General features: G+C 51.6%; 1 protein-coding gene across 2 annotated transcripts; it reads left to right on the forward strand.

The window, feature by feature from the left end:
* The first annotated feature begins 19,437 nt into the window (after window positions 1-19,437).
* Window positions 19,438-56,563, forward strand: LOC105863689 (transmembrane protein 72). 2 transcript variants are annotated; one of them, XM_012751101.2, is made up of 5 exons: window positions 19,438-19,680; window positions 41,931-41,997; window positions 44,862-44,933; window positions 46,649-46,788; window positions 48,194-56,563. In XM_012751101.2, exons 1-5 carry the CDS (start codon window positions 19,611-19,613, stop codon window positions 48,670-48,672), a joined length of 828 nt encoding a protein of 275 aa, XP_012606555.1. In that variant the 5' UTR covers window positions 19,438-19,610; the 3' UTR covers window positions 48,673-56,563. The 2 variants fall into 2 exon arrangements, with proteins under 2 accessions (XP_012606555.1, XP_075866396.1); XM_076010281.1 differs by lacking the exons at window positions 19,438-19,680; window positions 41,931-41,997; window positions 46,649-46,788 and having other exon boundaries at window positions 44,868-44,933.
* The last annotated feature ends 10,198 nt before the right edge of the window (window positions 56,564-66,761 follow it).

Below are 66,761 nucleotides of genomic sequence, written 5' to 3' on the forward strand. Positions count from 1 at the left end.
GTCCAGTCATTCATCTCATCTCTGTGCCCCTTGCCCAGCAGGAGCAGACAGACCAGAGGTGTTCTATAAACATGGAATTGTTCTAAATACCAAGGTCCGCAGCTACAGATGACTCAAAACAACCAATTTTATATGCCAAGTATCCAGATAGTCAACACACATTGACTATATGTAACATAATTATATATACCATTTCTGCAGCCCAAAGGTGGTGAGGAAGGGATAGATGTCCCCTCGTGCCACCCACCAAAGAGACAGTAAATGCAGACCGCTCACTCAGGAGTCCTGCTATAAGGGGAGCAGAGAAGTGGGATGGCAGCTGCAGGGTGATGTTCTTGTCCTCTCTCTAACTGTTTCCCCCACCCTCCTTCTCTTCTGCAAGAAATTTCAATAATGTGTGTCTTTGTGAAATGATGTATTAGGGAGTAAAAAGCCACATGAAGTCTTTCTCTCATCCAACTAACTTCTGCTTTCTTTTGCAATGAAGTACAGGGAGGAGATGGCAGGAGGTTTATAACTCCTGCTTCAGACCCAGTGGCCCAAGTTCTACCCCCATTCAGCAGGCCTGACACGTCTCTTAGGTATGTTAAAGCTGAAGGTATCTGCACGATTTTTAGCATCACCATGGAAACATCTTCCTATGGTTTGAATGTGTCCCCTCCCAAATTCACTTGTTGGCAACTTAATCGCCAATGCAGCAGTGTTGGGAAGTGGGGCCTCTAGGAGGGTGTGCAGGTCATGAGGGCTCTGCTGCTATAAAACAATGTCTCTCTCTTCTGCTCTTCCACCATGTGGGGACACATCATTCAAGGTGCCACCTTGGAAGCAAAGAGATGGGGTCCTAACCTGCAGATGCCTTGATCTTGGAGTTCCCAGCCTCCAGAACTGTGAGAAATTAGTCTCTGTTCTTTATAAATTACCCCGTCAGTCTGTGGTATTTGGCAGCAGAAATGGACTAAGACATCCACCTATCATGGGGTGCATATGTTGAACATTGATTATCTGACTTTAACCTCCTTACCACTTGAGGGAGACCCCAAGGGGCCACAGAAACACCTAGTGATGGGCACACCCCATGGCAACAGGAACAAGATCAGCATGACGCGCTGGTGCCACTTCACAGAAACAGCTTCTGGCCCCAGCCATGGAGTCCTCCAGTCAGCCCAGCAGGAAGGGAGGAGAAGCTGAGCTGAGCTCTGGACCTGAGTAAGCATCCTGTGGATGTATCAGATTTATTACACATGTGCAGCTCTTGAATGAGAGAAAGGCCTTCTTGCAAAAGACAAACAACTAAAGTTATTATTAGAATATTAACTAGAAATTAGATTGATTTTGTAAAAGACATTACAAATCAATTCATGTAAGTTCTGTGAACAAATACTTATAGGATATCTGCTATAAATCAATCATTGTAGTAGGCACTGGACAAAGGTGACTGAGTTGTATTAAACCTTGTCCTGCCTCCCAGGAGCTCATAGAACCAGGAGTGGGGGACTCAGACCCGTAAACAACTCAAGCTGCTCGGCCCTGTGCTTAGCACCTTGTGAGTATCAGAAACATCAATGGCTATAACAATGACAATGACTATGATGTTGTTTACAGTAAGATAAGGGCAACCATCAGGGGACAGATGAGATTCCCTGGCAGCACAGAAGATAGAAGATGAACAACCACTTCTATAGGGTGGTCAGGGAAGGGCTCACAGAGGGCAAACAAAGAGACAATGTGCAGAGGACCAAGAAAGTATCTGGGCCAACTGCAAGTGCCTACGAGGTCTCCTGTGGTTCTGAGGCCCTTGTGGATGCCCACAGCATGGACCAAGGACCCAGAATCGGGTCAGTTCACATTAACGCTTGCATTGGCACCACTGCTATGAGTGATCTTCAAGAAAAGCAATACAGTTGATGTTTTCCCCCCAGCAAGAGTCCCTTCCCATGTCAACCCCATGTATTTGATGTAAATATCAGAGATGAAGGTCAATTGATTGCCCAGAAAATAGTTTCTGGACTGTATAATGCCTATCATAAATCTTACCAATTCCTTGGACTTCTCATAATGGAAAACCACAGAACAATTTAAAATGGTATTTTATCAGATTCCAGGGGCTTCCAAAGCCATCTGCACTCTGATTTCTGTAAATGAAAAGGATGGATGAATTAAAGACTGAATTTTGAGTGTGTGGTGCTTTGCATTTCATTTCCATGGATAGCTGTCTCCGTCCTGATGTTTCAAGATGGTCTGTTCTTAGATTCTCAGACTCTGGAATTCAAACTGGTCTGGATCCGAACCTGAGTGCAGCTTCCCCACGTGTGCTCAAGCCCCTCCTTGTGAGAAAAGGATGTGATCTCTATTCAGAGGGTCCTTATGCACATATGGAGGTCTCTGGGGCCTACTCTGACTGCAGAAACAAGCGTAGCTGTCCTCCAAGAGACTGACTTCCTAAGAGGATGGGTGCAATAGGCAACAGTCCTCTCCTTCCCTCTTCCTTCTCTTCCACTCATTAATCTCCCTGGCCTTTTCCAACTTCCTGCATTCCCAGAAGACAGTATACCCTGATGTGCACACTCAGAGCTTCCTTTGATTGGTTGAGTTTTGTCTTTGTTTTTCATACACTGAGGTCTTTCAGGGAGAAGTCTAGAGCCCCTAATTTCTTCTAGGGAGCAGTCAAGTGAAGTCAAACAGTATGCATACAGTGCAGTGAAAGGGCTTTGAGACACAGAGCCTCGGCCACGGGCTGTCCAGGCCACCACCTGGACACAGAATGGAGCTTCTGCCTTCCAGCTCTGCAAGAATGATGCCGCAGATGAAATTGGTGGTCAGGCAATGCAGAACCCCATGGAGGGCACACGCCGTGCACCCCGCGGAGCCCACAGCAGGGCCTGCACCGGCTGTGGTAAATATGTCACACACACACAGTTGGGAGTAAATTACTGAATTGAAAGGAACTGTGCCAGGGAGGGCCAAGTCAGAGAAGAGGGCACACCTGTGCAGGTACACCTGCTGTGGTGTGGATAGTGTCCAGGCGGGACCGAGTGGGAGCTGGGAGGAGGTCTAGCCAAGAAAAGGGGGTCACCCCAAGGGGGACCGTTGCTCTAAGTGCAGCTATTCAGAGTCCATTACCTGGTGTGGAGCAGGAGGGGCCTCGTGCATATGGGGTCCCCCTCACCCACCAGGCAGCCTGAGGGGTTGGAGAGCACGGGCCGGAGAAAGCAGACAAGGCGGTGTTGGGTGCCTGCTGCTTGCCGGCCCAGGACCAGCCTCCGACGAAGAGTGCCATTTACTTCGTCACTCAGCGCAAATACCTTCTGTATGCCAGGTCCTGGGACAATGGGGTGAGTGGCCACAAAGTCCCTGCCCTGAGAACACACAGCAGGGAGGAGGGAGACAGACAAGCATCGGGAACGCACATGGCAATGCACGCACAAGTGTGCGTGTGTGTGTGCGTGTGTGTGCGTGTGTGTGTGTGTGTGTGTGTGTGTAGAAATGAGGGAGAGTGACAGACCCGAGGCAGAGTCCCTGTGCGCTTGTTACGCATCTATTACATGGGACCAGCGGCACCACCAGGTCTGCCCACCCGACAGGACCAGGGGACGGCGGGAGGGGACCTGCGGAGAGCAGTGTGAGGCAGGGTAGACGAGCGGAGTCAACCCTGGGGCCTCGCTTTCTCTTTACTATAATAAAATGTACATGATTAAGAGTCACCATCCCAGCCGTGTTTAGTGGCATAGGCACGTCCACAGTGCTGTGCAACCCACCACCGCCTACCTCCCGGTCTCCTCCGTCTTTGTTTTTACTAGGGAGAGAGCAGACGCCCTCTCCCTGGTAAAAACAGCTCCCCATTCTGCCCGCCCCAGGCCCTGGCGACCGCGGTTTTACTCTTGTCTCTGTGAATCTGCCTGTCCCAGGCTGGCATGCACGTGTAACCCTGCCATGTCCGTCCCTCTCTGTCTGGCTCATTTCACTGCGCTGCACTGAGGAGAGGAATTGCTAGGCCACAGGGCAATTCTTACGGTCAGCTGTTTTAAATTTTATTTAATTTTTAAGGATACATAGTTGTCATACATCTTTATGGGGTCCATGTGAGCACACAACGTGTAGTGTATGGATAGTTGGGATATCCATCGCCTCAAACATGGATCATTTCTTCTTGTTGGGAATGTTCCAGATCTTCTCTTCAAGCTATTCTGAAATATGCAATAAATTACTGTTAAATCTCATCACCCTGCTGTGCTATTGAGCACTAGAACTTGTTCCTCCTATCGAATTGTCTCCTTGTGCCCATTAATAAGCCCTCCTCAGCCCCCTCGGACCGCGCTTCCCTGGCTCTATTGTTCTACTCTCTCCCTTCGGAAGGCCGATTGCTCCAGCTCCGCGTGTGAGTGAGGGCGTGGGCTGGCTGTCTGCCTGTGCCAGCTTATTTCCCTCATCCGTTTAGCTTCTGGAGGAACAGCCACTCTGTTTTCCGCGGTGACCGCCCGTTTTCCAGTCCCACCGCAGCACGCAGGGCTCTCATTGCTCCGCATGCCCCCCACACTCGTCAGTCTCACTTCTCTGGGCACAGCCCTCCTTTCCTCCCTTTCATGCAACTGCAGTGAAATGTTGTCAGACTGCACCCTGCGTGTGTCCATGGTACGCCCTCATCGCCCTCTGCATTTCTCACCTGCAGTGCACCATCTCTGTCCTGCGCTCCAGCTTGTGCAGCAGCTTAAGGCATTGCCAAAGCAAACTCGCAAATTTGTAACTGTCTCTCTGATTCTTTCCACAGAAACAGAGGTGATGGGAGCCACCAGCCTGTCTAGAGAGCTTGGCGATGTCGGCGTCAGACCTAGGGAGGCCGAGAGTCAGTCTCAACACTGTCCCATCACCAAGGTCCCCTACCCCAGCCTGCCACGCTTGAGGGCCCCAGAAGAGAAGGCATAAAGTGGTGCCAGGGAGGACAGCAAGGCCAAGGGCAGTCACCCAGGCTGTGCAGTCACACTAACCGGCCACTGCTCGTTTTCGAAGCAACCAGAACCAGTGTGAGCGGATACGAACACAGCGCCCTGTAAACTGTCCCCGGCCAGCCCGCCGGGTCTCCTCCATCTGATCCTTCACATGTCCCAGCTGAAACATAAGTAACCCGAGCGCTGGAGCAGGACACCCTCGCAAGTGTAATTTAAAGCTCAAAACCCAAGCAAGTGCCGAGCAGCGCCAGTGCTGTGGATGTAAACGCCAGCTTGTTCGCAAGACAACATTCTGTGATCTGAGAATAGACAAGGAGATGTTTTTCCCGGCTGAGGAGCTGCACCTCCAGGTCTCCAACCCTTAGGGAGGCGCACTCTCAGGGACCCCAGGGACCACGGCAAGGACTGGGAGAGGAGGGGAAGGAGGTCCACGTCCTTGCGAATGGGTCCTTTCCCCGGCTCAGCAAGTGGGGTGTCAGAGCTGGAAGGACATTTGAGATCCTCGTTGCACACACGAGCTCCCCAGAGCCCCGGGCGTGGCCGCTGCAGCTGCGCCGCGCAGGGTGTTAAGGGCTGCACTGCCTCAAGCCGGCCAGCGTGTTCTGAGATCATTGACAAGTCTCTTCAAAGAAACTGGCATTTGCGACCCAGCTGGCTTACTTGGCAAAAACAAAAGACTTATGTGCCAATGTTGAGGCTCAGGCCTGATACCCACTCCTGAAGAAATATGAAATTTATTGTGCCGTGGAGGCCCCAAAAGGCAGGGAGTCAGGCAGGACCAGAAACCGAACCTCCCCTGGGAGGCACCAGGAACATCCTTGGAGGAAGGCGCACGGCCAGCTTCCAGGGGCCATGGCCTGCTCCCCGGCGAGCACACACAGGCAGGCAGAGCTCCCGGACTCGAAAGGGAGCCACCCCCGCGGGGCGGCTGCAGCCATCCTGAGTGGCTGCTCCACGAGTCCCTCCCAGTGCCAGGGCACCAGGGCCAACAAGGCCCTGGGAGGACGGTCCAGGCTGTCACTTGGTGCAGGCTGTGCTTCACAAGAAGGGTCGGCAGGGCAAAAGTCGCCCAGGACCCCGCGGCATCTGATGGGCTTGGGCTGGGAGACAGACAGCAAGATCCACCCGGCCCCCAGCCTCCCCCTCTGACAGGACAAGTGGGAGAGTGGTTTGCCCCGGGGGCAATAAATATTTTGAGCACAGGTGCCAGCTAATTAGGCGAGGGCTGCCCCTGAAGAATTTGGGGCCCCCTCCTGAAGTGGGTTTGGGCTGCCCTTTAAGCTGGGAGCAAGGAGTCCCTGGCCCCAGCATGCCCTTTGCCCTGGAGCGAGTATCCTGCCCACCCTGCAGCCGCAGCACACGGCAGCCCCAGGCAGGAGGCCAGAAGTCCCGGGTGGACAGAGCACCAGTGGGGGCAGCGGCCCCTCCCCCAGCATTTCCCAGTGACTGCTCCGGCCACCCTCTCTCTCACCCTCCCCTGTCAGGTCCCGCAGGCGCCCTCCCCATTTCATCTGGGAAGATGGTCCTTTGTTTTCCTGGCTACAGGGCTGCAGAGAACCAGAGTGGCATGACGCCCCCTCATCCCCAGAGGGTGGGGGTGCTCTGACCAAGGGCCCTCCCCAGGGAGCTGTGACTAGCTTCATGTTCTGGGAACAACCACAGTCACACGGTGCCCAGAAGAAAGGTGCCCCCTCACAGGCTGTCATTTGCTGAAAGCGGCCTAGGCGAGAGGGGATTCCGGAGCCCAGGAAGGAGGGGCGGGTTTCTCCGGAGCCTGAGGATGGGTTGGATTTCTTTCTGCACGTATCAGCAGCTTGTCGCCCTCCTGTGCAGACCCTGGGCAGGCAAAAGGCCCCGTGTCAGCTTTGACTGAGTCATAAACATTCTGGAACTAAGTGACTTAAAACACAGCTAAAGACTAGCTCGCAGTTGTGCGGGTTGGAACGGGAGCTAGACTCAGCTACCCGGTTCTTCCTGTGCCTCAGCTGCTGGGGCAGCTGGGGCGACTGGCCAGCGGAGGCGGGGGGCCGGGGCGGGGCTGGGGAATGAACAGAAGCTGGGGAGCCTGGAGGGCAGGCCCAGGGCCACTGGCCACCCCCACTGCCTGCTGCCTCCAGACCCAGCTCCGCCCAGCCCAGATGGAAGGGGAGGGGAAACTGCTGCAAAGCCACCTGTAAAGGCTGTGGACCCAGGGAGGGGGAAGGACTGTGGCCATCCCTGCCCTCTGCTGCCACAGCACCGTGAGCTGACCCAGGTGATACACGGCCACCTGCTTTCAAGGAGCCTCTGAATTTGAACATAGAGAATGTCGAATGTCAGGTGCCAGTGTGGAGTGAACACCAGAGGCCTCTTCTGAATGTCCTGCATGTTGGGGCCATTTAGAATCCTGAGACTCTTGCTCAACTGACCAGAGTGCATCTTCCTCCTCCAGCTTAGTGGTTAGAAGCTAGAGTAGATTATCTAATTTGGAGAAATTAACAATTCCTGTACTCAAGTGTTATGGACTGAAATCCATACTCACTAAGAGCAGATGAAGTGACCTACGCTCAGAGAGGCTGAGTAACTTGCCTAAGGTCACACAGCTGGAAAATAGCTGAATCATTTTTAACAACCACCTTGTTTTTAACAACCACACCCCACGATCCTACAGGTGCCTGTAGCCAAAGGAGAACGGCCCACTGACCTTGGCAGCAGAGACATGAACCTGGCTCGGTGCTGACAGCCGCAGAGAAGGAATCTGGCTCAGGTTGGAGGACCTATCACCTGGATGCTGTGCAACCCCAGAGTTCCACTCACACCGTTCTCCAGGGCCAAGGTCTCTGGCCGTGGGGGACAGCCCCACACAGAGAGAGCCCCTGCAGCTGGCACCCAGGGCTCAGGCCACCCTGCCCCCACTGCAGCCGTCTTGAGGCTCTTCCCTACGGCCCTGCCTTCCTTCATCCCTGTCTGAGCTGGGAGCACAGCAGGCTTCCCAGGGGACCCCGCCAAGGCTTTTCCGTTCCTCCCGGTCGATTTTCTGTGTCATGTTACCTTTCAGGGCATTAGCAGCCTGACTTCTGAGGAAATTGAGCTCCCAGTCCTCCGGGGATGGCCCAGAGTGGCTGGGAGGCACCGGCAGTCTAAACAGAACTCCTGGTGGCCATGCACGATGCAGAGAAGGCCCAGCTTCCTGCTCCCTGACGGCCAGCCCAGGACCACAGCGAGGGAGGCAGGCCTGGCTGTTCTGGTCTCGCCACAGTCACTTGGGAGGCTGGTTAAAGCCGATAGCTGGCCGGGCCCCACCTCAGAGTTTCCTATTCAGCAGGTCTGGCCGGGCCCCACAGTGAGTTCAGGGAAGGCGGTGGCGCTGGTCCCAGCCGCTGCGCTGCGGCGCCACAGCGGTGCCCCCCCATGCGAGGGTTCTCTGCAAGGCTGAGCAAAGCGCCGAGCCTGTGCTGAGCCCCCGCCCATCCTCGGCAGACGGCAGAGTGTGCAGAGGGAGGCAGAGGGGTGTGGGGCACAGAAAATGCCAGGTCCTAATCCCGGCACCCACAGGGCAAAGGGGAATCGAGGCTGCAGATAGAATTAAGGTCACCGATCAGCCGGCCTTAAGACAGCGCGGCCATCCAGGCGGGCCCAGCGACACCAGTGGCTCTCCTTTCCCAGCTAGGGGAGGGAAATGAGACAAAAGAGGCAGGGAGAGACTTGAAGGTGAGAGGGACTGGACCTTTGTCCGAAGATCGGGAAAGGGCACAAGTGAAGGAGTGTGGGCGCCCTCGAAGCTGAGCACGGCCCTCCCCTGGCAGCCAGCGAGGACGCGGGCCCTGGGCCCTCAGCCGCCAGGAGCCGATGCTGCCAACAGCCTGGGTGCCCAAGGGCACAGGCCTCACCTGGAGCTCCAGAAAGGAACGCAACCCTGGCAGCACCTGGGCGAGACTTGCGACCTCCAGAGCTGAGAGACGACACACGTGTTATTTTAAGTCTTACGTTTGTGGGATGGGAGTTTGTTGGGGCAGCAATAGGACACCGCCACAGGGGACAGGTGCAGGAACCGTGTGACCCGTCATCACAGCGGCTCCCACCGGGCTCGGTGAGGAGGACCACGCACCCTGATCCCCACGTGGGCACAGAACTCAGGCTCCAGGCAGCCCCGGGACTCTGTGTGCAGCCCTGCGCCGAGCTGGGCCGGTGCCCGTGCCGCCCCTCAGTGCCGAGGCTCCCGGGACCCCTCTGTTCTCTTCTGGACCAGGCAGAACAGGTGGGATTTCTACAGACAGAAGCTGTGGGTGGGAGGAGCAGAGAGGTGGAAGCATCACAGGAAAAGGAAAACGGCAAAGGAAAAGCAGGAGCCCAGCTTTTAAAGTTGGGGATACACAGGAGGGCTGGAGTGAGGACGCCAGCCCGGGTAGAAGACCACGCGAGCACACCCACCACCCCTGTCTCAGAATCCCTGGACAGCAGCTCTGAGAGATGCCCCCAGCGTCTCTTCAGAAACGTCCAGTGGCAGGGACTTCGGCACCCTCAAGGCAGTTCAGTTCGGCACTATGTAGCTTCGCATTTGCAGCCTGGAGTGCCTTCTTGAACCACCTCCTCTGAGAAGCCTCCCCGGTTTCCTTGCCATGGCACTCGATTCATGAAGCTTTTGTTGTTCTATTTTTTTTTCTTTGAGACAGAGTCTTGCTCTGTTGCCTGGACTAGAGTGTCGTGGTGTCACCCTAGTTCACAGCACCCTCAAACTCCTAGGCTCAGGCTATCCTTCTGCTTCACCCTTCCGGGTACCTGGGACTGCAGGCATGTACCTCCATGCCCGGCTAATTTTTTCTATATATTTTTAGTTGTCCAGCTAATTTCTTTCTATTTTTAGTAGAGATGGGGTCTCACTCTTGCTCAGACTGGTCTTGAATTCCTGACCTTGAGCAATCCTCCCACCTCAGCCTCCCAGAGGGCTAGGATTACAGGCATGAGCCACCACACCCAGCCACTTTTATTGTTCTTAACTGTGTATGGCTTCACCCCCTTCTGCAGTACCTAGTAATGATTCAGTCATAGATAAGCACTCTGAATATTCTGTTCACAGGTGGACGATTCTGGTATGTTTTTGAATTAAAAATCCATCTTTAGCAATGTGCATAGTATCATTTTATGGTAAAAATATTTTTCTATATATGCATAAACATATCTAGAAGGAAGTACACTACTATATTAACATCTAGATGAGGAGGCAGTATTAATGTTATCCTGTTTCTTTTTTCAAAATACATTTTTATTTTTGTCAAAATGATACATGTACTGCATTTAAAAAGTCAAGAAATAGTAAATCTTAAAGAGAAAATAAACACAAACAACAAGAATAACAAAAAGCTGTCCTGTTTCATCCATTCCTCCCCTGGTTCTCCCCAAAGACAAACATCATCACCTCTTCTAGAAAATTCTTCTGATGTTCACTTTTATATTTTTTGGCACTATATTCACATTGCAAATTTTGAGTGACCAACTGTAGGCATGAACTTTTGACTTCCCTGTCACTACTCTTCCTGCCATCTTCCTAAAACATGATCATTCCCAAGACTCCTTTTCTTCAGTTCTGGGAATTTTCTTGTGTTGCATCTTTGCAACTTTCCTTCCGTCTGTCCTGTCTTTCCAGGACTCTTACGTGTGAGCAGATGCGCCTTGGGCATCCTCCAATGTGTGTTACATATTCTCTTCCATTTCCCTTTCTTTGTCTTTTTGTTCTATTTTATGTTAGCTTCTAACTATTCTATTTTGGGGGGGGGGGATTATTTGCTTTTTTTAAGTGGAATTTTTGGTTTTTTGCTTGTTTTTCATTTCAGGATTCTTGTGCTCTGGTTACTTTTTCATTATATTCTGTCCTTATTTTATAGATGTAACACCTTCTGATATATTTCTCAAGATGGTAATTATAGGGTTTATTATTTTTTTAAAGTTTTTTTGTACGTGTCCTACATTGGCTACGCCTCCCATCTGGGTCCCCATTTTCTGTTTGTCTTGGTCTCTCTCTCATGTCAGAGCCTTTCCTCAAAAGTGCCTGGTGGCCCTGGGCTGTCCCCAAACCTAAAACAAAGCACTGAAACACTAATGGGAATGTTATGCGGATGCAGATGGGAACTTCAAGGACTCGTGGGTTTCACCGGGAGCCGTCAGACGTTTTGTTTCCCCAAACGTTTTACTCACCCCATGTCCCTTTGGGCTTCCAACAGACACTCTCTAGGAAGAGCCCTCTGGCTGCTGGGGACAGCGCTGGCCTGGCTGCTCTGGAGACAGGGCTGAGGAGCACGCCGGTCAGCCTGAGTCTGGCTGTAACCCCATCTCTGTCCTCTGCGTCGCCCGGCCTGCCGTGCCTGGTACACCACCATTCCGTCCAGCCCGGGAAGAGCCTCTGGCCCCTCAGATGGGGAGCAGGAGAAAGGCAGGGAGGAGGGTGCGGCCCCGGGTTGTGAGGGGTGACTGTGTGGGAGGGAAGACCTAAGGGTCCAGCTCTGGACATGGACTTTCACCCATCCCCCGTTTTAGCCCCGGCCCTTATCTCTGCTCCTTGGATCTTGGTGTCCCGGGCGCTGAGCCCCTCGGGAGGGCTCTGGGTGACAAGCCCACTGCCCACAGGAGCAGCCCACTGCGGGCGAGTCTCGCCCGCCGGCCGCTCCGTGATCTGCGAGCTCAGTCACCCTCTTCCACCCTCTTTCCCCAGAATTCCCACTCGCCCCGCTGCGTCCTCAGAGACAGCGTGCTCAGATTCTCACTGTCCCCTGACGGGGAGGAGCCAAGTGCTGTCACTGAACAGCCACACGCACCTGCGCATTCAAAACCAAGCCTGCTAAGCCTGTTTTGTTTCTTTCAGTTACGTCACTATATATATATATATATATTTCTGGTATGTGGATTAGCAACTGGTTGATAGGGAGTGAATTAACAAAACCAAATGAATAAAGCATGATTTAAATACTTAGGGAATTTACAGGTGACTAAATTGACTTCTTAAATGTTACTGACAGGACTCTCATTTTTCCTGACAGAACCTTAGACATCTTCTGTGAGTTAATTTAAACCAAAAAGCCAAGAGCGTTCTGAGGCATGACCATTAAAACACCGACACAGACCGGGAAGGTGTAGTGTCCTCTCCTCGCTCCCAGCACCCCTACCGTCAGGGTGGGGGGGCGGCCCTAAGAGAGCACAGCCAGGGCCCGCGGAGACCTGCCCCTCCTCCTGAGCCCGACCCTCGCCCCGGCCCTGCTGAATGAGGACGCCCTTGCTCACAGCAACAGCGGAGCGGCTGTGCCCAGCCACCTCTGCCTCCGACGGAAGCATTGCTTCCTCCACGTGTCGGGATCCGCTCCCGGGAGCCGTGGGGATCTCACTCCCAAACACTGCAAGCCTAGGCCGGTATTCAGTCTCGCTGCGTCCCCAGAGAAGACTGAGGTCCCACACTGACTTCCAGGATCTGCCTTCGTCCGGAGGGCCAGTTCCAGGGAATGTTTGAAGTCTCCCCTGGCCACGCACTGAGAATCTGCGTCTGAGACTGGGCTGCGCCCGGCAGCAGCGCCTGATGGATGTCCGGTGAGGCTTGCTCGGCAAGGAGGTGACCCCTGCCTGCCCAGCCTGGCCTGGGAGTTCCTCCCTGTGTCAGTCTTCTTTCCCGGAGGCTTAATTGAAATGGAGCTCATCGTAACAAAGACCTCGGCTTCAGGGATCTCAGGGATCTGACGGGTTCACCTGCCTCTTTGTACACACAGAAAACCCAGTGCCCAACGGGCGCGCTGTCCACGCGCACTCTGCCTTTAGCGCCAGCTGGAACCCGTCCCCGGTGACCTGGCGGGAAGACCCTTGCACCACCCCTCCGCTGGCACCGGGTGGCAAGCGACAGCTGCTGAGGCTCATCTGGGCTGCAGGGCGAGCAGGCCGGCTGCTCCTCGGCTCCTCCTGGCCGTTAGCAGCAGGAATCTCACCCACCCCACACAGACCCACGCCCGGCGAGCCGGCAGCCCTAGCGTCCTGGGAGCGGAAGGCTGACTCGCGGGCGACTGCCAGGATCCCCTGTACAGCAGCACACCTTTCTTCCCTCTGGGACACAGCCCTGCGCAGACTCTGCACAGCCCACAGTGAGGGAGGAACTGTGGCCACACCTAGCGTGGAGACAGAGGAGAGGTGAGCGGCAAAGGTGAAGCCACCTGAAAATGTCTCGGCTGCACCCTGTCCCTCGGCTGGGCATGTGGCCTTGCCCACTTCCTGCAGCGTGCTGGCCGAACTGACCCCGAAGAACTGAAGCATAAACAGAGGGCCCGGGGGAAAGCCTCCTGCATTCCTGCAAGCGTCTGCATCCCTGCGTCCGGAGCTCGCCAGCTGGTGGGGACACTGGCCTGGAACTCGTGGTTCAGAGTGGGGCTGGAGGAGGGTGGTGACTCCGACTGCAGAGATCAGAGCGCTCTCCGGGAGGCGGCACTGACCTGGGCTTTGAGCACTAGTGCGATGGTGATGAGGAGAGAGTGCGGAAGGAGGAGGAGGAGGAGCGAGGCGGGAACAAGACGTGGCAGACAGAACGTGAGCAAAGTACGTGAGAGCATCTGTCTGGTGGGCAGGAGGGAAGGGGAGGAGGGCAAGGCTGAGGGAGGAGTGACGGTGTGGGGCGGCTTACGTCTGGGGTTCTGGGCGCAAGAACGATAAGAACTCTGGCTTTGTTCTTCAGCAGTGGAAAATCTTTGAGAGCATCAAGCAGAGACGTGACGTGTGGAGATCTGCCATTTCCGAAACCCACTCAGGCATCAGGATGGAGGACGGACCGAAGTGGGGCAATGTGGGGAGACCCACTAGGAGACGGGGCGGGATCTGCACAGGAAATCAGAGGGGCAGAGCAGCAGGCGAGAGATGGGGTGAGCAGGTGATACTGTGGATTTGGCAGACTGGGAAGGAGGAGAGCCACCATCAACTCAGACCTTGGTGTTGGCACTTTTGGTGCACAGGGTGACAATGAGGCTAGCAACCAAGATGTAAAGTTCAGAAAATGGAAAAGAATTGACGTGGAAAGGCAGAGTTGGATTTGGGACACACTGAGATTGACACCGAGGGAGCAATAGGCAGGGGGAAACGCAGCTCACGGCTGAGGGGAGGGGCTGGTGCAGGGCCGTGACTGGGAGTGATCCAGGCTTGCCATGCTGGAGTCCTGGATCAGGCAATAACCAGACAGAGGGCGGACAGGGGACGGGAGAAAAGAGGGTCACAAATGACACATTAGTTACCTGCTGCTGCGTAGCGGAGTACCGTGACACTTGGCAACCTGAAGCAACAAACATCTATCACCTCACAGTTTCTGAGGGCCAGGTATCTGGAAGCAGCTTAGCTGGTGGTTCTAGAAAGCTCAGGGTCTCGTATGAGGGTGCAGCCACGCTGTCAGTGGGGGCTGCGTCATCTGAAGGCTCGGCTGTGGCCAGGGATCTTCCTTGGAGCCCCCTCACGTGGCTGCTGCTGGCAGGAGGGCGTGGTTCCTACCCCGGGGACCTCTCTGCAGGGCTCCGCATGGCAGCACTGGCTCCCCGGGATGGCAGTCCATGAGGGGAGCGTGACTAGGGCCGTGTCTCGTGCAGCCTAATACCAGATTGACATTCTGCCACTTCTGCCGCACTTGCTCACGGAGACTAGCCCTGGTGGAGTCGGGAGGGGACCACGAAAGGGCATGAACAGCGGGAGGGGACATTGATGGAGGCTGCCAACTGCAGATCACCAAACAAGGAAACAGCATCGAAAGAAGATGCCATAAAAAGAGAAGATAGAAGGCACGCCGTAAGCATGCAGGATGATTACCGAAGGATAGCATACAGGGAGACTGTCCAGAAGGAAGGGGTGATTTCAAATGCTGAGAGGTCTAAGAGGTGGGGCTGCATGAGCAAGGCCCCGTGGTCAGCTGCAAGGATGTGGAGGCAGGTAGACATCATATCCTAGCAGATGGAGCAGTGAGTGGAAAATGAAGAAATGATGGCAGGTAGTGGTAAGTGTAGACCCCTTTCAAAAGTCCTGGTGGTGCATGGAGGAGAGACTGCATGTGGCTCTCAGGGGAAAGCAGAGCCATGCACAGGAGCTTTGATCTTGGCTCTATTTGTCCGGAGGGAAGAGGTGGAGGGGAAAGTTGGAAGATACAGGGCAGGGATGGTAACTGATGGTCCAAAGTCCCAGGGGACATATAAGGACAGTGGTTGAAGACACAGGTTGAGAGGATTAACCCTTCTTCCTCCAGTGGGAGGGAAGGACAGGTAAGGGTGAGAGTGTGGTTGGGGAGGATGGGGGGAGGTCTGCAGAGCGCTGGCTAGAGGGTCTCTGTTTTCTTCTGCTGACACTGAGAAAAGGGGGGAGGTGGTGGTGCAGGGGTCAAAGGCTTAGATCACCAAGTCTAGGCACAGGACTTGCTTTGAGTAATGCCAGTGACCTCCCTACAATTTTGTGGAAGCTGCCTCACCCCAGCAGCTGAAGATTAGTGAATACCCACATTTCATCTTCTTTTGACTTCTCAAGCTCCCCGGAGCAATCCCAGGCATCTAGAATTTTTGTGCTGCTATCCACAGTGCACAATTTATATCCACCCCATATGGCTGGGGATATTTGCAAAGCATCCATTTACAGTTCCCAACAGAAGCTCTAGGCAAGACCAGGGTCAGGGGAGAGCTGGGGCATTCATTCTCCTGGACCACCTCAAGAGAAGATGGCAGGAGCTCTCACCAAATCCACTCCCAACCCAGATCTAGGAGCAGGGAGGACGTCAAGTCCTCCTGAGGCACCTGTCCCAGGAATTCTGGGAGGGTCTCCTCTCACCTGCACCTATCAAACCAGGGAAGCAGCGGAGGGGCCAAGCTGGGGACCTGGCCGGACTCATCACCCCTTTACTTCTTCTCCACGTGATCTTGAGCAAGTGCACTTAACCTCCCGTGACTCTGCTCCCTCATCTGAAAAATGGTAAGAAAACTAGAGTCGTGCACACAGCACTTAGCACAATGCAGTGAGTGCCGAGCAAACACCAGCTATTATAATAGTCATTGGCACCATCACTAGTTTTCACAAGCCCTGGAGGCAGGACATTATGCTGCCAAGTGGCTTGGATTATTGTAGGTTTATTAAATCAGCTGTCTTCCTATTGCTCCAGCACACAGAGACTCTGGCTAGCACACAGCGAAAGGAAATGATTTGGTAATAATGCTGTGATGAACCCTGTCATGTTGTGCCACAGAACAGCCCTGGTTTTCCCTGAGGCTGGGAGCCTAAGCTGTAGCCCCTGATTTAGGGCACTGGCTCAGTGGGTGGAATTCTATGCTAACAATATCTACACAGGATTAGCCACAGGGTGGGTAGTTTCTTCACTCCCTTATAATATTAATAGTAGCTCCTATTTCCTGGCATCTTCTCTAGACAGGTGCTTTTGACCCAGTGCATCTGACCCAGTAAGGCACCTTCCAGACACTTCCACAGATAAGGAAATCAGGACAGGGAAAGAATAAGGAATGTCCCAGGCCACACAGCTACTAACTGCAGAGCTGACCTTTGTACCCCTCCCTCCCCTCCCATCCCGTCCCCACACTGCATCTCTGCCGGGCTGGGCATCCAGGAACCAGGCACAGGTGGGCAGAGAAGAGCCAGGCAAGGTGGAAAACCAAGTTCTCTTCCTTCTCCCTTCCTTCGTATGCCAGGGAGCCAGCAAAAGTTGTCTTCTCACAGCACTTCTTGGAGCATTTCTCTGGGTTCTTTCAGGAATCACAGATGTCTGGAAGCAGAGACCACGAGGTCCGAATGGTCCAGCAGTGTGTGTGAGAACCATCGGAGCATCCTCCCCCAGCCCGCACTCACACGGCCCCAGGGAGTCCTCCCCTCCCCCAGCCCACCCTATGGCCGGGCAGCTGCTGGCTGAAACATCTTCCCCTACTTTGAGCTAAAATCTCTGCCTCCAACTTCTATCCACTAGCCCAGGTTTGTACTCCTAGGTTGCAATGGAAATTGTGTTTTCTTTGTGTAACATCCACGTCACGCCATTATCCAGAACAGCTGGCCCTGGGCACACTCTGCTTTATAAACCGCTATAATTTGAGATTCCCTTCCGGCCATTCAGAGTACTTTTCCACACGCCCTCACAGCCACTGGCTTTCTGTCCTTCCCTCTGTCCTTCCCCTCCTCTGCCTCACACACGCCTATTAAACGGAGCTGCCCTGGGCACCGATTTCTCCAGGAAATGCCCCTCTCTTTTTCCTCGGGACCCATTAGTGACTGCAAGGTCAGGCCTGGATGCCTGGGGCTTCACCGCTTTCCCATCCAGTTCTATTTCAGGGTTGCTGGCACCGTTTTCTCTGAACTCTGAGAGGTCTAGGGAACATGTCGCCCGCCAGCCTTCTCCCTCCCCAGGGGGCTCCGCAAATGGGCTTAAGGCGGTGGAGGTGGCGTCAGTTCTGCCTTAGGCCTCTCTGTGGTTTCTGCAAGAGGGGCCCTCTCGGGCTTCCTCCACACTTTGTGTTTGCAACGGGCCCTGTTCTCCTTCCACCAGCAGCCGCCTCTTCAGTGCCTCTTAGCGGGGCAGCCCCGATGATGAAGCCCCAAACTCAGCCTGGCCGGCTCTCCGTCTGCCCCAGCCTGAGCCCTGTGCACAGAGAAAACCCTCCCGCAGAAGAGGCTGTGGAGAACTCAGTCCAGGCGCAATCCACCGCCAGGCTGTAACCGGAAACCTACCTCAACCGGCTGACGATGAGGAACAGGTAGTTTAGCAGCTGCAAAACGTCCCCGGGTGCCCGGTGCTGCTCACCTCATGGGCCGCGAGCTGGTCGGGCCCCTTGCCGGACCCTCCCCATCACCAGGTCGTGCACCGGCCATCCGCAGGCAGACCCAAAGGGAGGGAGAGCGGCCCATCCTCTCACCCCTTGTCAAACTGAGAGCACTTTCCCAGAGGGCACTGGCACATGCCCCTCTGAGCCGTTTGAGCAGAACTGGGTCACACCTGCATTCCTAAACTGTCTCTGGGAAGGGGAGGCCGTGGCCACAACCCCTGGACTGAACAGACTCAGCAGCCCCAGGCTGGGAGGAGTCCACCCCTTCTGAACGTGCACGCCTCAGATGTAAACCAGCTCGCTGCTGTGGGGCCAGCCTGCGCTCCCCGCCCCGCACAGAAAGGAAGAGTTCCTAAAGGGTGAGAGCTGTTCAGCGTGTGCTGCGAGACCCAGACACCCCCGGGGAGCAGGCTGTGCAGTGCCAGGACACATGGGCGTTTAAGAAGGTTGGGGTTGATAAATAGTTTGCTCATAGACAAGCACAGTCTGTTAACCCAAGAAATAAATATGTGAATCACACATTTTTAAACTCCATCTTGAAGATGAGCACAAAGGTTCTTGAATTCATTTAAGGGTAAAACATATTTTTTAAAAAGTGGTCTTTATGGAATGCCATAGTTCTTGGTCAAGTTAGTCAATCAAATTAAAATAATTTTAATAACAAAAAATACCTGTTCATTATATCAGGGTGCATCATCCTCAACAAAGGAAAAAGCAGAACTAACTGTTCCTGAGTTTTCCATTATTGCAGGGGGTGCTCGACTTTACCATGTTTAATCTAACGATTTTCAGTTTTATGATGGTGTGAAAACAATACACAAAACATTTGTATGTTTTCTTGTCTATCCTGTATGAGCAAAGGGGTAAAAGAGTTCAGAAAAAACACCTAGGAGGAGAACTAAATCTTGATATTATTCAATCCAGTATGTCAATTATTAAGTTAAGAATTAGTGAAAGCCCACCATTATCCGGTTTTGGAGGCTGGGTTCCTTGGCACAGCTCGTACTTTGAGAACCACCAATCCAGCCAAAACCTCTCATTTATTTTCTGTAAAAGTTGCTAAGGCTCATACCTTTGGGTTTCCCCAAGGTCACCTGGTTAATTATTGACACAGCAACTCCCCTCCCAAAGAATCGAGGTGATTTCCCACATCCCATCCCATGTCAGGGATTCCTGTCAAGGATAAAGGAGGGGCCTCTGGGTGGCGTGGCCCGAGCTGAGCACGTATGGTCAGAGTCCAGATCTACCACGGCCTGGAAAGCTTTCTCATCCACCTATACTACGCACACAGAGGGATGAAGCTTGCAATTGGTTTCAAAGGTTGCCTCTACTGGAGATTTAAAGACACATCCGTCTTGGCCACACACACACAAAGGACCTGCAAGTGCACTGTCCCCTCCAGAGACTGACGCCCCAGGCCCCCAGCGGGTGTGTGGTCCAGGTGCCACTTTCTAGGCACTGCCTGATAAGGAAGGGCCTGGGCTGGCTCCCCGGCTCCCTCCTCCCAGCAGAAACGGTTAATTGCCAGCTCGGCTGCCTCCAGCCCAGCCCTAATCCCCATCTCAGGCGGCTGCGCTGGGGCCGAGCTGCTCCAGGCCAGGTTGGGGCTGCGTGGAGCAGCAGGGGCATTCTTCCAAGGTAATGATTAAGCCGACTGCCTGGCAAGGGCACGGGCTGACAAGCCAGGAAGGTGAGTCCTGTTCACACCTCGGCCAGGCTGGGGTGGCCAGGACTGGTTTGGAAAGGCAGGGCCCCCGGCACGCAGGGGGAGGGGGGGCGAGCTGGCAGCCACAGCCTCCCGCCTGTGCAAGGACGTCCAGGAGCATCTTGGGGCCAGAGCCTCTGCTGCCTGCCCTGCTGGGACTCTGCCCTCAGCCCCACCACCATGAAGCTCCAGGTGTTCTGGACGGGGCTGGAATACACCTGCCGGCTCCTGGGCATCACCACTGCTACAGGTAAGACCCCACCCCCCAGCTGCCATTCCCTGCACGCTGGCACAGCACGCAGAGCTGCCCGAGTGGCGGGAGGTGGCTGGGAGACGGCCAGGCACATCTGGTGACTTCTGTGCTTCAATTTATCTCCCAAGACCCCCAGAAGAACTGCTGTGCGGAGCAGCGGCAGGTGCAGTGGGGCGAGCTTCAGGCCAGGAGCCTGGTGCTGGATCTCTGCTTGGCAACTCGCCCTCCCTGTGACCCTGGGGAGCCTCAGGGTCCGCTTCTGTGAAATGAGTCAAAGGGGTCTGACCCCTACAGTTCTGAGGTGGACGTGGGGATGGAAGGTGAAGGCAAATCTGGGACTCGAGTTCCAGCTGTATACTATGGAAATGGTCCACTGAGCCCATCCTGCCTTGCTCAAACCCAGCCCTATGGCATGGAGAGAGAATTCCCAGTCCCGGGGCAGCTCTGCCCTGCAGGACGGGCTGAGCTGGCTTGGACACGGAGGTCGCAGGCTCCCCTCCGGCCACCCAGGTGCCCTGACTGCTGGAACGCACTGTGGGCTCAGGGACAGAGAGGGTCCCCTTGCTGGAGTCCTCTCCCTCCCCCAGCTGATCACAGGGCTACCCAACTGGCCAGAAAGACAGAGGGTTAGAACAGAGCTGACCACCGCCATCCTGAACCCAGCCTGCCCACTGCCCCAGGCAGACACACCTAGCCCCGTGTCCCCTATGGGGCCAGGATCTGCATCGGGGAAGTGAGCAGATAGTGTTCTGAGCCCTTAGCTCTGGGTCCCGTCGTCTCTGGAGGACAAAAAAGAGACACACACTCCTTATCCAAGCCTTTCCCCAGCATTGGGCAAAAGCTTGCCCGTGGGTCTGGCCGAATGGGAACGGTCTCCTAGCTCAGACTCAAGCCAGGCTGGTTCCCACCCCAGCCCTGTCACTTGCCCTGTGTGTGACCTTGGGGAGCCACCTGGTCCCCCAGGACTATGCTTTCTGATCTGTAGGGTGGAGATGCTGGGCCTGTTGGCGAGGTATTTCGACAAATCAAGGACGTCAGGAATTGAGCATAGCTAAGTGGAACTGAGGGTGAAAACCTCCATGACACACTCCAGAGCTCAGTGAGGACCTGGGTCATTTTGAGAGGACATGGGCTCACCATGTGTTGGCCAGTAGGCTCCTTCGGCATCTAGGCCATGAGTTAGAGCAGGAAGGGCTGCTGGGCGGCCTAATGCCACCCCTCCTGTTACAAGATGGAGCACCTGAGCTCCAGCAGGGGTGGTGAAATTGTGCAAGGTCATGCTGCATGTCAGAGGGACAACCAGTGTGGAACCCTGGTCCCTTGATTTCCACAAAGGCCAGGGCTCTGGCCAAAGCCCTCCCTGCTTCTAGGGCAGGAAGCCCTGCCTATCGGGCAGCTGGAAGGGGTCCAGAGCTGCTCTGCAGAGGCTCTCAGTGAGTGAGCTGGTAGAGAAGCCAGCCCCAGACTCTCTCAGACCATGTTGTCACCTATGCATAAGGGAGTGGCCACCGAGGTCCCAACAGCCCATCCTGGGAAGGGGAAGGTCACCCTAAATAAGTTTCCATATCTGGGCTTAGAGTCTACCACTGTTGATTTGAGGCCACCCTGCTCCCTCTTGGTCTTGGTTTCCAGATACGTAAAATGCCAAGAATCCTAGTGTCTGTTTCCCCAGCCACTGTCCACCCAGAGCTGAGGCCGCCTCCTGTCAGGAAGCTGTTTCAGGATGTAGGTATCCACCCTTCTAATGGATTAGCCACAGATAGCTTAAGAATCTGATTTATCTCAGCGAGTGGAAGGGTCTGCAGCCCCCTCCCCTGACACACACACACAGACTCACACACAGACTCACACACAGACTCACACACACAGACTCACACACACAGACTCACACACGAACACACACACAGACTCACACACAGACTCACACACAGACTCACACACAGACTCACACACACAGACTCACACACGAACACACACACAGACTCACACACAGACTCACACACAGACACACACACAGACTCACACACACAGACTCACACACGAACACACACACAGACTCACACACAGACTCACACAGACACACACACACAGACTCACACACACAGACTCACACACAGACTCACACACAGACTCACACACACAGACTCACACACACAGACTCACACGCGAACACACACACAGACTCACACACAGACACACACACAGACTCACACACACAGACTCACACACGAACACACACACAGACTCACACACAGACTCACACACAGACACACACACAGACTCACACACACAGACTCACACAGACACACACACACAGACTCACACACACAGACTCACACATGGACACACACACACAGACTCACACACACAGACTCACACACAGACTCACACACACAGACTCACACACACAGACTCACACACGAACACACACACAGACTCACACACAGACTCACACACAGACTCACACACAGACACACACACAGACTCACACACACAGACTCACACACGAACACACACACAGACTCACACACAGACTCACACAGACACACACACACAGACTCACACACACAGACTCACACAGACACACACACACAGACTCATACACACAGACTCACACATGGACACACACACACAGACTCACACACACAGACTCACACATGGACACACACACACAGACTCACACACACAGACTCACACACAGACTCACACACACAGACTCACACACAGACTCACACACAGACTCACACACAGACACACACACAGACTCACACACAGACACACACACAGACTCACACACACAGACTCACACACAGACTCACACACACAGACTCACACACAGACTCACACACAGACTCACACACAGACACACACACAGACTCACACATGGACACACACACACAGACTCACACACACAGACTCACACACAGACTCACACACACAGACTCACACACACAGACTCACACACACAGACTCACACACAGACACACACACAGACACACACACAGACTCACACACGGACACACACACACAGACTCACACACAGACTCACACACACATTCATAATGCCCCTCATAACCAAACCTTTATCTCTGTGCACGGAGCTGCTGTTAATGCAGAGGGCGGGGCGGGCCTCTCTCTTGGTTTTCATATAAGATCCAGGCTAAAAATAGGCCACGAGTTGCCTTCTAATGGCCAGGCTTTCAAATAACCTCGCCGGGGCTTTCTAGAGTGCTGGGAGGGAGTGGGAAGCAGCAGAGGGGCTTTGGCACTCTTGGGCAAATCTCAAGTTTCTTCCAGCATCACTAGACTCCTGGCCTATGTCCAGTGCATAAGATTTGCAAATTCCTTATTCTCCTAAGCCTCTTTTTTGTTGAAATCCTCTGTTGAGAAGTTCAGGCTTCATTTACAGGTGCACTGCTGCTAAGGAGGAAATAAGACTTGAAACAGAGGCCCTGACTTTGCAGAAACTGTGGCCAGGGGATCTAGGGTGGCCCCTTCATGTCCCTGCAGGCACGGCATGTGGGTTCTCCAAAAGATAGGAAGGCATGTGACTCAAGGGTGCCCAGCATGTCACCTGCAGGTAGCAGACAGCTCCTAAGAGCCTTCTCCCTGGACCCCCTGAAGATGGGAGCAGGGCTGTCGGAAGCGCTAAAGGCACCAGGCCCCAGGTGCCTCCACCAGGACAAGGAGGTGCTGCATTGAGCTGGCTCCTGCTCCTCTCCCAGCCCCTTTGGATGAGCCCCCTTAGGACATCCAGCAGCTCCATGGGCCCCTGCTGCCCCACCCTGGTGTCCAGCCCCACACCACACGTGGTTTTGGAGCACAGGTGGATCATTGTCACTGCCAAATAGGGCAAACAGGCCATGGGCAGACTGCACCCAGTGGAAGTGTTTCTAAAATTAGAAAATTCCATCCCTTTGGTGTAGTCGTGTGGTTTCCAGGTCATCACAGACCACCCCCACCATTGTCCCACACTAGCCTCATTTGCATCATCTCCCTGGCCTAGGAATGCAGGAATGCATCTGGGTGCGTGCATGTGTGTGCACACGCGTGTGTGACCTCCAAGTGGCTCAGTTGCTGAGATGTGGCCACCCACAGAAGCAGACACAGCTGGGAAACCACACACAGACCCATACAGATGCTGGGACACCTGCCAGTCCCTTCTTCAAGCGGGTTCTCACTGTGTCCACCTGCTGAGTGAGAGCCACAGGCCCCAGGGAGGCTGCAGACCTCTGTCAGGAAAGGGCACTTGGGAAGCAGGTTTGACTGCGCTGGGAGTCCAGGGGCCCAAGGCACTCTTCCTCCATAAAATGAGAAAGGGCCTGCCCCCATCGCCTAGGCAGGCAGGGTTGCCTCCCTTTGCACATCGGCCACCCTCTTGCCCTTCATCCTCATGGGATCTGCAATAGCTCCCCACCCTCCCACCCCCGCCTGCAGCCGGCGGCCGGCCAGGAGGATGATGGGAAGAGCTCCCTGTGTAGCAGCAGATGACACCCCTCTTAGGCCCTGAAAGCCCCTCCTCCAGCCTGTGTCTTTGCACACAGACATGCATGGGCTTCCCCAAAAGACATTTGCCCAGTGTCTCTGGGCACTTGGGTGAGGCTCGCAAGGTTCCCTAGAGCACAGAGGCTCAAGCCTGAAGCCTCTCACTGCCAGCACTCGAGGGCTCACTTCACTCTTCTAGCCCCTGCTCGGTAGCAGTAGCTGACCATAGGCATTATTATATATTTGAGCATTTACTATGGGCCAAGCTCTGTGCTACAGGTTTTAAATGCAGTATCTCGTCTCATCCCCCTAACTATCCTCTGAAGCACCATCATGCTCAGCCTCCTACCCGCTGTTCAGAGGCAGGAACCGAGGCTTAACGGGTAAAGCTCCTTGCTCAAGGCTTCACACCCAGGAAGCAGGGACGTGAGTTTCCTAGTGACGGTCTACTCCCGAGACTCCACTCTTGATCACTGTGTCCTCCACTTAACCCAAGCGATGGTATGTCTCTCCGTATCTTCATGACGCCAAGATGCAAGATAGGAAACACACAAATGCTACCAGAAAGGCCTGATCAGAGCTGCCCAGAGGCCACCCTGGTGCCCTTGCCCTGGGTCAGCCCTGACCATGCACAGGCTCAGGCAGGGGGGTCGTGGTGAGGACAGACCGTTACAGTGGAATGTATAGTCAAGGGTCACACTCCTAAATCTAAGGACACTGATACTCTATCTAGCTGCCCATTCTGTCTCTGCATGCTTGCCATGCATGCTTTAATTGGCACCACCATGACGCTCTCCAGCCAAACCTGCTCCTGGACCCCCTCCAGGGACAAACAAATCTGCACACATCTCCAGAGGGAACTATCACAGTGTGACCTTGCCTCTCTGGTCCAGAGGTGCGGGACTGACAGCATGCTTCTTGGTCCTTATCTTGCTACAGCCCCACAAATGCCTGTCGGGCCTGGAGTGCTAAGCTCAATCTCAATCCCATTGCAGAGGTGAAGGAACTGGGGCTCCAAATGCTCAGGTAGCTTGACAGAAGTCACACAGCCACCAGCAGAGGCCCGGTGTTGGAAGTCTGGTCCGCTGGAGCACACAGCAGCAACAGGTAGCTCCAAAGGGAAGGCTCGGCAGAGCCCACAGGACACGGGGAGATGGAGGCAAAGCCGTTTCCACACAGCGGCCTGCCTGGATGTGCCATTTCTCACAAGTCAAGTGCTTGGGGTCAACCTGAGATCCATTAGGAGTTTTGTTTTGTTCCGGGGTTTTGACCCATTAACCTGCTTCTCTACATGACAGACACGGCCACGCCCCCAGCGGCCCCAGTCCTCACCCCACACTCTCACAATGGGAACTTATTCATATAGATGAGGACATAGAGGCATTTAAAGCCCAGGTGTTGTCATCATTGTTTAAAGGGTGCAGCAAATGTGTAGTGTGACCTTAGCCCTGCTTAAAGCCTTCAGGAAAACTGATGTTTCTGAAGCAACTGTCTTGGTCCCTCCACGCTAATCTCCACCCTCTTAAATGTGTATCCCGTGACAACCTCCAGCCATTTAAGACAGCTTCACACACTCCAACATGTCTGCAGGTGACTTATTACATCTGCCAGACCGCAATGTGTGTGCACGTCTTCCAAGTGAATGTTGACCATTTTCCTTTCCCGAGGTAATTGTCTCCATGAGTAAGCAAATATCCTCCTCTTGTTCTGCCCACCTACTACTGAAAGACAATAGGATTTGGTTGGAGCATTCTTTTCTGGATTTCTTTGTGCCTGTGGCTTCCTTCTAGGTTTAAAATAAAAAATCTGGAACTCCGCTAATGATTCGTTCACTTGGCAAACATTTGCTGAGTCCCAGTCGTGCAGTGTAGACACATAGTAGGATGTCTGACTGGGGAGGCGAACTAGTAAACACACGTCTAAGCACCGGGCACTGCAGCATAGTGGCTGGGAGGGCGGGTTCGTGCCCTGCCCTACTGCGTACAGTGCGTGACCTTAGACACAGCACCCAACCTCTTTAAACTTCAGTTTCCTCCTCTACAAAATGGGGATAACCATCGTGCCCACCCTCTGGGCTGTAGGATTCAACATAACAGTGACTAAGCAGCAAACTGCCCGGCACGTGGATTCTCACCCATGCTCAGCGAGGGTTAATTTTGGAGGAACATGCGGGCTTACGACCTGCACAGCAGGGTGATCAGCTCCTGTTGTGGGTGGAAAAAGAAGGAGGAGCAGAGGAAAGGAGTAGGTCAGCATGTGGCCAGAGAGGAAGGGGCCAGACTGTAAAGGCCTTATACTGGGCGACCTTCCCCTTCACATCCAAGCTTGGGCTGTTAAGGTCACCCACAGGAACAAGGTTATTTCTACACCACATCCAGTGAGCCAAGCAGAAGGAAGACAGCAGACTCTCTCATTTTTCATGTGCTGACGATTCTTCCAGGATTGCCCTTGGTTCTGTTCAGCCTTTTGAAGAGGGCTGTGAAGGACAGGGACATAGACATAGTGGCTGACACTTTGGACAAGGAACCCGACCGTGGGCCAGGCAAACGTCAGGCCAAGAAGCATGGCATGGCTGGCATAGATGGAGTACCCAGGGAGGCGTGGTCATTGTCTTCTAGAAAGCTACCATGCGGAAGAGTGAGCAGACACACTCTTTGAACACCAAGAAAGAATAAGAAGCAAATACCTCGGGTTTCCCTGACATCAAGACCTCAAACAAATCTCTGCTGTTGGTCCTTACAAGGATGGTCTCCCATTCTACATGGGAGACACTATCCCCAGTAGTGCCAGTGAACCATACAGCCCACAGAGTCATTCTCATAAATGAAGTTATCACTAAAAAGTGGTGTATCAGCCCAGGTGGCTTCACAGGTGAATTCTGTCAACATTTAAGAAACAATATCTATTCTACACACTCTTCCAGAAATTTGAAAGGAGGGAATACTTCTCAACATTCTATAAAATCTCTATTTATATGAATACCAAAACTAGACAAAGATATTACAAGAAAAGAAAACTATAGACTATTATCTTTCATTGGCATAGACATAAAAATTATAAACAAAGTTTTAGCAAATAAAATAAAAATATATAAAAAATATATCATAATGAAGTGGAGTTTATCTGAGAAATGAAAAGTTGTTTTAATATTTGAAAAATCAATTAATGGAACTGACCATATGCTGTGGACTGAACATTTGTGTCCCTCCACCCAAATTCATATGTTGAAATCTTAACACCCAAGTGATGGGATTAGGAGGTGGCGCCTTTGGGGTGATTGGATGATGAGAGCAGAGCCCTCGTGGGTGGAATTAGTGCCCTCATGAAAGAGGCCTGAGAGCACCCTCAGCCCTTCTGCCATGTGACTCCAGTGAGAGACAGCTGTATATAAGGAAGGGCCCTCGGGCACCAGAGCTGCCAGCACTTGGATCCTGGGCTTCTCAGCCTCCAGAACTGCAAGAAATAAATTTCTGTTGTTTATAAGCTTCCAGTCTATGGTCTTTTGTCATAGCAGCCTGAATGGACTAAGAACACCAGGTTAACAAACTAAAAAAGAAAAGCTGTGTTATCAAATATTTAGATGATAAGTAAATACAAAGAAACCTTTTGACAAATGATAGAAACTTCTCAGCCTAAAAAGCACATCTACAGAAAACATACATCTATGTAAAAGCAAAAGACCAAATGTTTTTCTCCTAAGACTGGGAACAAGACAAGGACGCCCACTCTCACCATTTCTAGGCAACATTGTACTAAAGGTTCTAGCCAGTGTGAGAATGCAAGAAAAAGAAACGAAATTGCATATAGACTGGCAATAAAAATGAAATACTCTTTATTCACAAATGACATGATTGTAGAAAATCTGCTGGAATCTACCCCAAATGCTACTAGAGCTAATAAAGGGATTTGCAGATTTGCGGAAGACCTGATCAATATACAACAATACATTCCAGATACTAGCAACAAACAGAAAGTAGCATCAAATAAATGAAATATTTAAGAATAAATGCAACAAAAGATGTAAAAAAAATCATGTACTCTAGAAACTAGAAAGCATCACTGAGAGATAGTAAAGAGGAACTAGATCAATGGGACCTTGTTCATGAATCAGAAGACTCAGTATCATCAAGATGTAAATTCTCCTGAAAATTGCTCTAAAGTTTCAATGCAAGTCCAATCAAAATACCAGCAGGATTTTTTCCTAAAACTTGTCAAGCTGTTTCTAAAATTCACGTGGAAATGCCAAGGTTCTAATATAATCAAAACAACTTCGTAAACAAGTAGTAAAATTAGAGGACTAACACTACTGATTTTAAGACTTATTATAAAGCTACAGAAATCAAGACAGTGCAGGATTGACACAAAAGGACAGGTCGATCAGTGGAAAAGAATAGAACCCAGAAACAGACCTAGACATATATGAGCAACTGAAACTTTGACAAAAGTACAAGACATTTTAGTGTAGAAAAAAATATTTTCAACAAACGGTACTAGAATAATTGAATATCCTTTTACCAAAAAAATGGACTTTTATCTATACTTTGTACCATATCCAAAAAGTTACTCAAAATGAATCATAGACCTAAATGTAAAATTTAAAACTATAAAACTTCTGGCCGGGCGCTGTGGCTCACGCCTGTAATCCTAGCTCTTGGGAGGCCGAGGCGGGCGGATTGCTCAAGGTCAGGAGTTCAAAACCAGCCTGAGCAAGAGCGAGACCCCGTCTCTACTATAAATAGAAGAAATTAATTGGCCAACTGATATATATATAAAAAATTAACCGGGCATGGTGGCGCATGCCTGTAGTCCCAGCTACCCGGGAGGCTGAGGCAGAAGGATCACTCGAGCCCAGGAGTTTGAGGTTGCTGTGAGCTAGGCTGACGCCATGGCACTCACTCTAGCCTGGGCAACAAAGCGAGACTCTGTCTCAAAAAAAAAAAAAAAACTATAAAACTTCTAAACAATAGTACAAAATCTCAGTAATGGGTTAGGCAAAGATTTCTTAGACACAATAACAAAAGTGCAATTCATAAGAGAATCGATTAGTTGGACATCATCAAAGTTTAAAACTTCTCTCTTCAAAATATAATGTTAGGAGAATAAAAAGACAGTGAACAAAAGAGATATGATGACAAATAAACACATGAAAATACGGTATGTTTTGCATCACTAGTCATCAGAGTAATGCAAATCAGAACCACAATGAGATAATACTGCTTACGTATTAGACTGCCCAGAATTACTCAGCATAGCAAGTGTTGAAATGTTGGCAAGGGCATAAAAGTCTCAAACTACTAGTGGGAATGTAAAATGGTATAATCACTTTTGGAAATGATATGGCAGATTCTTAAACAGTTAAACACACACCTGCCGTATGATCCAGCCATTCCACTCCTGGGCATTTACCCAAGATAAAAGCATGTGTCCATACAAAGTTTGCACAGGAATGTCATAGCAGTTTAATTTGTAATAGCCAAAACCTAGAAACAACCCAAGTGTCCATCAGAAGGCAAGTTATAAATAAAGTGAGGGATGTGCATGCAATGGAATACTACTCAGCAACAGAAAGGCATGGACTGTTGATACACGCTACAACACAGAGGAATCTGGAAATACCTGTGCTGGATGAAATAGCCAAAAACAAGTACAAGCTGCATGATTCCATTTATCTAAACTGCTCAAAAATACAAGCTAATCTCTAATGACAAAAAGCAGATTAGTGCCTAGGGGTGGGCAGCAGAATGGGAGGGTAAAATTACAATGATAAGATACAAGAAAATTTGGGGGTGAGATTGAAGTGATGGTTTCATGAGCATAGACATACGGCAATGCTTACCAAATTGCACTTCCAGTATGTACAGTTTGTTGTATGTCAATTATCCCTCAATGAAGCTGTCCCTAGAAGTGGATGTGTCGGTTGTCTACGCCAAAACCATGCTGTATAAGAGCTGCAAAGCATCAGTGGCATACCGCAGTGAGCGTTCACGTCCGCTGGGTAGGCCAGGCAGCTGCACTAAGGTTGTCTGCGTGTGCTCCTCCCACTGGAATTCAGATGGCTGTCGGCTCCGCAAGGCTGGCCTGGGCTGGGATGATGAGGGACACTCTGCTTCTGTGTCTTTCATGCTCAGCACACCAGCCCAGGTATGTGCTCATGGCAGTGGCAGGGCACAGGAGGGCAGGCCCAGTTCCTGAGCCCAGTGCATGGCTGCGTTTGCATCCTATCAGATGATATCCTATTGCCCAAAGCAAGTCGCATTGCTGAGCCCAGGTTCAGGAGATTGGAAACAGACTTTGCCTTAGTTTGAGGGACTACAAAGTCACATAACAAAAGGTGGGGATACCAAGGGGGTGAAGGTTTGGGAGCACCCTTGCAATCTACCACAGGGACTTCTGCAGGACCAAAACAAAAAAAGACCTCTTGGCTACTCTACTTCAGTCCGTGGCCCATGTTTGGAGAACCTAGTAGAGCACGGGTGGGCTCTACTACCTTTGAGCCATTCTTCACAGACAAGCTTGTGAGAGCATTAGAGGATGCTGAGTGCCGTGCTGCACTCTGATGTCTCTTCCAGCTGAATATCCAGAAATTTCTACCATGAAATCTTTGCCTTTTCTCACACTATCTGTGAGCTCTGGCTCATGTGTGTCAGCTGAACTGATCTCAACATGCAGGTAAAACTCCTTGCCGTGCTTAGTATCTGCTACAACTTCTGAGTTTGAAGGATTGTGACTACTATCTTATCATCCCAGTGAATTTGTAACAGCTGATTCCAACATCTCCATGTTCTTAGAAATGGTGCAAATCTGGCTCTTCACCTCTGCAACCATCTGTGACCACTTCTGAGCCATCCCCACCCATTGGCATCAGCCCAGAACATCCTTACTTGAGATGTCCTTGGAGATCCTGGGACAGTAGAAGAGAAGCAATCAATACACGCCGTGAGTTACGAGGCTGCTTCAGCAAACTCAAACGCAACCCACGCAGTCAGAACAGACAAGTGACAGTCAACCACGAGGTCCCTCCAAAGCAAAAGCAGCACCAGCCCACTGCCAGGGGGATGTCCCCACAGCAGGCAGAACCACAGCCTCAGGAACCACTGGCCTGAGCCTCTTTGGGTCCCTAGAAGGGTTACAGAGGGTCTTACACAAGAGACGTTGAGATGGGAGGTTGGGTCGCTTGCATCCCAGCCAGACCTTGAGAAGGGACCCGAGACAGGAAAATCGATGAATGGCGTCAGTGCAAAGGGAAGAGCTCTTTGGCCACAAGAAAAAAAAATGTGATAATGGAAGCAGAAGATGAAAATAAACCCTCTCCTCCCCCTTGAGAATACTGGTGGGAACAGCCTGCCTCTTATAACAGTTCTACTAGCCATCAGCTACATTTGCACAGCACTCAGTTGTTCACTAAGACTGAACGCTGGTAGCCACCGTTATACATGTTTCTATTATGCCGTTTTCCAGAAGCTGATGCAGACCAGCGAGTTTATGACTTTCCTGAGGACCCAGGACTCAGCTTTTCTGATGCAAGACTCATGTTCTCTCTGCTACTGCACAGTCTCATCCTAGCTTTCATACACCCTCACCGTGAACCAGAGCTCCCAGCCGAGAAGCATGCTCAGACAGTGCCCAGGCCTGCACTATGGGCTGTTGGCCCAGCATCTCCGGCCCCTGCCAAGCCTGAACTGGAACAAACAGCTCAGGAACACAACTCAGAAGCAAGCCCTGGCCTCTGGGAGAAGAAAGTGCTTGCATTGATTGAGATTGACCCAGCCCAGGCAGGAGGGACAGAGACAGGAGACTCCTCCATGAGAGAGGCAAGTCCTGTCTGTGAATGGCGCCGTCCAGGTGCAATGCAAAACTCTGCCCAGGAGAGCGCCGGGAGTGGGACAAGGCATGGGCTGTGCTGGGCATGACGTGCTTCTGTTGGGCAGCGCTGAGGGTAACGGGGGAGCCTGAGGTGGGATGACAGGAAGGGAGGGAAGGAGTTAATGGCCACTAGCGACAGCACAAAGTAGTGCTGGGCGGCTTGCCCGGCGCCCTCCTCCCGCAGCGGAAGGACAGCACACCAGATCGAGCAGTTCTGAGGGCAATTCTTTCTCATGGAGAATTTGTTGTGACGAGGCTCTGATCCTGGGGGCGGCAGGCACTGTCCCCTTGTTTGTCCCCAGTATACAAGGTCAACTCCTCTGCCTGGGGGCCCGGCTCAGGGCAGCGCCCGAGGGCCACTTCCTAGAGTGCGTAGTTGATGCATGCCGGCCAGTTTCAGGCTGGACTAACGCTGTGAAGCCAGGGTGCAGGCCACTCTCCAAGAGTAGCTGAAAGCCCTAGACCCTGAGGCTATCTAAGTCTCTGGATGCCAGGACCACAGCTACTGTCGGGGCCAGCAAAGGGCCCACCGCTCCTGCAAGGCCGGGGCTAAGTGCCACCCAGCTTGGAGTGAGTGAGCATCACCTGAATTTTACAATGAGGGCCTCTTTAATTTTAGGGCGAGCACATTCTTAATTTTAAAGTGAGTCCTTCTTTAATTTAAGGGGGAATGCTTCCTTAATTTTAGGAGGAGCACCTCAATTTTAGGATGAGCACCTCCTTAATTTTCTATTGAATCCCTAATTACAAAATGACTACCTCCTTAATTTTAGGGGAGCACCCCTTAGTTTTGGGAGGGGCATCTCTTAGGGAGAGCACCGCTTTAATTTTAGCGTGAGTACATCCTTAATTACAGATGCGTGCTTCCTTCGCCTGCGGGGGTGGGGGGCGCCCCCTTCATTTTGAGCCTGGCTGTCTTTCTCGCCCCACCGCCGGCCTGCCTCTCTGGGCGCTGTAGCTTCTGTGAGTCTTACAGAGAGCCCTGCCTAGGTGTGGAAACCTGGAAAGACCAGGGGTACAATGCCACAAAGCAAAGAGTGGGCTGTCCTCACCCGTGGGCCGACGTGAGGCCTTTGAGAGAGCAGGACTCCACCGTGCGGTGTCCGGGGACAGACTCTCAGCAGACAGGAGGGCTCCGCCGCAAGGTCCCAGTTCCATCCTTCACTCAACACTCCCCAGACTTCAGGCCACACTTTGTGTTCACTTCCTGGCTTCTGAAATGCCGGTTGTAGAGACCAGTCCCCTGGAAAAACATCTAGAACCTCCAGGGCCCCCGTCAGAACATTTTGGGGTCCCATGCGTATGTCACCTGTAACTGTGCTGCCTTCCAAGGACAGCTTGTTCCCAGCAGGGTCCAACCAGCATACCAGGCTGGGACTTCCACAGCCAGGGCCGTCACACCTGTCCAGGCTGAGGCTGGCTACGGGTCACAAAATTCCTGCAGTAAGAACTCTCACTTCTTGCTTTCCTCACTTTTTCTGCTGGGAATCGTTGCAAAATAAAACTCTGGAAGGAACCTGCTTGAAGGAGGCAGGTCCCCACAGAACCTCCATGAGGTCCTAAGATAGAAACCACAATAGGCCCATCGGACCTCCCAGATAGCACCCACTGCTGGGAGCCTGCACATCCAAGGCTGTGTGGACCCAGGAGCCTGGATTTTGGCTTCCTAACAACCAACTGAGGACTGAGGGAGGCCAGAGGCCCACGGGGTCTTGGATGAATGCTCACTCCTCAAGAGTCAGAATGTAGGCTGGGTGGGGTGGCTGGCGTGGCTGGGGCAGCTCAGGTGGCTCGTTGGGCGCTGTCGCTCTGACTGCTGACTGGGTTCATCGGTTCCTGCCACCTTGCCCAGCTCTGGGCGCTGCACAGAGAAACACTCAGAGCAGTGCACGGAGCCACAGTTCGAGACTCTTGGCTCGCTGCGCCTTCCCCTGCTTCCCCTCGCCTTTCTCCTCCTTGGAGCCTTCCTTGGTTCCCATGCAGAATGGAGACATCCCTTGTCCCGTTCCCAGAGCACTGGGCCTGTTTCCACCCTCCACACCTCTCCGTTTGTGGGGATGGACTGTCTTCCCAGGCTGTGGCAGGGATTTGCTTTGCAACTCTGTGCTTTCCCCAGGCCTGGCCAGAGGACGGGCAGGGTGAAGGGTCTGCGACCACGGGGCCTTCGGATCCTGGCTGGGCAGCTCGGGCTGGTGGGATGAACTGTCCTGGTGGGGGCATTGGTGCCACAGCCCCTCCTGACTCAGAAGAGAGCTCTGCTCCGGGAGAGGGGTCCTTGCTGGATGCCTGAGGAGAGGGACAGGCGGGCAGTGTCCACACCGACCCACGGCTTGGGCTTCGGGAGGGTCACTGAGACAGTGAAGAGGTGGTTTCCAGCCCTGTGCTGACATAGACATTACAAAAATCCGCTCAAGCTGGTTGGAGAGGGACACAGCAGTCCACTGCCAATAACAACAGGGCCCCATCTCTCCAGACGACCCCTCTGCGCTCACGAAGGGCCCTGAGGACACGCCCTCTCCACATGCACGTTCTCATGCCAGCCCTTCCCCAGCCACTACCTCGGGACCACTGGGAGCCGCACTCAGAGCCGGGCTTCTCTCTGCCCTTTACTGCCCATGTGCCTTGGGCAAGGGGCTCCACCTCGGGCAAGGGGCTCCACCTCGGGCAAGGGGCTCCACCTCGGGCAAGGGGCTCCACCTCGGGCAAGGGGCTCCACCTTGGGCAAGGGGCTGGCATGAGAACGTGCATGTGGGGAGGGCGTGTCCTCAGAGCTCTTCGTGAGCGCAGAGGGGTCGTCTGAAGAGATGGGGTCCTGTTGTTATTGGCAGTGGACTGCTGTGTCCCTCTCCAACCAGCTTGAGCGGATTTTTGTAATGTCTGCGTTTGGATTTTTCCATGAATAACACAGGGCGGACAGTGCCCACCTTGGGGTGTGCAGGTTAGGCAATATGCAGGCGGAGGGCCTGCTACACTGCATCGCATGTTTGCCGGCATCTCGTTGGGAGGTGGCTCGCCCTGGGAGCTTCCAAACCGCATGTCTGGCCCCCTGTGACCAGCCCACACCTCTGCCTTCCACTGCTCTGAGAAAGCCAAAAATCCAACACGGGATGACAGGTTATTATGCCCTATGCTTTATGCTTGGGAAGCCCCCTTGCCTGGGTCCCCAGGCAGAACCAACGCTGCCCCTCCAACCCCTGTGCCAGGTGCTCTGCTGTACAGACAGGAGGACGAGCCCACCTGGGCCACACCATCAGGAGCCACAGCCAGAACTGAGCTTCCAGCCAAGGCCGAAAAAGGAACTAGCAGGTGTCAGTGTGCTGAGAGAGGGGGAGGCCAGGAGCACCCAGAGATGGGCTCTGTCCCTTAACTACCACCAAATGTCACCAGAGAGGTCAAAAAGTTTTCTGAAATATCAGTCTGAACTCAGCTCTCTGCTGCTTCAAAACACTCAAGGGTCCTCCCGCCCACCCTGTGGAGGCTGGTAAGGACCCCACGTCACGTCAGTGCACATCACTGCCCACTGCCCACCCTTGCAGTGCCCTGCTCCGCAGGCAGACTCTTGCCTCCACCACTTGCGGCTGCGGGATCCCCTTCCAGCAGCCCGGAATGCCGGGCCCCTCCACCGGCACATGTCCATTTCCTGCACACCTTCCTAGTCCGCCCTGGTTTAATCTTCTTTGTGCATTCTTTCCCAACTGGCCCAGGAAGGGCCCCTTGCTCGTCTGACCCCAGAGCTCTTAGGCGAGCTCCCCTCTCCCGCAATACAACTTGGCTCTCTGTCCTCGCTGTGTGTACTTTGCTCGGTCCACATCGCATCTCCCCTGCTGGACCAAGCACACCCAGGGATGACCCAATGTCCGACTGCAGCCCACCGCTGGGCCTGACCCCAGACCATCCCAGCAAGATCCCACAGAAGAGCAGGTGATCCCCCCATCTAGGAAGAGCTGCCAGGAGCACACCGAGTCGTGTGTGCATGCAGCTCCCAGCAGAAGCAGCCTGAGGATGGAGGCCTCAGGCAGACGGTGCAGGGGACAGAGGAAGGACCTCATGCGTCTAGGAACACGAACCCCAGAATGGGGAGGATCAACCAGAAAGGGGTTGGTCCCTTGGCCTGGGTGTCCAAGGGCCTTACAGTCTCCTGTAAGAGCCCCACTGGATCCCCTAAAGCCCTACCTGGGCTGAGCCCCATACTCCTGGCTCCCCACTCTCTCCTCCTCCAGCCAAAGGGCAGCCCTCTGTCCCTGGGCATGCAGAATCTGGCCAGCTACGGTTGCGAGGGAGCTTTGGGGAGAGTGACCACACTCCCTTTGTGCATAGTAGCCGGCTGGAAGCTGGGAAAGCTGGCAGGGCAGAGTTAGGCGGGTAGGGGTTGGGGGTACTGAGGAGCCACCTCCTACCACTGGCCACCTGACATCTGCCAGGCACAAAGCCATGTGTTCCAAACTCATTGTTTTCTCCAATAAGAGTTATACCTCTGTGAGGTGTGACTTAGTTTTCTCATTCCACAGACGAGAAAACTCAGCTCGGATGGGTTAAGCACTCACCAGAGTTTGCCCAGGTAATAACGCACAGAACTGGGATTCCAACTCAGCTCTCGTTTCTCTGTTACTGTTACTTTGATTTTTTTTAAATGCAAACCAGCACTGCCTCTGCAGTGCTCCTCCGATGCCTCTCTGACTGTTGACCCCTGTTTCAGTCTTAACTGTGCAAAACGAAAGGCATCAAAATAGGTCTCTGCATCCTTGACAGTTGCGAATCAGGCAAAGGAACTGGGTTCCCAAGACCCTGCCCTGCCCTCTGCTGGTCGTTTGCCACAGCCCAGGCAGATCTGCCGTGACTGCCCGTGTGCGCCAGCCCCCGCCTGCCCAGCCGTGCACAGCCACAGCGGCCCTGAGCCCAGGACCCCTTCCCCAGGCCGGGTGGGAAGACCTCCTCCCCTACGCAGGGCTGGACCTTTGCACCAAAAATTAACGAGCCAGTCGCTGAGCACCTGCGATGTGCTGGCATCAGTTGGCTCGCTGAACCCCCACGACCATCATGTGCAGGAGGGATAGCGCAGAAATCCACGCTCAGAGATGGAGCGACTCGGCCGTTAACTGGCAAGTGTGAGACAGAAACTCAGAGCTGCCCTGGCATGCGTGGTTGGTTGGCTGGTTTGACTTACACTCTCTGTGCCTCGGTTTTCTCTAATGTAAAATGGGAGTAACAATAGTACCTTCATGTAGGACTATTACATGACTAAAGAAGTTAATAAATTAACAAATGCTAAGTGCTGAGAGTAGGACAGGATACGTAGTGAACACTGGATAATGGCCATCTGCCAGCACGACATACACACACACTCACACACACCCACACTCACACACTCACACTCATATACACACACACACTCACACACACCCACACTCACACTCATATACACACACACTCACACACACCCACACTCACACACTCACACTCATATACACACACACACTCACACACACCCACACTCACACACTCACACTCATATACACACACTCAAGCACACTCACACACTCACACTCATATACACACACACACTCACACACACCCACACTCACACACTCACACTCATATACACACACTCACACACTCACACTCATATACACACTCACACACACTCACACACTCACACTCATACACACACACACACTCACACACTCACACTCATATACACACACTCACACACACACTCACACACTCACACTCATATACACACTCACACACACACTCACACACTCACACTCATATACACACTCACACACACTCACACACTCACACTCATATACACACACTCACACACACCCACACTCACACACTCACACTCATATACACACACACACACTCACACTCATATACACACACTCACACACACCCACACTCACACACTCACACTCATATACACACACACACACTCACACACTCACACTCATATACACACACTCACACACACCCACACTCACACACTCACACTCATATACACACACACACTCACACACACCCACACTCACACACTCACACTCATATACACACACTCACACACACACACACTCACACTCATATACACACACTCACACACTCACACTCATATACACACTCACACACACACTCACACACTCACACTCATATACACACTCACACACACTCACACACTCACACTCATATACACACACTCACACACCCACACTCACACACTCACACTCATATACACACACACACTCACACACTCACACTCATATACACACACTCACACACACCCACACTCACACACTCACACTCATATACACACACACTCTCACACACACCCACACTCACACACTCACACTCATATACACACACTCACACACACACACTCACACTCATATACACACACACTCACACACACACTCACACTCATATACACACACTCACACACTCACACTCATATACACACTCACACACACTCACACTCATATACACACACTCACACACACCCACACTCACACACTCACACTCATATACACACACTCACACACACACTCACACACTCACACTCATATACACACACTCACACACACACTCACACACTCACACTCATATACACACACTCACACACACCCACACTCACACACTCACACTCATTACACACACTCACACACACACTCACACATTCACACTCATATACACACACTCACACACACCCACACTCACACACTCACACTCATATACACACACACACTCACACACACACTCACACACTCACACTCATATACACACACTCACACACACACTCATATACACACACTCACACACTCACACTCATATACACACTCACACACACTCACACTCACACTCATATACACACTCACCCACACTCACACTCATATACACACACACACTCACACACTCACACTCATATACACACACTCACACACACCCACACTCACACACTCACACTCATATACACACACTCACACACACACTCATATACACACACTCACACACACCCACACTCACACACTCACACTCATATACACACACACACTCACACTCATATACACACACTCACACACACCCACACTCACACACTCACACTCATATACACACACACTCACACACACACTCACACACTCACACTCATACACACACTCACACACACACTCACACACTCACACTCATATACACACACTCACACACACTCATACCCACACTCACACACACCCACACTCACACTCATATACACACACACTCACACACACACTCACACACTCACACTCATATACACACACTCACACACACCCACACTCACACACTCACACTCATTACACACACTCACACACACACTCACACATTCACACTCATATACACACACTCACACACACCCACACTCACACACTCACACTCATATACACACACACACTCACACACACACTCACACACTCACACTCATATACACACACTCACACACACACTCATATACACACACTCACACACTCACACTCATATACACACTCACACACACTCACACTCACACTCATATACACACTCACCCACACTCACACTCATATACACACACACACTCACACACTCACACTCATATACACACACTCACACACACCCACACTCACACACTCACACTCATATACACACACTCACACACACACTCATATACACACACTCACACACACCCACACTCACACACTCACACTCATATACACACACACACTCACACTCATATACACACACTCACACACACCCACACTCACACACTCACACTCATATACACACACACTCACACACACACTCACACACTCACACTCATACACACACTCACACACACACTCACACACTCACACTCATATACACACACTCACACACACTCATACCCACACTCACACACACCCACACTCACACTCATATACACACACATTCACACTCATATACACACACTCACATACACCCACACACATACTCACACTCATATACAAACACACTCACACACCCACACACTCACACTCATATACACACACATTCACACTCATATACACACACACTCACATTCACACTCATATACACACACACACTCACACACACACACACTCCCACATTCACACTCATATACACACACTCACACACACACACTCACACACACACACTCACACACTCACACTCATATACAAACACACTCACACACACCCACACTCACACATTCACACTCATATACACACACACTCACACACTCACACTCATATACACACACTCACACATTCACACTCATATACACACTCACACACACCCACACTCACACATTCACACTCATATACACACACACTCACACACACACTCACACACTCACACTCATATACACACACACACACTCACACACTCACACAAACACACATTCACACACCCGCACTGGCAGACAGTGGACACCAGGAAACTGTATCCTCTGGAGCCAGAAGTCTCCAGCCCGTCTCTGGGTCCTCACTTTCTAGCTTGTGTCCTACACAGGGTTGTGAGTGAACTACACAGGGTCACTGAGCCTCACTTCCCTCCTCTGTAAAATGGGAGAATAGGACTCGCTGTGCCACAGGGCTGCTGTGAGGAGAGGGCAGGTGTGTGAGCATCGCACCTGAGTTCTGAGGTCTCTGCAAGGTGGAGCCAGCCCTCTCCCAAGACAAGCCAGGGCGGAGGCACCCTGGAGCGGGCGGGCAGCCTGGAGCCTGGAGCACAGGGAGCACCAGAGCCCCGCCCACCACCAGGAAACAGAGGCGCCTCCCTCCCCTGCGAGGCCGCCGCACTCTGCTCCCTTCTCCCCAAGCATTTCCACGATCCCCTGGCATCGAGGGGTGGGGTGCCCGTGACCTCATTGAGGCAGCATTTCAGCAGTAGACAAAGGGTCCCCTTCAGCTTGGCGCACGCGGGGACAGAAGTGCCAGGGCCCAGGGAAGCAGCCCCCCACCCCCGCCCCCAACAGCAGCAACAAAGCTGTGACCACACACAGGCAGCCAAGGCGACAGCCCTGCCACCGTCATCGTCTTGGATTGTCTGGAAGGGGGTCAGGGCGAAGCCACACTCCAGCACACAGCAGGATGTGTCGTGAGAGCCCAGAGAGAGAAATGCGGGGTGCCCGGGGGTGCTCTCAGTCAGGGACAGAAAGAGGTTATCAGTGGCCTGAGGCATTGTCCATGGACCATTTTCACCGGTGACCAGATAGGGTCAGAGCTGTGCCGACCGAGGGAATCCCGAGGAGGAGAGCACCCGGAGCCAGCACGCCTGGAAAGGCGAGTCTGAGGCTAAATTCACCCTGGGCAAATGGAAGGTCCACACCAACCAACGGCCAGGAAAGGGCAGGAGGGAGCCCGGGCTGAGTGAGGGGTCATCAGTGCTGGGCGCACAGCAGCGAGCCCAGCGTGCGAGCTGCAGCTGCAGCTGCCCCTGCAGCAAGTGAGGGGAAGGCCACACAAACAGCACCTCTGGTGACCTGGGCGAGGAAACAGACTGGGGCAGGTCCCCCATGGCCAAGCACTGCAGCCAGACACACGGCACACGCTGGCACAGGCCACCACACAGGGAGGAGCACGGCCGTGGAACCAAGGGGCTGGGGACCCTAAGGGTGGCTGCATGACCAAAGTTGCAGAGCAGGGTGGGCACCTGTGCTCTGGGAGGGAGGATCAGAAGACCCCTGGGGCTCTTCTTGGAGCTTCTGGGGACCAATCAGGAGGCTCTCTGCTCTCTTCAACTTTCCTAGCCACAGCTTCTTGGCCATGAGGAAAAGAATTCACCCTGGCTCTAAGTCCACAAGGAGAAGGCTCACTCCACAGCCAAGGAGCCCTCAGCAGCGCAGTGCTGGGGTGTGGAGCACTGGGCCCACTGTCCCCTCTCCTCTTGCCCCTTAGTGTTGATCGGCGTGGGCACTGAGACCTTCCTCCGGGGGCAGTTCAAAAGCCTGGCTTTCTATCTGCTGTGAGTATGTGCACGGGCCCCTCTCTGCCTGCAAGTCTGCTCCAGCTCACTCTCCATCTGTCTACTCCTATAACCTAGAGCAGCTCCCTCCCCACGATTATTCCATCCTATCCCAGAGGTAGAAAGAGTCAAGGGGGCTTGTAGGATAGCTCCTGATTGGGGCAGACCATCCCATACATCAACCATTTGTCCTAAAATCCACCAACCCACCCATTCATCCACCCATCCACTTTCCATCCATCCACTCATCCACTTACCGACCCACTCACCCACTCGCCACCCATCTGTCCATCCATTCATTCATCCATTAACTCAACCACTCACACACTCACTCACTCACCCATCCACCCATCCACCCATCCATCCATTCAGTCATTCATTAACTCAACCACTGATGCACTCACTCACCCACCCACCCACCCATCCATCCATTCATCCATTTAACTCACCCACCCACACACTAACTCACTCACCCACCCATCCACCCAACCATCCATTTATTCATCCATTAACTCAACCACTCACTCACTCTCCCACCCATCCACCCATCCATACATTCATTCATCCATTAACTCAACCACTCACTCACTCACCCACCCATCCACCCATCCATTCATTCATTCACCCATTAACTCAACCACTCACTCACTCACTCACTCACGCACTCACCCATCCACCCATCCATCCATCCATCCATCCATCCATCCATCCATCCATTCATTCATCCATTAACTCAACCACTCACTCACTCACTCACTCACTCATTCACCCACACATCCACCCATCCATCCATCCATCCATCCATCCATCCATCCATCCATTCATTCATCCATTAACTCAACCACTCACTCACTCACTCACTCACTCATTCACCCACACATCCACCCATCCATCCATTCATTCATCCATTAACTCAACCATTCATGCACTCACTCACTCACCCACTCATCCATCCATTCATTCATTTATCCACTAACTCAACCACTCACACACTGACTCACTCACCCACCCTCCACCCACCCAACCATACATCCATGCATCTCAATCATTTCTTTATTCAGCAAACATTAACTGAGCTCTTGTTTTAGAAAGAGGGGCATCAGGTCAAGAGAATACATAGTTAAGCTTCTCTACATGCCAAGAACAGTTAAATGTCATATTTACATTATGTTATTTAACTCACATCACCATAGGAAAGTGCATACTGGCCTGGTTTTGCAGGTGAGAAAGTCTAGAGGAAGGAAACTTTCCCACATCACGGAGCTCAGGAGCAGCAAAGCCCAGCTTCACAGCCAGGCTCCTTCCATTCTCCAGATGAGGTCCTTTCTTCTCCACCCGTAGCTGCCTGTGCAAATACCCCTGGAGGGAAGGAGACCACTGGTGTCCCAGGGGGTGAGGAAAGACCCAGGGTCTCTGCGGCCCCACCATGAGGGGCTACCAGTGGTTTCTTCCTGATTATGCAGGAAGCCACGTTTTCCAGCCCCCCGGGTGCTGAAGCGGTTACTTAGCAGAGAAGTGGTGGGGGATGATGGCAATGATTGGCCCAGGTCTGTCTGCAGTTGCCAGGCTCTGCCCTCCTCTGCCCTCCCTCCACAGGCTCCACCACACCTTCCTCCCCAGTCTACTCACCCTCCCTCCCCTGCCTGTCTGGGCAGGTTCTTTACTGTGCTTGGTGGCTCCCAGCCACCGCCCCCTCTGAGACTATTTCCACACTGCCACCTAGACACAAGGAGCTGTCCAACAACTTCCAATGGCTCCGTCTCCCCCCTCTAGTCCACACTGTGCCATTTCTGACCCCTGCCTAACTTCTCACCCATTTATGCCTGGGGGCTTCTCACTCTTTCACAGACTCACCGAATTGCCGCATTCCACTGTACACTGAGTACCTTCCACCCATTTCGGCATTCCCAAAGCCATGCGTTCCTTCCTAGCACTCCACCCTGGGAACTGAAGTGATTGCTCCTTGCTCTGAGCACCCTCCCTGTCTTACTGACTCTGTCCCCGGCTGGCAGCTGTGCCCTACCTCCCTGGGACCCAGAGGCAGGCGGGCCTTCGTCCTCTCCAGTGGGGCCCTTACTCACAGGGCGGGGCCGTGGCAGGGGGACGCAGATTGCTTTGCCCATCTGGGCACTGGGTGGCCCAGTCCAGCCTCAAGTCCCTGCCCCTCACTGTGAACTAGTTTATGTTTCCCACTCATGCCCTTCTCTCTAACCCTGGCAGGATTGGCACCCATGGCCCCCCAATCCGTCCCTGCCAGCCACTCATGAGCACCAAGCAGGAAGTCTGAATGAGTCATTTTATTCCCCAAACCTCAATTTTCTCCTCTGTCCCAGGGCGTAGGAAAAGGCAATGCTGAGTGTTTTACAAAGTGCCATGGTGTGCCTCTTAGACACACAGGCTCTGGAGCCTGAATGCTGGGTTCTAATCTTGCCCTACTACTAATCAGCTGTGTGACCACAGGCAAGTGACTTAAGCTCTCTGAGCCTCAGTTTTCTCATCTGTAAACTGAGGGTAATTATAGTGCTTCTCATAAAATTTTTGCAAGGACTAAATGAGTTGCTACTTGTAAAGCCTTTAGAACTATGCTTGGCCCAAAGGAATCATTATATAAATGTTAGTTATTATTATTTTAAAACTGAGCAGTAAGAGTTAGGCACAAGCTGGGAGACACAGAGAGAGTGTGGGCCCAGCCCAGGACAGGCCCCGCATCCAGACAGCCCCTGGCAAATGTGGTCTGGGTGACACAATCAGGCCCGTCTGCCGGCCGTAGACCCCAGGAGGCCAAGGTGCTGCGAGAAGACAGCCCAGGAGAGAGTGAACGGAGCATCGGGAATGCAGCCTTGCTCACCTGTCTCTGTCTATAGCTTTACAGGAGCCGCCGTCTCCGTGTGCGAAGGGGCCTACTTTGTGGCTCAGCTGCTGGCCATCTGCTTCCAGTAAGTAGCCTCCGGAGAGGCCCTCCACCAGCGCCGCCCCAGCCCAGACACCCCAGACGCTCTGCCCAAGAGGCCGAGACCGGGACGTGTCCTGCTCCTGAAGCTACCAGGGACAGGTCCCCTCCATGGTACAGCCAGCCCCAGCCCAGGGGTGGGCCCAGGCCCGCGGAGCTCAGTCACCTTCTTTGCCCTGTTCCCGACCAAGGGAACCAGCTGAGCCTTCACTCACGGCCTGCTCCTGCCCAGAATCCCCCAGGAAAGTCCAGCTCCCCCTCTCCCCAAAGCAGCCGGTGTCTGGGCCCCGGTGCCCACGCCGCCCACCATAGGGTGAGGACCTGCACAAGGCCCAGCTTGGTGTGAGCAGAGCAGGGTTCGAGAACTGGCTCTGCCTCTCGCTAGGACTCAGGGGCAAGTCAGGGGCTGCAAGCCCCCATACCCACTTGTGGGGGCAAGAGTGCAGACTTGGCAGGACCCCTGAGGCCACATGGCCACGGAGGCCCCGCTGCTGCCCAACCGACACTCAGTATGTCGATACTGTCGTGTGGGACCGAGGGCTGGGGCCACAAACCACTACTTTCAAAAGAGGAGAATACCTGCCTTTAGAGCCATCGTCTTCACCTCTGACTTGGCCTAGAGCAGAGGCCCTGTGCAGGCTAGCTTTAGGAGACAGCGGGCCTGAACTCTCAGAACCCAGAGCCTAGATGGCCGAGTGGGACCCCAGAGAGACCCAGGCCTTGAATCCAGCTGTTCTGGCACCTGGCAAGGCCACTGGCTGCCTCCCAGGCTCACCAGCCCCAAGACAGTAGCCTTCCCCTTCTCTGCTGAATGTCACTGCCAGGGGGGCCTTGAAACTTCCATGGAGTGGGGGCCTAGGGCAGGGGAGGGAGGAGCCCTGGATGTGAAGGGGCATTTTACTTCCTCAGGACTCCAGCGCGCGCACACACGCGTGACCACCAGGGGGCGCGAGCGAGCCGTGGCAGCCTAGGCCCCTGCGTGTGGTGCGGGAGGGCGGTGCTGAGGGCGATGCTCCAGCGCAGCGAGCCTGCCCACGCCTCCGCTCCAGGCCAAGTCAGGGTGAACAGGAAAGCGATGGATCTAAAGGCAGGCACTTCCCTCTTTTGAAACCTGGAGGCAGCGCCTCTGAAGAAACCTGCTCAACATCAGGCCTCTGCCAGGGCCACGCGCCGTCCCTGCGAGCAGTTAGGGGGCGCTGTCCCAGGGCGCAGCTGGATTCCAGCCTGCTCGCCCGCCTGGCCAGGCCCCTCGTGCAATGCACCCCTTGCACCACGTCCCCGTGCAATGCACCCCCTGCACCACGTCCCCGTGCAATGCACCACCTGCACCGCGTCCCCGCTGGGCGGCTCCCACACCGCACCCCTTCCCTGCCTCACTGTGGACTTCCCATGAGCCTCGGGCCTCCCACTCTCCTCACTGGCTCCTGTGGCATCTGAGAGCATTTACCTTCCTCCCCTGCTAACCAGAAAGGCAGGGCTGCGCAGTCTTTCAGAAAAACTGTGTCCCCTCTGGGGGGACTCAGACAAGGCTCCTGACCGTGGAGTCCTCCAGGACTCCAGCCCCTGCGGGGTGCTCGGCCAGGGCCACTGCGGAGAGCATGCCATGGCAGGGAGCAGGGCCCAGCCCCGGGTCCCCAGCCTCCCACGGTGCTGGTGCTCTCTTGGGCTGTGTCCTGCTAACCCTGGATGCTCACCCGGCAGGTGTCAGCCAGGGTCCCTGGCCGACAGAGCAAGGGAGAAGGCCCACTGGCTGGGATGCTTCCAGAAGTTCCTGGCCTACATGCTGCTGTCGGTGGCCTGTTTCCTCCACCCAGTTCTGGTCTGGCACGTGACCATCCCAGGTAGGACCATGGGGAGGGTAGGGACAGGGTAGTTAGGCATGCGGCCCCCAACAGCTGCGCTCTGAGCGGGAAGGCCTGAGTCCCTCATAGTCCTGCTCCGATGCTAGCCCCAGTGCCCCCACCAGCCCCACTGCCTCTCCGACCTGGAGTGTGAGCACGAGGAACTGCCCGACATCCTCCGTGCTGACCGGCAGCAGGAAGGTCCGGAGAAGGCACCCTTCCCTCACACAGCCACCCAGAGCCTGTGTCCACAAAGGGGACCCGGCCTTTCCTCCCCTGACTGCATGCGATCCAAGCTGTCCGAGGGTACAGGATGGTCCCTTCCCTGCCCAAACCCTTCAGTCTTTTCCCAGTGCCTGCCCATCCGGGTCCAAACTCCTGAGCCAGGTTTGAAGGGCACCTACGGTGGGACCCAAAAGATTTCACAGCCTTGTCTCCTGCTTCCGCCCCACCCGGTGTGCCCTGCTGCTCAGCCCAGTTTCTGGTTGCAGAACCTGGGATTCATATCTCCCACCTCTTTGCTTTGTCCATGACCTTTTCTGCTAGTATCTTCCCGTTCCCTCCTTCCTGTTGCTAAAACCTGTGCCTCTCATCGTGAACCTGTCTAAAACACTGGGGAGCCAACCCTCCAGGGAGCCGCATCCTTCCTGCCGTTTCTCTCAGCGTCCCATCCTCCTCTCTCCAGGCAGACTCCCGACAATAACTCAGCACTGACCAGGCCAGAGTGAGGCACAGCCCCGCTGCTCGGACAGCAAGACACACGCAGGAGGCTCTGGCCCCGGCAGGCGCCCACGGCCCCCTTCTCCACCTGCTGTGTACCGGGCTGCGCTCCAGCAGACCAGAGCAGAGCCCAGGTGCAGGTGGAGACCCAGCATCTTCTGTGGCCATGAGGGGCCAACACAGCACCCTCCTGGGGAGGCTGAAATGAGAGGCATCTCCCAGCCCGTCTCTGGCAGTGAAAGGAAGCCAGCTCAGCAGTCAGGGCCTAGTAACCAGAAGTGTCCAGGCTGCTGAGGGCAGCGTGCGTCTAGTCCACACACTGTCCCGAGAGGGAGGCTGAACCTGGTGATGGAGTCCAGGTGGGCAGCTGCAGGGCAGACAGTCAACAAGAAGGCTGAGAGCTGAGGGGTCCAAGGAGAGTCCTGAGGCCCAGATGTAGCCCTCCCTTGATGTCCAAACGGGACAGCCCCCTGGCTGCACGGCACCGGCCCTGCTCACATCCCTCTGCTGGGGTCAGGACTGCCCCCAGTTCGCTATGGGGTGTAAGGCACTCAAGGCCTGAGGGCCAGAGCCACGGTGCCAGGGAGCATGACCGCACAGCGCCGGGATGCGGGGGCGTCGGGCCATACAGCCCCTCGCGCTCTCCACAGCACGTCCGGCACCCTGACCCCCAGCTCTCTTCCAGGCTCCATGCTCATCGTCACCGGCCTGGCCTACTTCCTGCTGAGCAAGCGGAAGAAGAGGAAAGCTGCCCCCGAGGTGCCGGCCCCCCCAGAGCAGTACACAGACCCCTCCGGCAGCGCCGTGAGCACCACCGGCTCTGGGGACACGGAGCAAACCTACACCTTCCATGGCGCCCTCAAGGAGGGGCCCGGCTCCTTCTTCATCCACATGAAGAGCATCCTGAAGGGGGCCAAGAAGCCCACCGCCCTCCCGCCCCCAGACGCCCTGACGGAGCTGAGTCTGGAGCCAGCCGACTCGCTGGCCGAGAAGAAGCAGGTGCACTTTGAAGACAATGTGGTGCGAATCATCCCGTCCCTCGCAGACAGCCTGGACGAGGGGGACAGCGAGGCAGAGGAGACCACCTCCGACACCGCCCCCATCGTCCCTCCCGCCCAGGCCCCACTCCTCCTGTCTTCTCTTACGGCCACTGGCCTGTTCTGAGCTGCGGGCTCCTGCGGGGGTGCTTACTGAGGGCTCTGCAGAGACGGATCATCCTGCCTGGAGTTTCCTGATGTCCTCGGGCCCCCCAGGAGCTCAGGGGCTTTGCAGGTCAGGTCCTTACAGGGTGACCAGATGTCCCGAGGTGGCTGGGCCATCGGGAGGTGTGACAGGCCAGCAGCTGGCAGAGGCCGCAAAGGAGGCACAAACAGTGCCACCAGCTCCGCCTGCACAGGCTCCTCCCTTCTGGCCACGGGTGGGGAAATCCTTGTCCTTTCCCAAGAAAGACCATCACTCCCACTTCACACAGGCTGCAGGTGCCACTGCTTCAGCCCCCAGAGGGAGAAACGCCTTGCTCCGGACATAGGGCCCGGCACTCAGTGAGGCCCTGGGGTGCACCCGTCTCTGACGCAACAGCCCAGCTCCAAAGGCCAGGGATGTGTGGGCAGCTGAAGCCTCTCCAAGGCTGGACTTAGACCCATGGAGGCTGCTCGGGGTAGTGAGGGCGGGGGCAGCTGGGCAGCAGGCCCCGCATTCTCTGCATGCTCTGGGGCCGGAGCTGGCCGGCATGAGTTACAGAGCCGCTCAGAGAAACAATGCCGCTCTGTGCTCACTGCGGGAAAGCGCGGCTGGGGGCTCCTGCACCCGCCACAGGGGCCTTTCCCAGATGCCAAGCAGATGATGCAAACTGGGATGCTGAATGCTGTGAGGACCTTCAGCCCTGAATGCCAGGGCACCGAAGGCAGCGCGTGCCCACTGTGTGCAGGGCCCGAGGCAGCAGCCTGGAGGGGCTCACACCACAGAAGTGGCCCTGCACGCCTGGGCACCTGGTAATGGAATAGGTGGTCAATGTCATATAAGTTTGTTCAAAATGGGAGGGAGGGCAGAGGCAGGAAGAAGGGCAGGTAGGAGGAAAGTGGGCAGGAAGGCAGGTTCTCCGCCATGGGGCTACAGAGTGACAGTTAACCCAGAAAGAACAAAGGCATTTGAATCAGATATGCTTTGTGAGAGGATCTGCAATATAGTTTTTACTTCTAAAAAGTGCCCTTTGGTCTGCAAGACTGTTGCCGGGAGAGCAGACACTCCCCCCTAGGCCAGCGCAGCACTGGGCCACCAGAAGGACGGTCCTGCGGCTCGCGGGCAGAGTGAGGAGCTGACACCAGCGCCCTCTGGAAGAGCTTAGACCACACCCCCCAGGTTAGATGCGATGAGACACTCGCGTCTGTTCTTGGACACTTTTCAGCATCCCTTACAAGTTGTTTTGTGAAGGTTACAGAAATAACAGCCAACCAGAAGTTGTATCAGTCTGGTGTCTACATTCAGCAGGTGTTCTCGACGATCAGGGCTCTTCACGCAGGAACCCAGATCTCCTCTCAAATCAAATGACAAATGGCCAAGAAACACACTCCCACCAGCCAGCAATGGCGAGAGCTATAGAGCTGTGCTGTAGCCACCACTGAGGCGGGACCTCAGGATATGGCACTCAAGATCAGAGAAGCTGAACAACACAGGTGTAGGGGGGTGGGCGTCGTGGCCCATTCCTGACGGGCTGGGAGCCTCAGTGCGGAGGAGCCGGGAGAAGGGGAATGCGACAGCCGCAGATGCCCACGCTGCATGAATGGGGCGGCCTCGAGGGAGCGAGATGTTGCTGAGCTTCAGAGCAGCTCTGTGCTCGGGGCCTAAGCCAGCAGCACCGGACGGCCAGGTCACGAGAAGCAAACCTGAAAGTGTGGTGTCAGAGCTGTCAGTCCTGTTTAATAACCATCTGTGAACCCAAGTGCCAGAGTGTCGTTTGTAGAAGGATGCGTCTTGGAAGTGAGGGTGCACTGGGAGCTCCAGGTGACGATGCACAGGTGATTCTGACACATCTGGGTCTCCTGGTGATGTCATCAGTAAAGGAGAGTCTGCTGGTGCGTGGCATGAGGGCATGATGTTGGCCTTAGCTAGGTTGGCAAAGTAAAGCTCTCAAACACTCCTCCTGCTATCAAAAATAAAAACGCTGGAATGAAATTATTAAATAGACCCGAACCCTCTCCTTAAGTGGGCCAGCAAGAAAGTGGCACCTCCTTATAAGCAAATGAGCACCAGGTGTCTGCAACCACACCCTTATCCACTGGCATCCCAGCACAGCAAATTCCTTGCTGAAAAACGAAGACCACAAGGGCTGCCCTGTCTCGACCCACCTCCCTGTCAGCAGAAAGCAGAGCGGACCGTTGCAGACGCGGAAGGGAGCGGCTGGACTGGAGGCAGGAAGAGCGCCAGGCTGGGGCCATTCAGTCCACCAGCAGCAGCTGATCGCCCTTGGCCACGCCCCTTCACGCCTCTGGTTCAGGTGCCCGTCAGGTGGGAATTACAGCAGTGGCTCAACAGGACATGGGGAGGTGGTTTTCAGACGACAAATCACAAGTCCTTGCGTGTGCACCTCATCCCTACTACCACGGGGGCCCTGCCATGAGGAGACGCCCCTGTGTCGTATTGGCAAGGCCAGCGGGGGTCCAAGAGCTCCTTTCTCCACTCCAGATTCCAGGGTTTGGTCCGGGGGAACCCAGCCCCCAAAACAAAGAGCCATAGTGGACCCCACTGAGAAACCACACCCTGGAGGTCACACGCTGTGTCCTTGCTCTCTCCCATCCCCTTAGTTGGTTTTCTTCTTTTAGTTTTCTTAAATACCTTTACTGAGATATAATTCACATACCATAAAATTCATCAATTCAAAGAGTACAGCTAAATGGTTTTTAGTGTATTCATAATCTAAGTTCACCACAACCTAAGTTCAAATTTTCATCACCTCAAAAAAGAAACCCAACCAAGTACCCACGAGTACTCCCCACCTCCCATCCCCTTCCCTAAACAACCACTAATCTACCTTCTGTCTTTACAAATGCTCCTGTTCTGGGTGTTTCATACAAATGGAATCATATAATATGTGGTCTGTTGTGACTTTGTTCACTTAGCATGATATTTCTGAGGTTCATCCATGTTGTAGCATGCATCTTTATTTCTTTTCCTTCCTGGCTGCATAATATTCCACTGTATGGCAAAACCACATTGTGTTTATCCATTCATCCATTGTTAGACTTCAGAGGTGCTTCCACTTTTTGCCTGTAATGAATAATGCTGCTATGAACATTTGTGTATACATTTTTGAATAGACATAGGCCCTCGTTTCGCTAGGGTGATAACTAGGGGTGGAGTTGCTGGGTCTTATGGTAACTTTGTGTTCAACTTCTTGACAAAAGGGCTGTACCTTTTTATATTCCCATCAGCACTTTCTGCACCTCCTTGCCAACAGTTGCAGTTGACAATCTTTTTATTTATCCATTGTGGTCTTCTTTTGCATTTTTCAAATGCCTGGTGTTAAGCATCTTGTTATGTAATTATTGGCCTTTGATTATCTTCTTTGAGAAGCATCTATTCAAAATGCTTTGCCTGTTTTTTAATTGTGCTATTTGCCTTTTTATTTTGAGTTGTAAGAGTTGTTAATATATTCTGGGTACAAGGCCCTTATCAGATATACACTTTGCAAATATTTTCTCCCATTTTGTGGGTTCCCTTTTCACTCTCTTGACAGTGTCCTTTAAAGCACAAAGATTTAATTTTGGTGAAGTCTAATTTATCTTCTTTTTCTTTTGTTGCTTGTTTTTTTTTGTTGCTGTTGTCAAATCTAAGAAATCATTGCCTAGCCAAAGGTCATGAAGATTCATTATTATGTGTTTTTAAGATTTTTATAATTTTAGCTCTTATATTTAGATCTATGATCAATTTTGAGGTAATTTTTGTGTGTAGTATAAGGTGGAATCTAACTTAATTATTTTACATGTAGATATCCAGTTGTTACAGCATTTGTTCAACAAATGGACATTATGTGGTACAATTTGATGTTTCAATACATTCCATTTGTTGAATCAAATTGTCTTGATATCTTTATCAAAAATTAACAAACCATAAACAAGTTTATTTCTGAACTTGCAACTCTATTCCATTGATCTGTTTATCTATTCCAGGCGTCCTCAAACTACAGCCCGCAGGCCACATGTGGGTGTTTTTGCCCGTTTGGTTTTTTATTTCAAAATAAGATATGTGCAGTGTGCATAGGAATTTGTTCATAATTTTTTTTAACTATAGTCCAGCCCTCCACCTGTCTGAGGGACGGTGAACTGGCCCCTGTTTAAAAAGTTTGAGGACCCCTGAATCCTCATCCCCACTGCCACACTGTTTTGAATACTACAGCTTTGTAGTAAGCTTTGAAACCAGGAAGTCTGAGCCCTCCCAAATTTGTTTTGGCTATTCAGGGTCCCTAGCACTTCCATGTGATTTTTAGGATCAGTTTTTCAATTTCTGAAAAAAAGCAAGCTGAGATAGTCGCAGGGATTTATTTGCTTTGACTCAGTAGATAAATTGGAGGAGTATTTCATCTTAACAATACTGTTTCTAATCCAGGAATTTGGGGTGTCTTTCCACTAATTTAGATCTTCTTGAATTTCTTTCAACGATGTTGTAATTTCCAATGTGCAAGTCTCAAACTTTTTTTATTGAAATTATTCTTAAGTATTTTATTCGTTTTCATGCCTTTATAAATGGAATTGTTTTCATAATTTTATTTTCAAATGCCAGTATGCAGAAATATGATTACTTTGTGTGGATCATGTATGTTGCAAACTTGCTGAACAAATTTATTAGTTATAACAGTTTTTTAATAGATACTTTATCATGATCTACATACAATATCATGTCATCTGCAAATATAAAGAGTTTTACTTCTTTCTCTCCAACCAGAAACTTATTATTTCTTTTTCTTGTTTAATATAGTTGGCTAATGCCTCTAGTACAATGTTAAATAGAAGTTACAAGAGCAGACATCCTTGTCTTGTTCCTGATTGTAGGGGAAAGCATTTAGTCTTTCACCACTGAGTACTACGTTAGTGACGGAATTTTATCCAGCTGAGAAAGTTTCCTTCTATTTCTAGTTTATTGAACGTTTTTATTATGAAACAGTAATGGATTTTGTTAAATACTTTTTCTGCAGCTATTGAGATGACCATGTGCTGTTTGGTCTTTATTCTATTCATAAGGTTTATTATATTAATTGATTTTAGATATTTAACAACTAGTATTCATGGAATAAATTCTACTTGTTCATGGTATATAATCCTTTCATATGTTGCTGGATTATGTTGAGAATTTTTGTGTCTCTATAAGAGTTTGGTCTATAATTTTTTTACTTTTGTGATGTCTTTGTCTTATTTTGGCATCAGGGCAATACTGACCTCATAGAATGATTCAGAAAGTGTTCCCTCCTCTTCTATTTTTTGAGAGTTTGTAAAGGACTGATATCAATTCTTCACATTTTGGTAGAATTCACCAGTGAGGCCATTTGGGCCTGGGCCTAATTCAAACTCATTATATATAAATCTTCAGATTTTTGAAAAAAATTTCTCCTTTGAATCAATTTCTGTAGTTTGTGTCTTTGTAGGGATGTGTCCATTTCATCTAAGCTATCTAATTTGTTGGCATAATATTCCCTTATATTTCCATAAGATCAGTAGTGACGCCCCCTCTTTTTATTCCCAATGTTAGTAACTTGAGTCTTCTCTCATTTTTTCTTAGTCAATCTAGCTAAAGTTTTGTCAATTTTGTTGATCTTTTTAAAGAACAAACTTTTGGTTTTACTGATTTTCTTTATCATTATTATAGTCTCTATTTTATTTATTTCTGTTCTCATCTTTGTTCTTTCCTTCCTTCTACTTACTTTGCATTTAGTTTACTCTTCTTTTTCCAGGAAAAAGGGGGAAGTTTAGGTTATTGATATGACATGTCTTCTATGTCTATACATATTTATAGTTAACAATTTCTCTCTGAGCAAACTCTAACTTCACCCCATATGTTATGGTCTATTTGCATGTTTGTTTTCATTCATCTCAAAATATTTCTAATTTCCCTGGTGATTATTTTCTTTAACCTATTGGTTATTTAGGAGGGTGTTGTTTAATTTACACATATTCTAATCAATTTCATTGTGGATGGAGAATATATTTGGTATAATTCTAGTCCTTTTAAATGTATTAAGTTTCTTTTATGTCCTACCTTATTGTGTGTCTTGGAGAATGTTCCATATGCTCTCAAGTCGAACATGTGCTCTCCAGTTGTTGACGGAGTGCCCTGTGGAGTTCTGTGAAGTCTAAGTAGTTTGTAGTGTCGGCCAGGTCTCCCAGGGCCTCGCTGATCACCTGCCCAGTTGCTCTGCCCGTTATCCAAAGTGAGTATTGAAGTATCTGACTATTACTGCTAACTGGTCTGATCCTCCCTTCAGTTCTCTCAGCTTTGCTTTACGTGTTTGGTACTCTAATGTGATATGCCTGTAAGTTTATAATTTTACATCATTTTGATGCACTGACGTTTTGTCATTATGAAGTGTCCCTCTTTATCTTTGCTAACATTTTTTGTTTTAAAGTTGATTTTTGTCTGATATTGTTGTAGCCACTCCAGCTCTCTTATGATTGCTATTTGCATAGTACTTTTTAAATTTATTTTTAATTGACCCATTGTAATTGTACATATTAATGGAGTACAATTTGATGTTTCAATATATATCTTTGTTGTATAATGATCCAACCAGGGCAGTTAGTGTATCCATCACCCCATGCATTTATCATTCCTTTGTGGTGAAAACATTCAAAAGCCTCTCTTCTAATAATTTCATAATATATAGTACCTTACTGTTAACCATAATTGCTTACTGTGCATTATACACTAAAATATTTATTCTGCTCCTTTTCTCTCTCCTCTCTTCTGATACACTCATTATGCAAATGCTGGTGTGCTTAACAGTGTCCCACATTACTATGAAGCTGTGTTCACTTTTCTTCATTCTTTTTTCTCTGTGTTCTTCAGATTGCCATCAATTTATCTTCAAGTTTGCCAATTCTTTCCTCTGCTAGCTCAAACCCACTGTTAAGTCTATCTAGTGAATTCTTAATTTCACTTACTGTACTTTTCAAATCTAGAATTTTCATTTGGTCCTTTTAAAAATAATTCCTACCTCTTTACCGATATTCTCTATGTGACAAAACATCACCATACTTTTCTTTAATTCATTAAACGTGGTTTCCTTTAGTTATTTGAACATAGTTGTAATAGCTGTTTTGCAGTCTCTGTCAGCTATATTCAACCTCTGGGCCACCTCAAAAGCTGTGTCCATTGCCTGCTTTTTTCCCCTGCATATCACACTTTCTTGTTTCTTTTAACGTCTCAAAAAGTTGTGTTAACAGCTAGACATTTTAAATAATATCTGGTAGCATCTCTGGATACAGGATACAGGTTCTCCCTCCTTTTCTGATACTTGTTCTCTTTCCTTTTCTGCCTGATGTCTTGTAATTGTTTGTTTATTCATTTGACTTGGCTGGACTAATTCTGTGAAGTCAATCAATTTTTTCCCATTGTTCAGCCTCTAATGTCGCTGCTTAGATTTTTTTCCTTGCTTTTAATCTTTTAGCTTCATTACCTAGAAGTTTCCTCTGGGTCAGCAAAAGCCATTTATTGATCAAAAGTTGTGATTAAGCCAGGTGCGGTGGCTCACGCCTGTAATCCTAGCACTCTGGGAGGCCAAGGCAGGCAGATCGCTCAAGGTCAGGAGTTCGAAACCAACCTGAGCAAGAGCGAGACCCCATCTCTACTAAAAATAGAAAGAAATTAATTGGCCAACTAAAAATATATAGAAAAAATTAGCCGGACATGGTGGCACATGTCTATAGTCCCAGCTACTCAGGAGGCTGAGGCAGAAGGATTGTTTGAACCCAGGAGTTTGAGGTTGCTGTGAGCTAGGTTGACGTCATGGCACTCTAGCCCGGGCAACAGAGTGAGACTCTGTCTCAAAAAAAAAAAAAAAAAAAGGAAAGTTGTGATCAAGCCCCCTTGACAAATTAGATACTTACCCTTTACCACTGCCAGTTGCAGGGGAGGCAGGGGCAGTTGGAGGCTTCTATCACAGTGCAAGGAGTTTACACTTGTCCCTATGTTCAGCGAGGGACCAATAGCTTGGGTGCCCCTTCTCTGATCACTCCTGAAAGGGCACAACCTTGAGCACACAAAACTGGGTGACAGGTTGCCAGGTATGTATGTGATTTTCTTTTTATGCCTGGCTTTCTAGGAGTTTCTCCTGACCCAGTGTTTAGTCAGAGGATGTGCTCAAGCCCCGAGTGCCAGTGAGGCATCCACTTCTTGTTGATGGCTCTGTGTGCAGATTGGGGAAAGTGTTCAAGTGTCTGCCACATCCTTCTCTGATCGCTCCTGAGGAGTGCAGCCTAGTACTTGCACATGAGCTTCCCGCCCCCAGACTGGACTGTGAACCCCAAAGGACTTTTCTTGGCTATCCCTTTCCCAGCTCTGTTAAACTTCTGCTTGTCCTACCCTTTTGCTTATTGCTACCAGTGCCATGGAGTCATGAGCACACTTTTAATTGCTCTTCACCAAGATCTTGGTTGTTCTCAATAACTCCCTTGTCAGGTCCAGCCTCTTGGCAGAGATCGTCCTGGTTCTGTGGCTCCTTGCTTGGACTCATCACAAGCAGGCTGGTGTGATAGATAGGAAACAATTCCACACAAACAGCTTTTATTGCAGAAAAGAAGGAAGCTATACAAAGCAAAAATATTCCAGAGAGATGAACAGGTCAATCTCCATGAGTAGAGAAAGATGCTAAGGACTCCCAGATGGTTTCCTTTTATTGGCCTGGTCCAGAGGAGGGCTTACAGGAGGTGTGGGATGTTACCAGGGGATTCATATAGGTGACTGTCCAGTGTTCTGCAGTTTCCTGCAGTCACTTCCCCTCATAGGTCCCCAGCTTCTCCACCCCAAGGAACCGCCCTCCTGGCCTGTATCTGCCACCTGCAGATTTGGCCCCTGCCTTGCTCCGTGATGCATGGAAAGACTGCATGCTCTTCTAAACAAAGCCACTCCCCTCAGGCAAAGCTATGAGTTCCTCATCCTGACTGTCAGCTTTCTCGGGGACAGCACCTCTGCAGCACTGCATGGAGAGCTGAGGCTGGGGACAGCTATCTGCTTCCCCCAGAGTGACAGCTCTGCTCTGTAGTAGGTACTGAGGGGATTAGACCCTGGTGTTTTCAGCTTGCCCCTCCAAGTGTGGAGCCGCTGCCCTAGGGATGAGTTGGGCTGAGGCAACCCTGAGAATCCTCTTCTAAGCCAGCTGCACCTGAGTGGAGCTGCCACGGTGTGCGTGGGGGCTCAGTCGGGGAATGGACCTTCAGTCATCTTGGTTGTGCCTCTCTAGAGTGAAGCTTCTGCAACAGAGAGCCAAGGGGGATGGAAACACCAGCACCTTTTCCTCCCAGTGTGAAATTATAGCCTAGTCTGGAAGCTGAGGATAGAGGGAGCCCCTGTGTCCTTGGCCACACCTGCCCAGAGTAGAGCACCTGTAGCAGTTTCCATAAGGCAGAGCTGAGAGGGGTTAAGGGAGTGGGTCGTGGTCCAAATGCTGTAGACCCCATGCCACTGTTCTTACCAGGATTCAGTAGATTTTCTTCAATGGATGTTTCTCCATTGGCTGTGTGCACTTAGGACAATTTCCAGAGATTTAAATAATTGATAATTCTCTCCAGTTAAATAGTGTTTTCCTGGAAAGAGGGTCCTCTGAGCTACTAAGTCCAGAAGAGCTGCAATTTTTTTTTTTTTTTGGTATGACCATACAGGAATGGAGTGCACTGATGAGAACTTTGGCCATCAAGTGCATAAGACCTAGGCTCGTGCCCTATGTCTGCTCTCCACCAGCTGTGTGGCCAGAACTTAAGTAACTCCTCTGAGCCTCCACTCCACCATTTGTAAAGAGGGGATAATAATAGTCCCAACCTCCAAGAATGACTGAGGATTAAATATGATGATGTAATTGAAGTGCTTACAGGGCCTTCGATGCTCTTCTCCTGGGACATGGGTGCCTACGGCTGCTCTGGGACTGCTTGTTCCCTCCTCGGTCAGCTCTTCTGGGATGCAGCTGTCTCTTCAGGCTGCAAGTTACTCTCATCATGCCCCTTCCTGCTCTCAGCTCAGTCTGGAGCTAAGACCTGGCTCATGCTTGCTGAGAAACAGGCATGACCCTCTTTTCCTGGTGTTCTGCCCCACCCCACTCCTCACAGATCTCTCAAAGGAAACATACCCTTTGGTATGTCGAAATGGGAAAACCTCTTGCCCCATCCCCTGTGTGCACAAAATTTCAAAAGCTTTCTCTGCAAGCTGGTCAGTCATCCAGCTGTCATCTGTTTCTCAAAGCCCTGGGCTCAGCTGCTGGCCTGCTGGTGGGTGGTCAGCTTTGACCACCTGGAGAGGGGCGGAAAGAGTAGTGCTCTCAGGAGATAAAGAGGGCCTGTCCCTGTTGGGTGTAATGGAGCTCTTCCACAGGACCTGCCTGGCTGGCTGAATGTCTTGCCATTATCCAGAGAAGAAGGAAGAACAAAGTCATGATCTTTGCACAGAAGAGAAGAGGAATTTCAATAAGCCAAGTTTCAGTAAGTAGAATGTTATGCCCTTAGTTTCATGTTATGATAAAAGTTACACAGCTGCATAGACAGAAGAATGGCATGCTAGGAGTATGGTCCCACCTGCCTCGGCTGCGATCTAGGGCCTTGGACCATTTCTCATATGTAACCTGAGGGATTTAGCCATCCTAAAGGGCCCTGCCACCTCCAAGCTTCAGGAGTGCCCAGCTGTCCACAATAACTGGGAGCCTTTGCCCAGACTATAGAGCAGCCCAAGGAAATTCCAACACTGTCTAAAGGTACTCTGTGCAATTGTTTTCACAGCTTGAGCTTCTAGAAAATTTGCATAATCACTTAGGACCACAATCTGGGGGCAGTGGGAGCATCAGAACCCGAGAAGGCTGCACTGGGAATATGTTGGGGCAGGTAGGAGAGCCTATCCAAGGGAATGTTTGCACCTCTTGAATATGAAAGCTTCCGTGAGTCTCAAATTAAAGTTCCCTTTAAAAAGCACATCATGAGTAAAGTGAACAGGCCATGCTTTGATGATTCATCTGTCCCCAGCTAGCCGCTTCTGTCTGAGGCTGCGCACGGCCCAGCGGGGGAGGAGGGTGCCACCAGCCCACTATCACTTCAGTTTCCAGCTTCCTGGAAACTGGGCAATATATTTGCAGGCCCCCAATCTGGGGTTCCTCTTTCCAGAGTGAAGTATGTTCCTTTCTTTTAAACCAGCGGCACCAGTATAAACCTAGAAAATAGACTGCTAAGGGCAAGAGTCGATTTAACTCAGCAAACATCTACTAAGCACCTACTGTGTGTCCCAGGCAGCACTGAAGGTGCTAGGGCTGAGGGAGTGAGTCCATCGTGCTGTCTGATCCTACACACAGGCCCTAAGTGTGGCTGACATGAGGCAGACACGGTGCTACACTACAACTGCCAACCGTGTGCTAGGAGCGAGAATTCAGGCAGAGGACAATCTAGAAAAACAGATATGAGGTGAGCTTCAAAAGCAGGATTAGAATCTTATCGGCACATCATTGTCTGCCTTGAGACAAGGAGAGCATGGCCAAGTCCATTGGAGTCTGAGGCGGGCAGGTGCATTTTCCACACACAGCAAAGACGGTGTCTGTGCGATAGAGTACAAGGCAAGAGCCATTATCAGCAACGACAACAACAACTGAGAACTGAGACCTGGGGGACTTGCTGCTTTGCATGTTCCAGATGCTCCAGTTCCCAGGGCCTGTGAGGACAGATTGGTTACAATCCCACTGTACAGAGGGGACCGCAGCATGGAGAATTTGTATCTTGCACACTGGCGTGCAGCTGAAAACAGGAGTGCCTGCAACCATTCCGGCTCCAGAGCAGGGTACTTGGGGCCACCAGGAGACCAAGCCTGGGAATGGTGGAGGACCTCACCTGCCCATGGCCGGGGCCCTTCCTCCGGGCCTCTCCCCCCACCATTCAAACGAGGAGGGCTTTGCCCAGGGCCCCTAGGTCCTGTCTTAGTCAGTTTGGGCTGCTATAACAAACACCAGAGGCTGGTGAGGCAGGGGACTTCAACAGCAACAAACATTTCTTTCTCATAGTTCTAAAGGTTCAAAGTGCGAGATCAGAGTGCCAGCATGGTCAGGTCCAGGGAGGGCCTGCTTCCTGGTTCACAGACAGCTACCTCTTTGCTCTTTCCCCATCCTCACATGGGGAAAAGAGATCAACTGCTCTGTTTCTCTTCTTAGAGAAGCTCTAACCCCATCCATGAGGGCTCCCTGAAAATGACCCGGTCACCATCCAAAGGCCACACCTCCTAATACCATCACTTTGGGGATTAGGGCTTCAACACATGAATTTAGCAGGGACACAATTTGGTCCTTAGCAGGTCCCTGCCAACAGAGTCACCTGGGGCTCTAAGTTTTGGAGGCTGGACTGGATGCAGAGGAAGAAAGGATGACAGATAGGGAGGGGCAAAGGAAGGGGGAGAATGGGGTGCGCCAACTCAGATGGAGCAAGGCAGGGCAGCTGCTCCCCACCTTGGCTGAGACTGCTGCTCACTCCATCTCCTTCGCCTCCTACACCCACGGGCCGTTTCCATTCTGAGCGCTGAGCAACTGCACCCAGCACACACACTCGGCTCTGCTGCCCTCGGGTGATCCGCACTGCGCCTGCCACACTGCAGAGGCCGCTGCCCTTTGAACTGCCCTGGGTGGCTGACAGGCCTGAGCAGAGCTGGGCCCCAGCAGAGCCTGAGCTCTGTCAGGCCCTCACACCAGGCCCTGCTCTGCCTCCTCTGAGCCCAGGCAAAAATCCCAGACTCAGCATTTTCTCCCTTGCCCTATGCAGGTAAGAAGTGGCCAAGAAAATGTCACCTTGCCGCTTAGGAACATAGCACAAACATCCGGGATACCCCTCAGGTTCCCTCCAGGGGCCCAGGTCTCCTGCTGCTCCTGCTCACTCTGTTCCAGTGCCCAGGACTTACAGAGAAGGTTGGCAGAGAGAGCCCTCCCAGGCCTCTTGCTCCCTGAGCCCAGAGCTCACTGGCCACTCCCCAACCCCCAGCAGCTTTCTGGCCTCAGGCCCAGCTGTCACTCTCCATGTCCCCATGGGCATTTCCAGTTCCTGTTTCTCTGGCTTGGGTGGCTCCCTGTGCTCCTGGTCACGCTCCCTCTCTCTTGCCCGGCCCTCTCCCAGTTTTCAGAGCCTCACTTCTCAAGCATGGTGCTCTCCCAGGAACTGTTCTGCCACACCGCTGTCTCTCCAGCCTGTTCCCTCCTCTTCCTCTTTAGACCTAGCTCACCCATCACGGGTAGTGACCTTGACTCCGGGAATAGACCCCCGCCCCGTGCCTGCTGGACTCTGCAGGCTCATGGCAGGCATTGCTGGGCTTCTTCCCAGGGAAGGGACACCGCTGATCTTTTGCTTACTGGCAGAGCCTGGACTTTCATGGCTCATCGACCTTCCTCCCCTTGGCCAGACGTGCACTTCACCCAGCCAGCCATGGTGGGTCTTTCATCGGCAGGGTGCCCACACCCTAGTTCTGGCCAATGGGAAGTGAGGGGAAAAGGCTAGGAGGAAAGCTTCCTTCCTTCAGTACTAAAAGGAGCCTCCCTGGAGCACACTTCCTCCTCTTCCACTGAACATGGGCATATCTATAGGGAAACACCAAGGGAACTACACCAAAGGTGGCAGAGAACAAACATGGAAAGAAATGGGGTCCTGGAAGATGACCCTGAGACACTGAATTAACCCAACCCTGGAACTACCCATTCCTGGGCCTCTTTATTATGTGAGGTAATAAAATCCCCTTTGTTTGGGTTTTTATTCTTCACAGCTGAAAGCACCCTAACCCACAGTGTAGTTGATCCACTTCCTTCATCAGATTTGGCAGGGAGAGAAAAGGTCTGATGTCACCACAAACCCTTCCTTTACCTGTGAACCAAGTCAGGCCCTCTGCCCGTTTTTATGCATAAAGTTTTATTGGAACATAGCCACACGCATTCGTTCACATATTATCTATGGCTGCTTTTGCTTAAGCAGTTGCAAGAGAGATGGTATGGCTGGCAAATATAAAAATATTTATTTTTTGGCCCTTTACAGAAAATGTTTGCCAATCCCTCACATAGATTCATTAGGACAATGAAGAAACAACAATTTCTCAAAAATTGCCTCAGGTTACGTAGGTACATTAAAACATAAAATCCTAGAAAAAAAAGAGGCACTGTTACATGCTCAGGCATCAGGCCACTGTCATGTAACCTGTCCAGACAGGAACACAAATGAATATGAGCTACTGGTCAAACTCTCTGCAACTACTGGTTGTGATGGTTGATTTTATGTATCAACCTGGGTGGCCAGCTGTTTGGTAAGACACCAGTCTAGATGTCAATGTGAAGGTGTTTTTTAGATGACATTAACATACAAATTAGTAGACTTTGAGTAATGAAGATTCCCTTCCTAATGTGGGCGGGCCTCATCCAATTAGTTGAGGGCCCTAACTGCAAAGGTTGAAGTTTCCTGAAGAAGAAGCGATTCTGCCTCAAAACTGCATATAGAAACCATGCCCGTTTCCAGTGTGCTGGCCTGCAGTTTGCAGACTCAACATTGCAATGCCAACTCTCAGCTAGATCTCCAGCCTTCTGGGGCCTGCCCGGCAGATTTCAGACTTGCTAACCCCCAAATCATGTGATCACATGAGCCAATTAGTCCTTAAAATCTATCTATCTTTCTGTCTATCTATCTGCCATCTCTCTGCCTGTATCTCTCAATCCCAGTGGGACATACATATATACTGATTGGTACTGTTTCTCTGGGGAACCCTGACTATCACACTGGTCATTCTATTTTTTCCCACACGATAAAGTTGATAGCTCATTTTTTGTACTGAGAGAGAGAGTTTTCAAGGTCAAAACCAGAGACAATTCTCAAGCGGAGATAAAACTTAAGAAACTTAGCAAGTATATGGCTCTCTCTTTCCTTAAACACACAGGTCCTTAGTTCACAGTTACAATGACTGGGAAGGCAACTTGGGCATGGGCAGCCCCCACCAAACTGGGGGCTTAACAGAGGTGGCATTGATGGCAGGCTGGGAGGTGAGGTCAACGCAACTGAAGCATCTTTTAAACACAGGGTTAACGGGTCAAGTCTGGCTAGCTGTGGGCCAGCTTGCCCCTTGCCCCTCTAGGAATGTTCTACATTCCTTAGGAGCTGCACACTTGGAAGAAGAGACAGAGGGATGACACTTCCCTCCAGGACACGGGAGCTGCCTCACTGCCTAGCTGGCAGGTTTTCCCAGAGTGCCCTGAGGATGTTCTGTTTGAAATACAGTCGAGGAGCGGGACAGACAGCCCTTGTGTGTGCAAATGTGCCTCTTCTCTCAGGCTTCCACTTTTCCATCCGGGAGGTCTCTGCTTCCTTCAGCTGTTTCATATCCTGGCTTGAGGGAAGGTCCTGGCCACTCACTGGCTCGCGGCCTTGCTTCTCAGTCAGTGTCTCGCTATTCATAGGGACTCTGCCGCCAGAGCGGCAACAGCGGGCTCTTTGTGGATGAAAGTCTGCCTTAAGACATTCTCCTTTGAGAAGTGTTATCCTTCTGAAACCCTCCTGCCCTGTGCTGGCTCATGCCTAGCTCTTTGAGCCCATCAAACAGTCTTGCTTTTTGTTAAATGAATCAAAATATTGAATACTATAAGGCTACTTTATAATTATATTAAAATTATGATTATGTTGAAAGTGCAATTTGTTCAGGAGTCTAGCATTACCATAATTATTTTTGTCTGTTTTAAAGATGGTTACAATGTCCATTAATAATAATCAGCCGTCTAGCAGCCCCACACTGCCTGCGCCCTGTAGGAGCACAGTGCAAGGCGGAAGTGGCAGGATTGCGAAGTGTGGATGGGTGGGGAAGGGCCACAGGTCTTGGGAAGCTTGGGAAGTCTAGGGAAGTAGTCCCTGCCCTCGCCTTCCAATTTGCACTGTTTGTTGAACCAAAAAATTTCTGTATTTTCAGTATCAGGAAGATAGGGAGGAGAGGATGGAGAAAAAAAGCTTTCACCAAACCAGAACTACTGATGGTCTCCGCCTAGGGGTTTTTAGGCCATCCTTGTCCTCACGTGTTTTGGGAGCAGAGGTGGCTTAGGCAGCCACACCCTCTTTTCAGAGACTAAGTAGAGAAAGGGCTTGGGTCAAACAATTATTTTCCCCCAAAAGGAAATCTCAGCAGCAATTTTTAGCTATATCACCATTTAAAGCAAGCTTCCTCCCTCCTAGCAAACCCTGTGATCAAGTACTTATTAGTTCTACAGGGTGGAATACAAAATCTTTCTCAAAGCATAATCGTAGGCCAGGCGCGGTGGCTCACGGCTGTAATCCTACCACTCTGGGAGGCCGAGGTGGGCGGATTGCTCGAGGTCAGGAGTTCGAAACCAGCCTGAGCAAGAGCGAGACCCCATCTCTACTATAAATAGAAAGAAATTAATTGGCCAACTAATATATATATATACAAAAAAAAATTAGCCGGGCATGGTGGCGCATGCCTGTAGTCCCAGCTACTTGGGAGGCTGAGGCAGCAGGATTGCTTGAGCCCAGGAGATTGAGGTTGCTGTGAGCTAGGCTGACGCCATGGCACTCACTCTAGCCAGGGCAACAAAGCGAGACTCTGTCTCCAAAAAAAAAAAAAAAAAAAAAAAGCATAATCGTAAAGGAAAAAGAAAATGTAAAGCATTCATGCATGTGTGTGTATGTGTGTTTAATGAGAAGGCAATTATGCAGCCTATATTGAAATTTATGTCCATTTGGGGAATAAATTAGCATTTTTGTGGTATGGGTTAAAGAGTTCCATATTTTAACCTGAAGTTATTGTTCATATGCTAACAAATGAAAACCATTTCACAGAAGAAGGAAGGATAGGCGATATGCAGATTTTCTGAGAAGTCCCCTGAAAACTGATGGCAAAGCCGTCTGTGTGTTAGGATAGTGCAGTGGGATGACCTCATTACTCCAGGACCCCGCCAAAGCAGACAGTGCAAGAAGCATTCTCTAATTGGCCTCGTCCTGCCAATCAAGTGCAATCATCCAATTGTTTTCTAAAGAATACATATTTGGAATCACACAGATTTTTTGAAAACGTGCTTGAAAAAGTCATTTGTTCTGAATGTTATATTGGAGAGGATAAAGGGGAAAATATCACACAAAACCATCCATAAAAGGCCTTAAGCAATCAATCAGTAATTTTAATTCAAAATCCCATTTACTATTTTAAGGAAACGGCTTGAACATGGTTCTCATTATTAACATCATTTACATTAAGATATTGAAACCTATTTTTCAAGACTGAGAAATCTAAATGACATCTCAACACGTGATTGCACCCAGGCGTTTTCCCTTCCTTTGGAAGCGCCAGAGGGAGGAAGAAATTCTGAGTCTGCTTGGAGCAGCGCCCTGGTGCCGAGATGCCACCGGCGAAGCCTGCTGGAGGACACCTTCCCCAACAGCCTAGGTCACCTGTGTGTGTCAGACTCGTGGGCTCCTTTAAGCTTCCCAACTTTATCAAAGATAAATTCATTCTTCGTGGCCCTTTACTAAAAACATTGGATCATAAATGTTTTCATTTGGCTTTTCACAGATCTTACAAATCAGCCTGGACTGTTCACAGAATACTGGCGTTTTCTAAAGACTTTCTGACGTAGGAATGCTACAAAGAATGAGATTGCCCAGGATGAACAGAACACCCTGCTCCCTTAATGGACTCCCAAAGGCCTCCTTTGCTGGCGCGATGCACTCGGGCAAGAAGTCTTGCAGGAATCTGTGTGTGGCTTCTGCTCCCCTAAGGCCCAATCTCCCATTAGAGGTGGATGTTGTTCTACCTTCAATCCCCAGTGGAACAAACACAACCACATGGGGCCACCAGGTGCAAACCCAACTCTACCACTTTCCGTACATGTCACCTTCCGTGAGCACTGAACCTCCCTGAGTCTGCTTTCTTGTCTGAATCTAGTAAAAAGGAAAAATCAATCATATATCAGATATTGATTAAATACTATGCATTCCAGGCAGAGCTGGGGTTTAGGGAAACACAGTGTCCCTCCCTTAAGGAGTTGGTGATAAAGAATTGAAATATACAGG

This window comes from Microcebus murinus, chromosome 14 (assembly GCF_040939455.1).
Source record: "Microcebus murinus isolate Inina chromosome 14, M.murinus_Inina_mat1.0, whole genome shotgun sequence".
Classification (NCBI taxonomy): Eukaryota; Metazoa; Chordata; class Mammalia; order Primates; family Cheirogaleidae; genus Microcebus; species Microcebus murinus.

Coding starts and splice junctions, on each gene's coding strand:
- LOC105863689 (XM_012751101.2), top strand. CDS start 19,611: ATGAAGCTCCAGGTGTTCTGGACGGGGCTGGAATACACCTGCCGGCTC. Junction 41,998..44,861: donor AGCCTGGCTTTCTATCTGCT/GTGAGTATGTGC, acceptor CTCTGTCTATAG/CTTTACAGGAGCCGCCGTCT. Junction 46,789..48,193: donor CTGGCACGTGACCATCCCAG/GTAGGACCATGG, acceptor GCTCTCTTCCAG/GCTCCATGCTCATCGTCACC.